Below are 72,089 nucleotides of genomic sequence, written 5' to 3'. Positions count from 1 at the left end.
CAGAGTTGGGTTCATCTTGGCAGCACGCTCCAGCAGACGGGAGTGGAGATAGAACACATCACCAGGGTAGGCCTCACGACCTGGTGGACGACGCAGCAGCAGAGACATCTGACGGTAGGCGACGGCCTGTTTGGACAAATCGTCGTAGATGATCAGGGCGTGCTTGCCGTTGTCACGGAAGTATTCTCCCATGGCGCAACCGGAGTACGGGGCCAAGTACTGCAGGGGAGCGGCATCCGAAGCGGTAGCCGAGACGATGATGGTGTAGTTCATGGCACCGGCATCGGTCAGACGCTTCACGATCTGGGCCACGGTCGAACGCTTCTGACCGATGGCAACGTAGATACAGTACAGCTTCTTGGACTCATCCGTGCCGTTGTTGAAGCGCTGCTGGTTGATGATGGTATCGATGGCCAGAGCGGTTTTTCTGTTGGGGATGCAAACAAAATATGTTTTAATATGGTGATTTAAAATAAACTGACATTTTCATTATGCTTAAGATTAGAAGTAAGGTATTGGATGACTCAGTGCGTATCGTATTTTCGCGATGGCCAACAGGGGGACCATGCTATCAAACATTTGTGAAGATACTTCCTATGCTAAGGACGTCTGGGGAGGCTCGCACCAGGCAGATGAACTTGGACGGTTATCGTAACCGTAATTTTGTAGGTTGAATTTTGAACAATTTTCACTCTTCAATTACCATAACTGGGTGATTGTTTATCACACTCATCAACATGTAAAATTTCCTTCTACCCAACAGGTAGATTCGTATTTTTTCAATTTGAACGGAAATTCAATGTCGTCTCTTTATCAACGAAAAATCTTCTAAATGTACTTATACATAACTGAGCAATGTTCAATACCACAATTATGGCTATGACTGTTCATGTTGACGAGAAATTTTCAAACATAATTGTTATTGGATTAATGATTGTTCTTTACATGGTAAGGAGGATGAGCTGTTTTATTTTCTAATAACTAAGAACATAAAAAAGCAGTTATTACTGGATCTTGTTTGAAAGCTGGATCCAAGCTTTTTTCGTTTATCGAAATGATCGCATGTTGTAAAATTTTTCATCATCATTCATAGGCGTGTGCAATACATAAACTTTTATCGTCCTTTAAAACTTCGAGTGTTTCTATTGAAATAGAACTTGGTGAATTTACTCTAATATCTGCCTATTTGCCATTTCATCAACTTCACACTGACTTGCGGAAAATTGGCTCGCCATAAATTTAAAATGTTTTTTCATTGGACACTTTAATACCATCCCTCGTGGAACAATTCTCAAAGCAATTCCAACGGCAGGATTTTATTTGACAAGAATTCTTTAGAATATTTTTCTTCATTCAATACCCTGATAGCTCTACTTGTTTTTCATCCTCTAGAACAGAGCTGCCAAACGCATGGCCCGCGACTTTACTTTGTGCGGTCCGCGATGATTTTGGAAACTATTCTCATTATTGGCCTGTAGACTGTTCTGCTGATTTAAATTTAGAATATATCAAGTTAAACTTGGATCTTTTAATTTGAAGCTTATTCAACCTCGTTATTTTTAATTGGCTTGATATCGCTTTATGTTCGCTTGGCGATTGAATATCCGTTATAAATGTACTATACGTGAATCGAGCTTTCGACGATCTGTTCGAAGTTTGTTGTAAGAACAATCCGAATTGTTTCAAACAACATTTAGTGGTAACTTTATAAAAAAAAGGATTTTACTATACAGGTCGGACTCGATTATCCGGAGTATCGATTTTATTTTCACTTCGGATAATCGAATCTTCCGGATAATCGAATCACTAAGAAAAAAAATTAAATCTTTGATAAAAGAACATAAATGTTATCTTTTTTTGTTGTTTGATTTATATGATGCGGTGGCGTAGCCAGAAATTATTTCTAGGAACATTAGGGGTCCTTACAAGAAAAAAAAAATGTTTTTTGACCAGCGTACACAAAAACCACTTTTTAAAACCCTTCTGTTCTTAAATACGTTCAAAACTGCAAAACCATTCACGTTGTGTATTGGAATACCAAATTATCTCAGATTTATGCATAAAAATTGAAAAACAAGAACATCAAAAATCTAATTCCGGATAATCGAGTCTAAAATTACGGATAATCGAATCCCGGATAATCGAGTCCCCGGATAATCGAGTCTCCGGATAATCGAGTCCGACCTGTATCATACTACAAGACACTATAAGTAAAAATCAGGGCTGGGAAAAAAAATCTGAAATTCATTCTACAGTAGCCAAAGCCATTCGCAGTCAGCAAAGCCAGTGAAACTCACGCCTATCGCTGATGTAGGCAAAGAGCCTTGAAAATTGCAAAACACCCGTTGCTAAGGGCAACCCAAAATTGCTGTGGAAACCTGTTCTATTTCCCGCATTTAGAGCCTTCAATGACACTAACGATTTAGAAAATTCATGCGCCCAACATAGGCTACTTGATGAGATTCACGATTTTGAACTACTGTACTGGGAAAACCACGTGATTTTCGCGAAATTCAAGCCTACTACTATTACCATTCCCAGCACTGGTAGAAATTGCTAAGCGAGGATATCAACTGTCCGTTTGTGCCATCGAATCCAACCAAAGATACCAAAATTTGAACCGCGGTTGCATACCAATGTGATGATGAGTCCTTCCAGATTTGTCTGGAATATTCCAGATTTTTGAAGCCCCATTTTACAAAAATCTGGAAGATCCAGATAAAATTTAATATGAATTTGTAAGGTTTTGTAAATAATTTGTAAGGTTCTCCATATACGACAAAAGCAATCAAGACTTTTCTAGATAAATTTTCAAAATCTTCCAGATTTTTGAAAAATTGACTTGGCATCCCTGGATGAGAGTAAAATCCATAACATTGGTTGCATACGAGGTACTACAAATGGACCGGTTTTCGAGCCGGCGTTTGAACCGATGTTCACTTTACACAATGTTTGGGTTTAGGTTCAGGTTCGAGCGTTTCGGTTTGCACACGAGAACAGAGTCCAAGAAGAGTACGAAACCGCTTGAACCAACGTGTTCGGTGTTCGTTTGGGAAGAATGGTCAAATACAATCTCACACAAAATCTCACATATGCTGGATATTATTGCTGTGTGCGTTTGAAATGCAAATATCAAATGCGGGAACACCAAACGCGGTAAGATTTTCAACAAAAAATGCGGTGTCAAAGATAGATTTTTCTTGCTAGGACGGCGGTGATTTTTATAATCGTTGCTTGGTGTCCTTTGATTGTTTTGCGGGTGAGCAACATTATGAACACAATTTTGAACATAACGAACACAATTTAAAGCAGGATTTCACAAAATTTTAACGAACTTCAACTTCAAGTCTGGGACAAAATTCTCACAAAGCCAAGGGCAGGGTTATCAAATAATTCTAACATTTTTTTTGTGAAATCCTGGACAGTGTTCCCACGAATTTCAATACCTACATCTGGAGAAGCAATTCTGTCGAATTTCTAAGAACAATTCTCACAGAATCCTGGGCAAGGTTCTTGCAAAATCTAGTGCAGGAATACAAGGTATTAATTCTGACAAAATCCCTTGCGACAAAAATCTGAGTATGATTCTCATAAAATCCTGAATTTTATCCTGGGATTTCAAATCCTGCCATAGAGTAACTTGAAGTGCAATTTGTCAATATTATGGGAAGAGGTTTCACAGAAACCTGAGCAAGATGCTCTGCAGCAAATATCTCCTTTTCAATTTCCTTGGTAGAAACATTATTTTTATCCTTAAAAATTTTAAAATGTCTTGTGAACTTAAAATTATGGCCCGCCGCATAATATTGTTTCTGAAATGAGGTCCGCGCTTAAAAAGCTAGGCAGGCCCGGACAGGTCTGCTCTAGAAACTGCTTCGATTGATTAAACAGTCCCACTTTCACTTATTTAAGAACTGACAGGAAAACTGACGTGAAATTGAATTCGAATCTGTTGTTATAGACGTCATTGTTGCGTTGGCACGAATCTTCCAATTGACAGAGAACGTGCCTCTGGAGCCGGCCGTTTATGTTTTACACAAACAATCAAATTAAGGATAACGTTCAGAATTGCTAGTAATCAATATAAAAAATACACAACCATTTTCATTTTAACTAGAAATATTTAGGAGGTTATATTTACACCATTATTTCATAAGTTATCAAAAAATCATTATATTTTAAGATTCTGGGTCGATTTTGGTCAACTGGTTTTGGAGATATTTCGATGATTCTTGGCGGACCGACATTCCCAATGTACAATTTCTTTGATCGGCATTTTCATATTAGTTAAACTATAAAAAACCTGAGCTATATAATGTCAAAAAAATATATAAATCGGTTGAGCTTTCTTCGAGAAATCTCAAAATTACTAATGATGTTTTGGAAATATTCAAGACCTCAATACAAACCCAGGCTTGACAGACACTCCTCTTCGATGCACAAATGAATTCAAATATCACAAAAAAACGATTCGAGTGAGGGTGCGAGGATTTTCTGGTACTCTTTCTCTCTTGCTGCTACGCTCACCTTTACACACACCTCAACAAAGGAACTCACGAATGACCTGATGGAACATAACAGGCCTCGCGGAGTTGTAATGGCACTCTTATTTTATTGAATTTTTAGTATTTGTTCGTTCCTTCACAAAGAGGCAAAAACAGCACGCTGCTCTAGAGTCTAGAGTCTAGAGCATGTTGAAGTTCTATTTAGAATTGGTTCTTAGCCATAATTAAAACAACAGTTTTCATTCGAACGGACAAAGATATAGAAAAAAAAATCCATTACTCCATTTTGTCCATTTTGTTATGGTAAACGGACCTTTTTTTCCTTGATTTTTTGATGAATCGAAAGAAAACAGCTTTTTAAATTTTGACAGATGATCGATTTTATTTAGAGCCTCAACGAACTCTGGTGATGTTGAGGAGTATTATCAAGCATGCTCAATACGGCCATAGTATAATTAGAAACATAAATGGTCATTACTCGAAAACAGTTGCACCAACTTGATTCCAATTTTCACAGCAGACTCTCATCAAAGAATTGTGTTAAAAAGCGAATAAACGAACATGAGAACAATTCTGTAGCCTGAAATATTTACGTGGGGTATGGCTATGCGTCGGTCTCCCAAAGAATTTTGGAATATCTTAGGAATCAGATGACCAATGGTCAAAATCGACACAGATTCTGAAAGTAGTTTTTTTTTAACTAATGCCGAAATGTCCAAAAATAAATAAAGTTTTCGCAATTAAAATAGTGTATTGTGGTAAAATAGCAATGTGCTTCTATATCACATTGGTAAAATAGTGCTGCCGGTTGAGGGTCAATGAACGTTGCTAGTCGCTCAATTTAAATCTCTCTAGTCCAATTAGTCGGTCTCCAGTCAGATCGGAGTTGATGATATTTTGACATTCAGAAGATTAGTCAAGAATTCCAACAAAACTGATTTCTTCCGATGCAAAATCTACGAATAAACCGTTTTCGACTGTTCTTTGGAGACTGATTTGTAAGAAACTTACAGAAAATATTATGACTTGTTGAATTTTTTTCAGTTTTTTCTTTGTGTCCTGGTTTTCTAATAGCTTCAAAACTTGTATCAATACTTATAGCATATTTTCTCGTCAAATGGAAAAATGCCAAGGTTGCACTAACTTTTAAACCGGACAAAAATCTTGCCGTCTAACTTGCTATCTTCTATCAGTGAACATTTCGAAAAAGTGTTTTTAAACAGATTGATTCGTTCCAACAAATCTGAACGCTATACACTGGCCGTACCCTTCCACACATAGACAAAGCAATCTACAGTGTTTGGTATGGAAATTTGATCGTAAACACAAAATATCCAATCTTGAAAGAAACATTGGAATAAAATTATAAATTGAAAAAAATAAAATAAAAACAAACGATATCAAAACCAAGATCACATGGTTTGACGGTGCCAAAGTAGAAGGTACACCATAATAATTTTCGTTTGTGAAACATATCACCTTCCCAATACTTTGACACATATCTAGCTGTTCATATCATTATCATTGTCATCATATTTCGGCATAATGGAATGGATTTACGCAGTGATCATTTGAGCAACAGTAGGTAGGTACTACCCCTTTGCTTCACCCAAAATTAAAAAAAAACGATGTCAAAAGAAATGCATCTTCCAACTTACCCGGTCTGTCTGTCACCGATGATCAGCTCACGCTGTCCACGACCAATCGGGACCAACGAGTCGACGGCCTTGATACCGGTCTGCATGGGTTCGCGCACAGACACACGGGGAATGATGCCGGGGGCCTTGATACCGACACGGAAGCGCTGGTTGGTCTTGATTTCGCCCTTGCCGTCGATGGCATTACCCAGGGCATCAACGACGCGACCGAGCAGCTCATCACCGACCGGAACGTCGACGATGGCACCGGTACGCTTGACGATGTCACCTTCCTTGATCAGCTTGTCGTTACCGAACACGACAACACCGACGTTATCGGGTTCCAAGTTAAGGGCCATACCCTGGATGATTAGAACAATATGTATAAGACTGATTGCGAGATTTGAGATGGTTCAAGATTCTTTACCTTGAGACCGGAGGAGAACTCCACCATCTCATCGGCCTGGATGTTCTTCAGACCGTACACACGGGCGATACCGTCACCGATGCTCAACACGCGTCCAGTTTCCTCCAAATCAGCCTTCGGGGCCGAGCCGAGGATTCTTTCTTCCAGGATGGAAGAGATCTCCGCACCGCGGTTAGCAGCGGAAACATGGAGATTGCGGGCAGCGACCGTCACGGCTGGCACAGCGATCTTGGCGACCTGGGGAAAGACGAGAACGAAGCATATTTCGTTACAAAATTTGAAGATGTGTTGTACAACTGCAAAGTAAATTTTGAAGAATCCATGGAGATAGAGAAATTACACAAGAAACGTGTTGATAAACTGCAGGACTAATTTCGGGATGAAATGATGTATGCAGTCTTAGAGAAATTTTTGAAAAAACTTCAGGATGTCGATTTTATTTATGAATTCCTACTCAATAGATTTCCTTGGAATATCCCCTGGATGTGCAAATCCTGGGATAAACAGTGGATCTAGTCGTGATATTTGAAAGAATTCTTATGAAAACGATTGAAAAATAATAAAAAAACGACATCTGAAGAGATTTCGCAGTTTTTTTTTAATCCAAAACGATTTCTAAAGAAAACTCCTGGAAATTTTATAGGTTTTCTTTGAAGAAAACTTTAGAAGATCTATTAGACTCTAGCTAGCTAGAGTGATCAATTACTGGTGATCTTGCTTCGTGAAATAGAAATTTTTTCGAAACTCAAAATTACACTATTTAAGATATCTAATCGTTATGTATGCGATTTTTGCGGTATAATTCAGTAAATCCGCGGCTTTCGCGACACAGTAGTTTGTTTATTAGCCATTTTCGCAACCAGTAGCGCAAATTTGCGAGAATCGCAAAATTCGAGGCTGTTATAACAGCCCTGGAAATCGATCATGTTACTTACGTCCTTATTATAGCACTTACTTGTATAACTTTGCCTTAAACAAAGAGGAAGCGAAGTGAAAATGTATTCAAGAGAGAGACTTCGTAGTAACCGGCTTTAAAATAGTGACCAAGAAACTAAAAAGTGACTCGCTACCAGCCCTGGCAATTTTCATACGAATCGTAAATAATCACTTTTCTTTGTATTTGATTCTCAAACAATGTTATTACAAAATAGGTATTACCTAATTCAAATCATCTTTCTTCCCCTTGGCACAGAGACTGATTCTCAGCTTAGTGTTCTTATTAACTGAGAGCTTTCGTTGCCAAAGTTGCCATTTTCGCATTCGTATATCGTGTGGCAGTACGATGATACTCTATGCCCTGGGAAGTTAAAAAAATGTCCATTACGAAAAGATCCTGGACCGACCGGGAATCGAACCTAGACACCTTAAGCATGACTTTGCTTTGTAGTTGAAGACTCTAACCGCTCGGCTAAAGAAAGCCTCCTTAAACTATCCTGGACTCCACTTATTAAATAGTTACGTAATTCACTGAACATTAAAAAAGACCAATAACATATGATTTGAATCCTCCATTTTAAAGCAGTTTCACAGGATGTCCAAATTTTTGATTTCCTTTAAAAATATCACTACATTGCACTGGAAAAATATCCGCCAATTATGACCACATTTGAAACACCAGAAACTGAAAACATTCAAAGATACCATTTTTTTTTTTTTTTTCTAAAATAGTTCAAATAAACTTCCAAAACTTTTCAACACTTCACTTCCCGAAGGCATAAAATTATTCACTCTTTCCAGGGTGAGGTTACATAACAATCGTCCAAGATTTTGAATTCCAACAAATCCACCAATCCAGTTGCGCAATCTTCCAAAAATTCACTGCCATCGGTTCCGCACCGGTCCTGGATCCGATTTTCCACAATTCCGGTGCAAAATTCCAGCACCTAGCGAGTTTTCTTCGCTTTTCCCGGTTTGATTATGTCACCATTTTTCACCGTCTAGCAGAGCCTCCATTGAAAAACGACGGGTCGATTTGCATCGAAAAAGAGAGGAAAATTTATCATTTCGTCCGGTTTTTTTTCTTTCTTACCTGGCTAGCGGTTCTCGGCAGCTGGCGGGCCACCTGAGCGGCCAAACGGGCAGAAATCATCGACATCTTCGTTGGTTCCTTCCTGGTTTCTTCGACGGCTGTGGTTCGAACTTTACAACTCCCTCAAGAGTGAGTGGAAACTGTTCCTTCTTTTTGCGGGACTCGGAAAGATGGACGTCGCGGTCGAATCGAGCGAACGAGTATGAGAGACAGCAGCCGAGCTAGCGGTTCGCGATCTTCTTGACAGCCGTTCGCGGGTGAATTTGACAGCTGGGAGCGGAAGTTGGTGAACTTCCACAGGGGTGACATCTGGCGATAAAAATCTTTGGGATTGCGCACGGAAAATAAAAATTGAAAACTAGCGAAATATTTGGGAATGAGCCTATGCATGCTATAACACGTTTGACTTTTACTGTGCGCCCTGTTTTTAAGTTGTCCGTGAGAGAGAGCGAGACAGCACCAACACATGGCGCACAGTAAAAGTCATGAGAACAAAAGAATTTATGGCACGTACAGAGGTTCATACCAGGTCCGTCACACTCGGGCTCAGATTGGGTACCACTTCTAGTACTGCATTTGGTCCCTCGGTAGTGCAAAAGGTACCCAAGTTTGACAGATCGCAGTACACTTTGAACGGCAATCTAGATTACCTTATGAGCCATAAAATTTTGAGCAACTGCAAGGGACATGGGGGTCTTTAATTTGTCTTTGTTCATACTGTATTTACACGGAGCCGCAAATCAACCCAACTTTGACTTCTTTTGACGCAATTCGGCTCTTCCGTGGGATAACCCAAATTTGGGTTAACTGATATATACCTATCATTAGTAGACCTATTCATATATTAGAAAATGTCTGGAAATTTCCCAGTCAACCAATATTTCGACTTTTCATGTCAAAATGAACTTCTGGTCAAAATTTCAGTCAATTTGGAGACAATTTAGGTGTGCTTCAAATCAATTATATGTTTTTGGGCTAATTTCAAGCTTTAAAAGTTCATAACTACCAAACGGAACAACGAAAATTATCGAAAATACCTCTACATAGTAGTTGATTCAATTCTACGAACTTTTGCCGAACACAATTTTATGATTGGAGCCAGGGGGTGGGAAACTCGGCTCACCTGAAATTGTGCCGATTTGTGCCGACTGTGCGGAAGCGAACGATGTCGCCATGTCATATTTGTCTGGTTGCACCAGGGGGTGGGAAACTCGGCTCACCTGAAATTGTGCCGATTTGTGCCGACTGTGCGGAAGCGAGCGATGTCGCCATGTCATATTTGTCTGGTTGCACTGCAATAACTGGCAACTCTGATCGTTGCATGACAGATTGCTTTTGTTTATTTTTGAAATCAACGAAATTGTTGAGTTTGCTTGGCGGAGACGGCTTCTCAGATTTTTGAACATATATATGGTAAGTTTTAGGAATAATATAATTATATATGTTTTCAACGATACATTCATACATTTCAGTTCAGTGACTAAGAAATGGAGCAGAAATTATCTTTGATTTGAATGCCAACCAGGACAACGGATGTGCTACGGATTTGATGGATGACGGTGGATTGTGTAAAACGGTTAACTACAACTCTACAACTATAGGATCTATCCGAGGAATCCCAAGGCAAAGCTGGCGATCAAGAGAGCGGTTGAGCTGAAACACTTCGTGGTAGATGAATAGCATTTGCGGAAGTTAATAAAATTGTTGAGAATCGATCTGGCACAGTCGTTTCTATGAGCTTCCGTGACCAAACTGGCTAATCCACAACGCCGGCACCAATGTGCTGAAAGGTGACCCATCAGGATTGTTCGTGACCGTGGAATGCCGCTGGTATTGCTACTTAGTGGAAGCTGGGTTTCAAAAATCGACGTGGGCCATCGCGGACCCTAGCATCAATTTGAACGCCAAAGACCAGCTACCGGAGAATCAATATAAAAATGGTTGTGATAGCTTTGACGGAACAATATATGATGCACGCTGCAGTATTAAAATAGCTGTAACGTCTGTTTATCTGTGATATCTATATACTTTTCAATAAATCTACCTCTAGGATGTGACTTCTATGGCATCGAAATTATAAACCTGAATTCATTAGTTTTCATATATTTGAACCACTATTTACGACTATAAACTAATTTGATAATTTTAGCAGCTTCTTTCTCAGCTGCCACATAAAAAGAAGAACGAATTTATCTTGTGCATCTCTGCCGTGGGGTGGTAGACTCTTCCGCTCTGATGACAAATTTACCTTTCCGCTTCGGTCTCGTCGAGTTGATGTATTTTAGCAAAATAACGGTTCAAGTTTTTCCACGTCCATCTGCAACGTGCAAACGCTTGTCAGGATTTGTCAGTAATATTTCTGGTTTTTATCCTTCTCGGCTGAGCATTATGTTTCATTTGACCATTTTCTAGTTCTTGTTCAAGTATCTCTTGGCGGAGATTTCAAAACTTGTTTCTCAGCCTGATCACAATCAATAATTGATTTGGATTTGTAATTAGTCCACAAATATATTGGGATGGGCCTGCACAAAGGTGCGACAGGCATCCGGAAAACTTGGTCGTCGGTTTAAATTTGGTTGATGAGAATTTTCTGACCCTCGGTGAACAAGATAATGTTTCATTTCTCGCCGCGGTTGTTTTGCGGAATGGCCACCTTTCGCTGGAAGCTATCTATAAAGAAAGGTACATTCGTTAGATTGGCCATCGTCGGGTGATGTATTTCGGTGGCTTTAGAAGACTTCCTACACCGTATACATTTTTCATTTAGTACTTACCAAACCAAATCAAATTATTCCTAAAACTTACCATAAATATGTTCAAAAATCTGAGAAGCCGTCTCCGCCAAGCAAACTCAACAATTTCGTTGATTTCAAAAATAAACAAAAGCAATCTGTCATGCAACGATCAGAGTTGCCAGTTATTGCAGTGCAACCAGACAAATATGACATGGCGACATCGCTCGCTTCCGCACAGTCGGCACAAATCGGCACAATTTCAGGTGAGCCGAGTTTCCCACCCCCTGAGTTTTAACATAATTAGTACTTACAATTAAGTTTTACAGTGGTGCAGTAGAAATCGACCTCACATATGTGCTAGGACAGCTTGTAGTAGATACCTGTGTATTTCAATGTAATGCTTAGACATTTTGCTTGGCCAATACAAACTGCTACTCACGGTTAACACCTGATCGCAACTTCGTAAAAGTACTCAAATATGCTCTTCTTCCAAATAAACTTGATTCTTTCTAAATTGATACATAATTGTAAACTTTGTTAGGTATACCACATCTAGTTCAACATAACGAATTCAATGTCATCGATATTTACCTGATAAAATGCTCAAGAGGTTAATTTAATAGTAGAAGCAACTTAGCTAACAATTTCATCGCCTATTTGCTAATTATATTCAAATAATAAGGAAAAAAACTAAATATATTGCAAAGTTTGTGGCAAAAACGTGTGAGCTATTCTTCTCTGCTCCTCTATAGAAAATGCAATCTGTCAGGTTGTTATAGTGGATCTATTCAGTCCTACCTATCCAAAGGGCCTATTCGCTTTGTGCGTCAACAATGCCCAACAATCATTACAGGTTTCATATTAGCCCTTTTGCCACCGTATATTTGGTACGGGAAAATGGGCCAAATTACACGCTAACATCAAACAACTCAAATTTTAAATACGCCGTTTTGTTTAAATATGTTTTATTCAAAGTAGAATTGAATAAAACCAAAATTTCATGACATTTCCAATAACATCGATGCCAACTGGCACCAATCCCGCTTTAAACATGATTTTGTATATTTTGTTAAATTCGCCCTTATGAAAAAAGTTCACAGAATTGTTCTCGAGCGGGTTTTTCATCAGTACACAACATTTTAAATCCCACGACGTTTCCCGCCGGTTGGCTTACACTTTATGCGAAAACTCCTGGAACTCGTGCATTGGTCCATAGGCTCATAAAGAAAAATGAGCCTCTGTACGTGCCATAAATTCCTTTGTTTTTTTGACTTTTACTGTGCGCCGTGTGTTGGTGCTGTCTCGCTCTCTCGCACGAGCAACTTGAAAGGGCTCATTCAATTATTTCATAACGCTAAAATTGGCCATTTTTGACACCCACCCACCCCCTTGTAACGCTTTTTGTATGAATATTATTCAATTTTTGTATGGGCCGTAACAGCGTTAGAACACCCACCCACCCGGATAAAAACGTATCATTCAGTGAATGGAATAAACCATTAATGTACAATATAACGTATTGGATACAATACAGCGTATTGTAATTGAATGTCGAAGCAATATTATTCATGTTTGGATATACAATTCAAAAACAATATAATATGTTGTAACAGAACATTGTATTGTTTTTAATTGGTTTTATACCTTACAATTTTGGTCAAATTCCTATTTTCGCGTAAAACAACTGTTGCTTTTTTCTATGTAGCTTTGCTGAAAGAAATAAACAAAACAAGTTCAAAAAGCAAGAAATGTTGGGTGGAAAATATTCAAAAAGTCAAAATAAGTAGTTTTTTAGAAGTCACTTGACATTAGCTGACATGCAACCATGATACAGTTTGTTGAATTGTTTTTGTATTGTACAATACACGAATTGCTTATCAAGACAATACATGAACAATATATCATATTGTGTTTTCAAAATATTTGTATGAGAAAATATCTATATTTGTATTGTTACGATACTTAACCACCCATACATTATATTGCAAAAATCTCATATACCATACAGTGAACTGTTGAAAACAATATATTGTACTGTAATTGTATTGTCATTTCACAAAATACTGTATTGTATTTCCAATATATTGAATGGTACTGTTTCAATACGTAATATTGTTTTTGTATTGTATTTTTTATCCGGGCACCCCTGCTAGCGTTATGAAATATATGAATGGGCCCAAAATAGGGCGCACAGTTAAAGTCAAACGTTTTATGGCATGCAGAGCCTCATAATGAAATTTTCGCAGTGTATGAATAAAAATGTTAAGGTTGCTCTTATGAACTAATTTACAATGACGTCACACTGCTTCTTCCATCGGGAAGAACACCTTTTACTGCGGGCCGTGTTTACAAAAAATGAACGATTTCGTTGTGCATTCATCCACTTCATGTTCATCCGGTGAACATTCGTCGTCCGGATGTTGGTCCGGATGTCATTTTATGTAAACATTGCCCGCATTTAGAGCAGAAAAGAAAAAGAAAGTCGAGGATAAAAGAAGACCGTGGATAAGTCCATGCGCTCTGATCCAAAAACACAAAAAGTAATTTCCGTGTTCGTTACCGTTGCGGGACCCCTCGCGGGAGAAACGCATCCTCGCGAGAAACGCAAACTCTGATGAACAACAACAAAAACGATGACAACACTTCGTGTTTGTCATTTTTGCATTCCGCTGCTGTCAGGAAAAAAGAGCAAAAAAACTGTAAATGGTGGACTGAAACTGCACTCCTCTTTCGATGTAAATTATTGTACGCAAAATTAAAAAAGTTCCGTTCGGGTTCGCAAAACATTTGATTTTCGGGCGTGCTAGTGCGGTGTACCGGAACTGTAATACGAAAATAAATTACAGCGCAGAACCGCGGACGGGGTTCAATTCGGCACGGAAGAAACGGGTTATTGACGTTAGTGGATTGGTTCCGAAAATGTATTTTGTTATGCGATCGTGATCGTATCGAATTGATTCCTGTGTGATGTAAAAGCAGTGTTCTGATTGTTCCAAATATTCATCTGTCGGTGTCGGGAGAGAAGATCATCGGAAGTGAAAACAGAAGCGGAGGTGCCAATGCAGATCTTTTTATAGAATACCTCATCCTCTACCAAAAAAGCAGCATCCGAAGCAAGAGACCTAGCGATACAAATGAAAATAGATTTGAGTCAAAAGTCAAGAACGATATCTTGTGGGTCAATGGCTTCACTAATTTTGGGGTTTTAGTTGAATAAATCTCTCCTGACACAATTCTGATATCCTGATGTGGAGTCTGGACGATGGATCTTGAGTGCATCGTTTCGATTGACAAAATCGTGATTTGTAGTTTGGTCATGTTCTTATGTTACACTAGACTTCACTTAGCTCAATAATACAGGGCTGGTAGCGAGTTACATAGTTAGTGGGTTGGTAACTATTCGAACTGCGGTCACTAAAACGCCAGTATTGCAACAGCTAGCCACTAAAGTATCTTTTTACTTAATACAGGGCTGATAGCTGGTCTCTTTTAGAGGCTTGGTCTCTATTTAAATGCATGTTTCTAAAAAGTCTATTTTTAACCCGTATACTGCCGTGTCATTCCCATCTGTAAAAAGTAGGCATTGAAAAAATGGGGTGTGAAGTTTTCAAACTCGTTTTCTATACGAATATTCAAAAAAAATTCAGAGTATTGGAACATGTTCAAATCTTAATGAAATTTCACAGTTTGCTTTTCACTATGACATCTTTCTGAGAAAAATGGAATGGAAATGGAGAAAATGGAATTTATTAAAAAGCGATCAATTTGTATCTAAACATCTGTGTCAAGCTTAAGGGAACACATTTTTATGAACTATGAACTCTTAATATCTTCGAGAATTGAAATGGATTAGTACCTATCCAATAAAGCTATAGCTGGGTTTTCTGGGAATTAAGTCCGAAATTAAAATGATTGCAAATAAATAAAGATAACTAAACATGTCCAAAAAATGCACTTTTTTACCCGATCTGACCCAGTGACCTAACGGAAAAACTCTAGCCACAGCAACATTTCCAAGTTCCTCTGGCCATTTTTAAAAACTAAATAAGTATACGAGTATACTAACAAAAATAATTACAACCCGTTAGTATTCTCTGTGCGGTGAGAGTTATTATATGTTAGCTTTCACTCAAGCCTACAAGGGTTGCAAAATTTTGCAAGAATTTCTCCAAGGGTTTCCAATGAAATCACTCTAACAAATTTTACTGAAATTCCTTCAAAGAATTATTCATAAAAAGGAGAGAAGCTAAGCACAAATCTAAAGAATCTTTCAAAGATTGATCCTAGGATTTCTTCAAGAATTTCTGCAATAATTTTTCCACAAGTTTTCCTAAGATTTTTTTAATTCTTTTAAGTGTCTTTTACAGAAATCTCCATGAATTCCTCCATGGACTTCTGCGTGGATTTCTTGAAATATTCGTGCTCAATTTTTTCAGGTTAAAGCTAAGTATGCTGTTGTATGTATGTATGTATGTAGGTAGCCACCATCCTAGCTTGAGTCTTGCTCTGCATGCGGTTCCACTTAATGTCAATTTTCATTATCAATCTGAATTCAACATACCATTGTATGAAGGGCCAAAATGGGGTGTGGCGGACCCGTAAGCAGAGACACTTACGCGAAACCCGCGGGTAATAGAGAATCTCCTTCCAACAATATGATCCAACGGAAAGTATAATGAAATTCGCAATAGCTGTCAAGTTATCCACGGGATGGTTTGTTATAAGAAGGGCGCGTCAAATCCATTATTGGGATAGAAGAACCCATCTACAAGGATGTTACGGTTACTTCAACCCGTGACTCCGGCTGGCACTCCACTCCATTGTCCAGCTGTAACTTCAATGATGCCCTGATGCACCCTCCCAATATCACCCATGTTATATTCAATTAAATGGTTGTTATGTAATAAAATTAAATACAATATAAAAAATGTGAGAAATCATACAACAACTCAATGATTTGACCTAGAATCGTTGAATGAAATATAAATAATATTAGATAAAGCTTCCTGCAATTATATGTTGCTGATCTATCCTGAAAAAATACATGAATTAAAATATCGTTTGCAGGTCCTTTTCGATGATCAGATGAAATGTATGTATGTATGTATGTATGTATGTAGATAGCGACTATCCTTGCTTGAGTCTTGCTCTGCATGCGATTCCACTGGATAGCAAACCCAATTTCCATTATTAATTTGTATTCATAATACCGTTGTATGAAGGGCCAAAAGGGGCGTGACGGACCCGTAAGCAAAAACACTTACGCGAAACCCACTCCACGCCATCGTCCAACTGCAACTCCAATGACGCTCTGATGCACCCTCCCACTTCCCAACATGTTATAAATATATATGCAAAGATGTTTATAATAATGTAAATTATGTTCATATATGATTTATAAGGATGTTAAAATTATTTAATTGATGGATATGATGATTTCAATCTCGCAAGTATAATCCGGAAATGAAGCGCAGTGATTGAATTAGTATCTCCGATTGATTCCATGATACTCCTGGAAGCTGAAGCACTGTAATAGGATAGTAATTCAAACATATATGATCAATTTGCGTCTCCAGAATATAATAAATTAATAAAATGAGACTCTTTGAGTATAAGATTATCAACCAAATAACATCTTACTACAGAAAACATGCAACAACTTGAAGATTGTCCTAATATTGCTGCAATTAAAAGGATTTCCATTATTATGTGTATGTTTACGACGGCTTCCTGCAGTAGTATGAAATTATATCTAGCTGACATAACCTGAAAAAAAAAAAATGATGTTTATAAAGGGTAATTGCAGCTTGCTTTTGACGCTATTTCTAGGAAAACATGTTGAATTATAGACTTATATTGAGAGCAAACTTATTTAATAAGAGACATAGATTCTCACGATTAATCATGCCGTTTTTCCGCATTTCTTCACGGTTGGTTCAGCATAATGCACTATGATATAATATTCAATTGAATACAACGAAAATACAAATCATACACAACACAACACGAAGTAAATACAAATCGAACTTAAAATACTTAGGATGACTATAAACTCGTATTGTGGCCGGAAGAGTAACCCTCGCTGATACTTTAATCAAATGTAATGTCTACTTCGCTATTGAAGTGGCATCAAGAATAACCAAAATAAGTCTCAATTCATATATGAATTATCAGGAACATATATAGTAAAGTAACCGTAAATCTGCGGAGCTTGTATTCAAATTAATCATCAAAAACTGTATCCAAATGAGCATTACGTCACGATTTCAATGCCGCCGCTAAGTAAGTACCTATATTAAATACTATATTAAGTATATAGCAGTATTAAGTATATAACTAGATTAAGTATATTATCAACCAATAACCTTCAGGAATACAGCGTAGAATCTTTTGAGAGTGACGAAAAGGAACATGTCGACATCTGGTGACAGGTTATGGAAGTATAGCCGATAGCGTCTCGCACCTCACCATCAAGAAAACCAGGGTGTTTTCGCTTCTTAAAATTCCGTAGTGATCATGGCATACATGAAATAGTATCGATGATTGTTATTTACTTATCTTTATTTCAAATTTGGAAAGAGGGATAGTGATGGTTGATTAAATCGAGGAAATTTTTATTGTATTGTACTGAGACAGAGATGGACATGGAAAAGTGACATCACTTTGCAAGCAAAAGCACTGCTAATGAAATTTAAAGTTTTAAAATAACATCTACACTGATAGCATGAAGCGAACTCACCAATACTCCTTGTACAATCATTCCACATCCGATAGGTATTAACACGTTAGCGTTAGCGTTAGCGTTAGCGTAGTTACGGTATACTTCGTAGATTGGATACTAGCAACATTCATGTTTCTTTTTAATAATCTCATCCTGACTACTTTCAAGAACAAGGCAGGGGAGTATACCTTGTTCATATCATAAACAAGAATACTAAAAGCATGAATATCGCTATTCCCGGCCACGCCCATCTTTACCGTAACTTGGGATAGGGGAAGGAAATGTTGATGTAGCACTTACTTAATGAGAGGCCACCGACTCAGCGACACCCTCATAAGTGCTACGGAGTTGGAGGTTGGGGAAGGTATATTGTCAGGATTCGCCTAGAAAGCTGGCGATAGACCATAAATATTTGTTGTTTAAGCGTTTTCAAATTAATCTTTTGAATGCCGGCAATCAAAAGAGAAAACAATAGCTTATTTATAGTATAAATAGTATTTCGCGAAATGCTTGTCGATTGTGCAGTAATATTTTTGCTCAACAACCAGTAAAAAGCAAAACCGATCCCTCCAGGGTCATCGGATTGTGTAACGATAAGCGTAAAAAAAAATCACGCCTATTGAAAAACTGTAATGTGCTCATTGAAAAACTGTACTGGGTGGTACTGTATTTTTAGATAATCGAAAAACGAAAGGAAGCGCGTTCGAACTAAACACCCTAGGACACAGTCGGTTTTTCTGCTCAAAATTATACGAAAAGCAGGATCGATCCCTCCAGGGTCATCGAACAGTTAAAAAGCATCCACAACCGATTGTTAGTTGCGTTACACCCGCCCGGACAGAATGCGCAATCTGAACATAATTATCAAACTCCGAAAATAACATTTTCCGTTCAAGAAACGATCAGAAGTTCCACGACGCGAACAAAAACGATCCGGAAGGCTCACAAAAGAAAAAGTATCATACTGGAACAAACTCACCGGATTGATTCTCTAAATTTATGTGCTGCATGTCACTTCCGGATGGTTCGGTGAACTTAGGGCAGCCAAAAACCAACAGTACTGAGGACACAAATCAAACAAATCACTTTTTCATTTTTCACTTTTCACTATTCCATTTCTGAATGTAAAAACGGTCCTGCTTGGGCTTCACGAAGCACTACCCAGCAAGACGCTCCAAAACAGGAAAAAAAAAAAAAAAAATCTCCGGCGACGAAAACATGCGCAAAACCGTGAGCTAAATCTATCGGACGACGCAAAACCGAACTGTCCTGCTTGGGCTTCACGAAACACTCCACATCCGATAGGTATTAACACGGCATAAAAATTAACAAGGCAGTCTCTTCACTGATGTAAATATCGAGTTTCATTATAAACATGTGACGTCACTCCTATCGTACCATATACCTTCCGGACCACTAGATCATTTTTTTCGCAAATTTGTTCGAGGTGGATAGGAATGACGTCGTCAAGTAGCAGTCAGTTTTCGGAGTATATCACCTTCTTAATTTTAGTACACCGTGGGTATTAATAGTAACGTCCGGGATTACCTTAGCAACGAAATCCATTCCTACCCAAGCAATAACACTCTCACATGCACAAATTTTCAAGCTACTGATGTGCGGTAAAGCATTTCTTTTTTCTTCACTTTTGTTCTCACTTATTCCATATTTCTTTCGAAGCACTATGGTCTTATCCACTGGTGTACTAAACTTACTCGGTCGAAGAATTTTGACACTAGAGCGGGTCCAGATCACGTGGCGATCATACTGGAGCGTGCCCCGCTCAAGTGTCACAATTCTCAGACCGAGTGAATTTAGTACATCGGTGGATTAGACCATCGCATTAATAACACTCAATTTCCACTACATTCTTTGAAATCCCCTTGTATACCGTACAACACAATTCCGATAGATATATAGCACCTTTATCGTAAATTCACTGAAAATACACGAAAACTTGACTGCGAAAAACAATCCCTTGCGTCATCGACAAACTCTCACAACAGACGGTTAAAGCTAAGTACACCCGATTCTGTTTTTGCACGGGGGATGCGTACCGTGCAAAAAAAGTTTTCAGTTCAAAATTTCAAAAACCGTGTAAAAAAAGTAACACCATTTCTCGACGTTTCATGTAAAAATAAGGTTTTGGCAAAAAATTTTGTATGGAAACTTTTTTTGCACGGCCGTGTAAAAAAAATCCGTGCAAAAACAGAATCGGGTGTATGCTGTTCCGCTCAAAAAAAGTAAAAATTTCTGCCCAAGAAATGGTCAAGAAATTTCCTACAGTGAGCTCCATATGAATTGACATTTCTTTTCATCTGCGTACTGCGATCAAAGAAAAATGCTTTTCTTGACCATTTCTTGCAAGAGATTTTCCACGCTTATTTTGACGATATTTATCCTCCTGAAATTTCTATCGTAATCTCTTCAGAATGTTCTGGAATGTTTTTTTTTTCGAGGAATAACAGAAATTTTTTAGGTTCAAACATCCATCCAAGTTACAAGTATTTAAAATAGAATCACCAGGATTTCTTTAGAGATTTCATCAACAAATAATTCAAGTAATCTTTTTGCAATTTTTCTAAGGACTCAATGAAGGTATTCTTTTTTAGTTCTATTAGGTAATTGGTTTAACAACTACCGAAAAACTAAACATTGGATTGAATGGGCAAAATTATGTGAAATTCAGAGATCTTAGGGATTTCTACATTCATTTGTTTTCCAATTCTCCTTAGAATTTGCCTTAACATTCAACAGCGTTTACTCAACTGATACTTTAAGAATTCCCACAAAAAAAAAACTTCAGTACTCCCCAAGTAACATTAGCAGCTGAACTACAGTTTATTCAGCTGAAATCTGCTTTAGGACGATTTGTTCAACTTTTATTCCACCAAAATGTTTGTTGGGTCCTACGCTACTACATGTGGTAATTTCTACATTAAATACTCTAATCAACTTCCCAGGTGTTATAATAGGATGTCCTCCAGTTATGTATCCATCGATTTCTCCAATTTGTACAGGAGTTCTTTTAAGGAAACCCACAAAGGCTCATTTCAGAATCTTGAAAGAAAATTATTGGGGGATTTTCCGATTTAATTTCTGATTTAATAAGATCAGAAATTCCTCAAGAAAAATATTTTTAGAGTAATTTCTCTAGAAAAGTCTTGATTATTTACACACTAAGCGTACTTTACAGACTGGCAAAATTTGCCGTAATCTTTACAGTTGAACAGCATGGTAAATTAAAATACGCTAATTCTGTAATAAATACAGATGTAGTTGATATTTCACCGAAAATTTTAAAAAAGTACTACGTCATTTACATTACCAAACTGTTCAGCTGTTGAGATTTTCTCGAAGTCCTATTTACCCGGTATCCTGTTCCAAGTGGTAAGGCTTCAATCCACCAAATAATACAACAATTATTCCCCAAGTAACTACTAGCCCGCTAATTCGCCTTTTTGGCCTTCTAGGGCTATTATACGGCTAATATAGGGCATGTCAGCTGTATTATAGCACTATATTGCCACGCAATGCGAATTAGAGTGCTATCTGATTACTTGGGTCCCGCCAATAATCTTGGACGTATTTTTCGTTGGTTTTTGACGAATATCTGTTTGCTTTAAATTGTTCACTAGCACTTTCTACAGCAATCTAGTAAGCTTTCCAAAGGCACCTTCACAATCTTTTTGAAAGAATCCCTACAGAACGTGTGGTGAAGGTAAGAAAGTTCAGTAATTCTAACCAAAAAATGTTAGAGGATTCCGTCAGAAACTCCAGGACTCACGTCCAAATTTTCTATACAAAAAATAAAACGCGTCTGTGACAAACACTTGTACAAACAAAGTTGCGTAAAAAAATTTAATCAAATTCAACAGTTGAAATGTAGATTTCCATAATAATCATAGATTTATTTTACAATAACTATTGCACAATATTTATCTGATTTGGTATATCACGAATTCGTCGAAAACAAATGGAGCTCTAAAGCTACTTATTATGGAGAAAGATTTTATTTTACAGAAATTTGACTGCACATTAATTTTTAAATAATAAGAGATGAGCCAGTCTCGGGCTACAAATCTCTTAAACAAAGATATAGATATCTATCTAATTTTTAAATTCCACATATATTTTGATCTTAAAATTATTGATTCTGCCAGGAATTCCACCAGAATCTTTTGAGAATTCCGCCAACATTTTGTGTATAATCACAACCGAAAGTTTTCTCCAGAGTTCCACAAATTTATCCAAAAATACATCAAACAATAAATTAACATTGCATCTACACAAAATGTATGGGGTTAGAAATAAAACCCTAGTTTTGAGAAAATTTACCTTGAAGTTTTTGAACAATTTTTCATTCTATACAAATTGTACATAATCCAGTCAATATTCTATGAATTATGTTATTTTTTCTATTGAATCAAACATACTGTTAGAAAGCTTGTCAACAGTAGAATTTTGAAATATACTTAACTCAAAACCGACCAAAAGCTCACTTACTTTCCTTTGCGCTTGGGCTGCTCAATTTGAAAAAATATCGATGAAATTCAGTAAGTTCCTCATGAACAGGAATTTCGCCGCCACGAGTTTCTCTGCTCTTGAGTTAAGGGCATTATAGACACATAAAGAAAATGATTCTTAAGTCTTTAAAATCGCAATACATTTCAAGTTTCATATTAGTAGAGTAAAGTAGGGCAAATGTTCGAGAGGAGCCAGAGTTTCTTCTTAAGATTTCTAGCTGAATTTAAAACAAAACTTATAAATTTCATGGTGGTTCGAATGCAATTCAGAGACTTTCACTCCAAGTATCATAAAAAAAAACTATTGAAATGAGGAAAAGTTATCACGAAGAACAAAATATAGTGTTCGTAATCATTTGACCGGTCGAATCAACTTAAATTTTAGGTTATTTTAGAGATAACTGTAAAATTGTTGATTTCACAATACACCCGATTCTGTTTTTGCACGGGGGATGCGTACCGTGCAAAATAAGTTTTCAGTTTAAAATTTCAAAAACCGTGCAAAAAAAGTAACATCATTTCTCGATGTTTCGTGCAAAGATAAGGTTTTGGCGGAAAAAATGTATGGACACTTTTTTGCACGGCCGTGTAAAAAAAATCCGTGCAAAAATAGAAACTAAAATAACTATACCGTATAGTTGTTAACAACTATATTTTTTATTGAATTAACAAACGTCAAAATTTAAATATATTTTAATTGACTTAAAGTAAATTGAAATTTGGTATATAAAAACTGATAATAAAAAGTTGATTATATAAATTCGTTGCTGCAGATCTCGTGAGAGCACACTCTCGCAGTGCTGGTCGGGTTTGATCAAGGCGGGTCCAATTCTCTAAGGTGTCCTATTATGCTCAGTTGGAGAAAACCAGACAGGGTAGGTGAGGAAGGGCTGGCCGTTTTGTTTACAAACATCTGAGACATCCAGGCAAGGCAGTAATGTTTGTAAACAAAACGGCCAGCAGATTAAAGATAGCCTCCTAGCCGCTTTCGCCAAGTGATCACACCTTACTCTGGCTACAGAGTAAAATGCACACACCTTGGGTTTGATAATATCGTACATCTCTTTCTTCCGAATAATCGACTTGAGCGATAGGCTTATGATTATCGTCGTGACCGATAATTTCACTCCCTGATTAAAACAACAATTGTAAAAATCAAACCAAAGTGCGCATCGGCAAACGTAGACTTGATACGTTGTCTCCTGCGTGAGAGCCGGTTATTATGTCACCTACACTATGGACCAATGCACGAGTTCATTATTTGACGTTTGAGCGGTGCCGTGTTATTTATGTGACTATGGCAACGAGTGAATACAGCACCGCTCAACCGTCAAATTAGTGAACTCATGCATTGATCCATATCTCTCAAGTTAGAAAGAAGTGAGTAGATTTGTATGCATGACTTGATTGCCGGATTAAATTGAAAACTCTTAAACAACAAATGTTCACGGTCTATCGCCAGCTTTCTAGGCGAATCCTGACCATATACCTTCCCAAACCTCACACTCCGTAGCACTTATGAGGGTGTCGATGAGTCGGTGGCCTCTCATTAAGTAAGTGCTACATCAACATTTCCTTCCCCTATCCCAAGGTACGGTAAAAATTTACGTGGCCGAGAATAGCGATATTCATGCTTTTAGTATTCTTGCTTAAGATTTGAACAAGGTATACTCCCCTGTCTTGTTCCTGAAAGCAGTCAGAATGAGAATGAGACATGAATGTAGCTAGTATCCAATCTACGAAGTATACCGTAACTACGCTAACGCTATTGATAATTATTAAGACTATAATTGAAATAAGTACAAGTGGAAAGCTGAATCAATGAAGTGTGTCAATTTAATTTGACGGTAAACTTAGTGTTGGAATAAATAGTTTTTCTTTCGAAACAACTATTTGTGCGTAAGTAAAAGTAATCAATGGGATAGTAATCTCAACATAAATAAATTCTTCTCCGTGGTGGCTATTTGTTGTTTTCGACGTGAATATTGTAATTTTTGATTAAGCCTTCATTGCATGGAACAAAATAATGATACATTTTTTTTCAAGATTTTATGTAAGGGCGTTTCTAGGCCTATCATAAGGATGCTTTAAGGTGTATTAGTTTTTGCATAAACGCTTGGAAACATTTTTTTTTTCCATAGTGGGGCAAAAGTTCGAATTAGCGAGTCAAAAGTTAGACCCATGTATACACTCAAGAAAAAAAGCAAATTGCCTAAAATCCACAAATTATCTTTTGTAACCGTTCGGCGAATATGCTCGAGGTCTTATGACAACCGATAGCTTTAACGCCACTCTCGAATTCGAGAGACCACCGGTTGATTTTAATTTGGCCGACTATTATTGACCTTAAATCTCAGGGGTCCTCGACGCTGGCTTAAACTAAATTTAAAGCGCAAAATCAGGAAAACCCAGCTGAACGCTCTAAACTATTGGCAATTGGAATGAGTTCCTCTATTGCATTAAACGAAAACGGAATATAAAACGTTAACTACTCGATCTTCAAAACATAACAATTATCTTCAATTTATTGAAATTCGGGTTGGACTTGAAGATTTGGGTTTGAACGGGATTGTAACTAGCTAGTTCATGACCATGTCTACAGTCTATCACATACCTGCGCAGGGTTTTCTCTTCGTCGACTTACTGCTGTTGTTCGTCGAGACTTCGAAATGGCGGGAACCCTGGCGATGGCGACGAGATCCTTCGTTGAAATAGCGGCGAAGGAAAAACGCTGTCGCTGTCTGATAGACTCACAGCGAGATGAGTCCGTGCTGGTATGCCCGAAATTAGAGTTGCGCAGTGGGTGGCGGCTGGACGGATGGCCTTCGATTTACTTCAGAGAGTGATTCGCTACGACTGATGTCGTGCGGCCTTGATAAGGGCCAACGTACCTCCGCTCCTCGTGGCCTCGCGTATCGCGCTCTGACCGCCCGTGATGAAATGAATCCTTACCGTTGGATCAGGTCCGGAGTAGTGATCCGTAATTGGTTCGAAATATTTTGACACAAGTTTGTCCAGTGAAATTATAGCCAATATGTTGATGGTTCACTGTGTGGTATTTATTTTGTTTCAACAGCTATTGTTTTTTTCTGGAAATTTTCGATTATACTCCTAAGGCCGAACTTTTGCCCCACCTTACTGTATGTACAAAATGCTGCATTCTTCATGTTGATAAAAATCATCATTTTTCCTATCGCCTCAGAAACACGAGATTGAAAATTCTGTCGTAAACAAAGCTGGTAAGGGTGTATCAAGGCAAAATGAACACTTTCATGGAACTGATTGAATGCAATACTATTTATGATTGCCAATAAAAAAACATCTTAATCATCAAGATATGAATTTTCTAACCTTGCTCAAGAAATAGAATCTTCCACCGCCTTGCTTATATTACAATTTGAAGCTAGGCAAAGTTAAAGTCAAATAAAATGTTGATAAAATAGGGAATTTGTCAGAAAATATTGGGGTGTCCATATACTGTGCCTAGCGTATATTGGTTTTGTAAAAAAAATAAGGAGTCAGAAATCGAATGCGACATCTTGGCACGATCTTCCCCTTCGTGTTGCTTCTTACCTTTTATAATAATGGCCCGATTTCTAGTTACAAATCATTTACGGCATTAGGTCTTATCTCAGAAGCTAATGTAATGAAATACTCCATTATTGCAGTTTATTACATTTTAAATTCTACGCAATATCTATATTGGTTGAATCTATGTTTATAAGGAACGTATTTTCGTTTCTAGACTAAAATTTGAAGTTTTGAAGTCACTTTTCAGTCACTAACCTGGTAGACAAAATGCTATCCAATGGCAAGTTTAAATAAAATAACAGGAAAGCGGTATGAGTTGTGATAGGCGCTGTCCACAAATTACGTAACGCTCTAGGGGGTGGGGGGAAAAGACTTCAGCGTTACAACTCATACCAAAATTTGATTTTTTTCGTACAAAAAGCGTTACGGACGGGAGGAGGGGGTAAAAAAAATTCCAAATTTAGCGTTACTTAATAAATGGATGCTGCCATAACAAAATTTGACATTCAGTAGTTGTTCTAAGACAGTGGTTCCCAACCTTTTTTAAACTGCAACCCCATTTGGCGTACTTCAAACATCCCGCGGACTCCTTAAAATTCATGTGCTTGAAATCAAAGTTCATGGATAGATTATTTAATGAATCAATAGACATCCTTGACAGGGACACCCAAAAAGAACATTAGAAGGGTCTGATAAACATCGTCCAAAAAATAATATATTACCAAAATCCAATGAAATTTTAGTTCGGAAGATTCCATTTTCCATCAACAATGTTTAAAAGCATTTACAGAAGCTTGATGTATCTACCCCTCCCGCTATCTTGTTCCGACCGGATTCGTGGCAAACACCATCTTTACAGGGCTGTTGTCCGGCATTCTTGCAACATGTCCTGCCCAGCGTATCCTTCCAGCTTTAGTACATCGTGCATTTGGTGCGGGGGTGAATCTTTCTTGACTGCAGTTTCTTCTGGAGCCCATAAAAGGTACGACTTTTACTGATGACTAACATTGTTGTCAGCCGTCAACAAGGATCCGAGGTAGACGAACTCGTCCAGCACCTTAAAGGTATCCCCGTCTATCGTAACACTGCTTCCTAGGCGGGCCCTGTCGCGCTCAATTCCGCCTACCAGCATGTACTTTGTTTTCGACGCATTCACCATTAGCCCGACTCTTTTTTGTTCCGCGTTTTAGGCGGATAAACAAATCTGCCACCGTTTCAAATTTACTCCCAATAATATTAATGTCGTCCGCGAAGCAAACAAATTGTCAGGATCTCGTAAACATTGTGCCTCGACTGTTAAGTCCGGCTCTCCGCATGACACCTTCGAGCGCAAGTTTGAACAACAGACACGAAAGTCCATCGCCTTGTCGTAGTCCCCGCCGAGACTCGAACGAACTGGAGTGTTCGCCCGAGATCTTCAAGTAGTTTTGCACAATACTTAAATACTACATATACCAGTCGAAAAATCCTACTGATTGATTCGATGAAGATTCCGCCAATAGTAGAAACATTGAAAAAAATCATTTTGCTTTTCGATGAAGCCAATAGTTTGCCTTGGAATTTGCGAAAAATTCTGACCAAAAAAAAATGGCAAAATTTACCAAGGACTGAGCTTGCAATATGGACGGTATATTCTGTTGAAACTTCTATAATCTTTTAGCACAATGTTATCACAATTACACTTAATGTTGGCTAACATATCTGTTTCTGCCGATATTGGATACTTTCTCCTTAAATTCTAGGAACTATGTTAGTTTGATCTGCTAATTCGCATTGGAGAACTACTTAAGCAAAGCCGAGTAAATACAATCTTGTAATCTCATATTTATAGGATGGCAAGGCAAGTACGTCATCATCATTGGCGAAAACAAAATAAGTTATATTTTGAAACTATTAGATTTTTCAAAATATTCACAATGATAGTATTTCACAATGTGGTCATCAACCAAGGTAAACTACACTTATTTACAAATGGCTTCGCGGATACGTTTGGAAGTCGTCACGGCCCCAGGGGTTTGCGGACCACCGGTTAGGAAATCTTGCTTCTAAGAGTTTCTAGTGGTATTCAAAATAACAAATAAATAACATATTTCAATATGATAGCACATATTGCCATTTTAATGATATTTTCAGCTTTTCTTGAAAGGCTTAAAAATACACTACGCAAATATTTTTTTCACAGGTTTTTTTATCGAAATATATCGCCCGACGTAAAATAATCTGAGTCATCAAAATCAGTCTAATGGCAAAATTTGTTTTTATGTTGTTCTAGTTTTTCCATGTATATTTCTACCCAGGTGAAAGCAGCATTACGTTGTTGTCTGGCCGCTACCAGCCCTGCAACAAGAATCATAGAGCATCAGAGACCAGCGAGGAGAGTTTATTATATTTATAGCCGACAGCACGAGAAAATGCTGAAATATTTGGGCTAACTAGTGAGAGGGTACTTCAGAATTGTTAAGGGAAGAAATCGAACCACTATCGGAAGATATAGTTAATTAGAATAGAGGGAAACGTCGCTTCGATGCAGACATTAGTGTTAACATTCAAACCAGTGAAAGTGAAACTGAATTATATGCGTTTAAATTGGTGTTCACGAAGTTCTGATCGGTATTATTATTTTCTCTTGGTTTGATTTGGTTGCAGAATCCCTATGGCGAATCGTATTAACAGTGTGGTTTGGTGAATATGCCCATTAGAAGAGAAATGATAAGCGAAGAAGTTACTAAGTGATAAAAAACGTATATTCAACGAACGACGACAATCTATACAATGGCACCGGTTTACGAACAGAACGACGTTTTAGGCGCCCTGTGGGAGGAAATTATACAAGTGCACTGGAAGTTCCTAGATGCGGACGAGTCGATGCAAAAGATTGAGCATAGGAGACAATTAGAAGGTATGTAGTAATAGCAACTATCAAAACAGGATGTAACTAACAGAAGCATTGCTTACATTCGCACCATTTGCTGAAAAATCACACTATCAAGTGAAATATGCATAATTGTGAACCAGTAGGATCGGTTATCTATCTCGTTCATAACTGCATCACGATCGTTAAGATAATGTACGGTGTTGTTCACACACATATGCTTAGACCGTTGCGCGATAATGACGATGATGACTCACATGATAAAAGAAAGGCCAGTCGAGCAACAAAGAGAGTAGCAATTATATTTGCTCTTTACTTGCTGTGCCGGGTAAAGAAACCAGAATCGATGTTCGGCGTAGTCAACTTGGCATTTAAGCTGTTCGAGTTCTGCTATTTGAAATATGAGCCACTTTTGAATGTATGACCGGTGGTTTTGAAAATATCGGTGTCACCCGGAGTGTTACTGGGTCTATATTTTAAGGGGTGATAGAGGGCGATTTTAGATGAAGAACTTCGTTCTTTATTTGTATGGTAATAATTTCAGAATAGTTCAACAAACCTCAAATTTTATCCAAAATGAATCGAAATTATAAGAAATGGTGTCCGATAATCTTCGATTTACATTTACATTTTACACATGTTTTCAATATTGATTCAGTATTGATCGAATAGCGATCATTTTCACTTAAGAATAACTTGGAAAATGGCGAATGAGTTTTTGCATGCAATTTATTTGAAAAATACTGGCTCCGAAACGGTCGATTTAAGAGGAAAACATTCTATGGTGAAATTGTGATGAATCGTAAAAAAAAAATATTTTGCATCATAAAAAAATCATCTATAGAACCTCACACCCCACAAAAATACAAGCGACAGAAAACACGTGATTTGGACATGACCTCGGAATATCCGGAACAAACCCCGGTTTCCGGTGACCAATATGCATGGCCAAATAAATTATTGAACAAATTTGCTTCATTTTTCGAGCAAATTTCATCCATTTTTCGAGCATTTGAATTTAGGTAAAAAAAATTTCTATCTCAATCATTTTGCCTATCCCTTGTAGTAATACAAAGACAAAATAAACTCGATTTCATTACAGCAGTGTTGCCAATTTTGATTATATTCATTGTGCTTTGAGAGGTCTTCTAAAAATAACTCTATTGTGCTTTAAATATGACATGGAGACTAAATAAACAACTAAGGCGTAGGTTATTTTTCATATAAAGACTGTATTATTACCACCCTTAGGACGTTCTTTGAACCTACAGTATTGGACAAAACATTTGCAACTTTTTCGATTTTCCATACAAAATGACCAATTTCGGAAAGCTAGATCTCAGTTATTCATGGACCGATTCGAATGAAACTTTCACAGAACATCAGATATAACTTGAATTTTAACACATATTTTTGAATATTTTTTCCAATCACGAGTTTTTTAGTAATAACGATTTGACTAAAGTATGATTTTCGACGAAAAATTCAAAACTTTTTATCTCAAAATCTGATAGCCCTACACAAAAACTGTCTTTAGCAAACTTTTTCATCTCGTCAAAATATACAACTTTGCTGAAGATACCATGAAGCTATTCCTTCAATATGTTTCTTCTTCTTCTTTCTGGCGTTACGTCCCAACTGAGACAAAGCCTGCTTCTCAGCTTAGTGTTCTTATGAGCACTTCCACAGTTATTAACTGAGAGCTTTCTATGCCAATTGACCATTTTTGCATGTGTATATCGTGTGGCAGGTACGAAGATACTCTATGCCCTGGGAAGTCGAGAAAATTTCCAACTCGAAAAGATCCTCGACCGGTGGGATTCGAACCCACGACCCTCAGCTTGGTCTTGCTGAATAGCTGCGCGTTTACCGCTACGGCTATCTGGGCCCCTTTTCAATATGTTTAGTTATGTCAATTATAAAAAATCGTCAAAAAATTCACTTTAGTCAAACCGTTACTGCTTTTCAACTTGTGATTGGAAAAATCACTCAAAAATATATGTTAAGTCATGCCTGATATTCTGTGAAAATTTCATTTAAATCGGTCCATAAATAACTCAGATATAGTTTATCAAAGTTGGTCATTTTGTATGGAAAATCGAAAAAGTTGCAAATGTTTCGTCCAATACTGTATAAAATTTCCTTTAAATTTAAAATATTTTCTCTAAAAATAACTTCATTTTTAGGAAGTTTCTTATTTTTATTCGTTATCTTTTAAAGAACCTTTAATCTTTAAAAAAATATATAAATTGTCGAATTTTTAGCCAATTACGTATAAACATTGTTTTTGATAACCTTCAAAAACTGATCGTTCTAAGCGTTGTTCCTTATAAGTCGAACGATTTACAGAAAAAAAAACAACATTGCGATATCATTGATAAGTTAAAAAATATATTATGCACAAAGTGTCCACTTTATAAAATGAACAGTCCTAAGAATCTTTATAGATAGGTAATAGATGTTTGGGACAGAGTTTCAATATGGAGACCTGGAGACCTTTCTTTAGTGAAAAGAAAAGAACAACCAGGCTTGATAATACTCCTCAACATCATCAGGATTCGGTGACATACTCTAGAGCAACAAGCTGTCTTTGCCGCTTTGCGAGGGAACAAAAAACTGCTAAGCAGAGAGGCAGCGAAAACTGAGCGAGGAAGATGTAACACAAAACACAACAGAGCAAAATTCCATCAAATACGAGTGTCATTAGAACTCCCAGAGGACTGTCTTGTTCGGGCGGCACACAAATGGCCGGGAAAAAATACGGGAAATACCCAGGAATTTCGAGAAGACACCGGGAAAATATGTGTTTCACCGGTCTGCTTCAATTCCAAATGATGCTAGACAATTTTGACAGGAGGAGGCTTTCAGAAGGCTGCCCGTCAACTCGTACTTTGCATCATGACTAGTTGAACTGATTTGGAGAGAAATGGTTAACGATTTCTAGTGTTTTTGTACCAAAATCCTCAAAAATAATAGTTGATTTCCTATTTTTTGTAAATTTGTTGAATTTTTAATGGCAAAATCATGAAAAAATAAAAATAAAGAAGATAAGATCTTGAAAACATCTCTAGAAGGGTTACATAGGAATTTCTGTCAAGATTCTTAGTGAGATGCTTGATAGATTTCCATTTAGATTCATGACACATTTTTAATGAGATGTTTACTGAAATTCTAACGGGAATCAAGGCGATAATTGACCAATTTCTTGAAATTTCTTCTGGAGATAACTGAAAATGCTATAAGAGGATCGCCAGAAGGTTTATAGTGGGTTCTAGAAAAGACCCATGCCTGATTATTTCTTGAAATTCTTAGTAGATTCGTAGAGGTTGGCAAAAAGCCGAGCCAAAAAAATAGCAATTTCTTAGAAAAAATAGATTTACTGGATTCCTGGACAAATTCATAAAGAATTTTGATTGGCAGGATTTCTGAAGTTACCGATGATACTGATTCATGGTGAAGTATCGTTAGGATTACTAGTTTGACTAGTCCTAGATCTATGACAAAGTTCTTATGCAGGGTTCTGAATTATCGTATCAATGATGCGAAATCTACGATTTTTCGCACGTAAGGAGAATGCTTTTTCACTTCCTCACGTGAAAATCTTTTTTCGCTCGCACTTATTTTCCCTAGAGTTACGATGGAGGATAACCGAAAATCATTCCACTCCGAGGATAATTTCTTGTTCACCCCATCATATTTTCGCTCACCAACTTCTCCCGAGAATTATCACTATGTGGATAAACAAAAACTGGTGCCGCCGACGGGATTCGAACCTACAAAATCGCTAAAAACAACCGTGATGCGTGCATGCTAAGCATGCTACCACATCAACTTGATGAAAACAGCAGTTAATTTGATGCATAAAAGCAACTGCTGCTTGTGGCGATGGACACATGAAAAGTTCTCCTAGGAGAGGAGAAAGATAAAATAAAATTCTCACAGCTGTGGAGTTGTGCCATTATCTATTTTCACTTTGTTTTGTAGACGGATAATTTCGCAAGGCAGCTTTTCGCTGAAAATTGTGGTGAGGGAGAAATTCATTATCGTGAGAGTGAGTGAGAATTCGGAAGCTTGTTCTTATGAGTTCTTATTATTCTATTCTTAAACATTGATTTCCCATTGAAACTCACTATTTTAGGAACGCCCCACTATTACTGGTGCAAAGGAGTAAAAAAGTTAAGGTTTTTAATTGTTTTATACTATTTCCTTACTAAATTTTAAGATTCTTTATACACATTCATATCATTTTAACAAGGGTCATGTTAGAAAAATACACATATCAATGAAAATTCCCTATAACACGCTTGAAACTGTTGGGATTATAGTGTCGTACCCGTAGGTAGGATATACGGGCTTCGTCGGTGGTAGTGTTTAGAGGTATGCTTAATGGGAAATAATGAATTGTAGATACCTGGATGTAATAAAAGGAACAGCAGTTGCTAGTTGAGTTATCAGTCAGTAGCTGTCTGCAGGAATGGACTAGCTTGTTTTCTTTATAATAATAAGCTATCCTGGAGTTGGAATTGTCTTCGTGTGTTTTCCAATAGAAACCGTACTACCACTATTATTGGGGGACACACTACCACTGGATCAGCCACCCTATTGTTAATGGCGCAATGATGCCAATTAAAATGTGGCTAAATCATCTTGCGACTACAGAAAACTGGATAAAATTATGCGCACTTAACACCAGAGTGGCAAGTGAAGTATAAATGTCGCATTCGAAAACGAGTGTGACTCGTGCTTAAATCGATATTTTTGTGTGAGCTGTCAAATCAGCACCTTCTTCAACACCAACATTTTGGCTTCACTCCAGTTGTTCGTAGATGACAGCCGTTTCAGTCCTGTGGTTTCACCAGATCAAGATTTTTTTCATGATTCAGCCGCATTCAGCCATGCACCATGTCTAACGCATAATTACGAAGGCATTCTGAGAAATTAATAAGGTAATCTGACGTTTCACCTTTCTCTTTTCTGCACACGTGCGCATATGGATTGTTTTCATACGGAAACCGTTTCCGTATGAAAACAACAGACAAAAAATCCCATTTGATCTTGTTGCTGGAAAGAAAAGGCTGCGATAGCCTTATGAATTGGCTATTGAACTTTGCCCTTTCGTGAAAATTCAGTTTAAATTTATTCGTGATCAAACGTCAACATCCCACCGCAAAATCGCTAGTGTTTGGAGGTGATTTTAACCTCCAAATTGCGAAATCATCACCTCCAAGTTAGTTCTAATACCCTCCGTTATATGAATTATGGTGGCGCGTCGATCATTGCAAGCTTCTCGTTAAACAGTCAATATAGGGAGACTTACGGCTTCGGGACCATTCGACTATTATCGACAACCAAATTTCAAACGCCAAATTCACAGTATTATTCTATCAAAACACGTCAATGAAAACATTCAGATGATTATTTATTCTGTCCGCTTCCCACTGACAAGATTTCCGAGACTGAACAAACAATACCGCCAGAGATGTCATCAATTCAAAAGAACACGCCTCAAAAAGCGACTGATTTGGAGCTGCCGAAGTGATTCATCAGCAGTTCTATGGGAGGTTGCCGAACACAATGAGGCTGCCGACAATAGTCACACTGACAAGGGATGTTCGCAGCGTAGTAAAAATGTTTCCAAAAGCATTTTGACAAGTCTGTCGGTGTGAATCGATAGAGGGTTGAGCAATGCATAAATGTAAACATACAAACACGGAATTTATCTGCTGATGTCCGTCCGAGAATATTACAAAAGAAGCGTGGCATCGGCTATGACTGTCGAGAATACGTAAGTTCCCCTATACAAAGCAGACATTAGTTCATATAATTTCAAAACCGCTCTGAACTTCCTATGAATTTTAGCAGCTGGATCAACAAATAGAAATGTATCTATCTGTATCTAAATGAAAAACGGAATTTAGTACTACATCATTTAATTCCACTAGAGTTTGTATGACAGATAGGCGTGTATTTCGACCTCAACTGTAAGACCGTCTCCAGTGCCATGTCCTAAACTCGAGTCTAAAAATATTGACCAAATAATTTAGTTAAAGTCCACTAAATTTAACCATTTTCTATCAAAATAAAAAAAAATATCAAAACGCAGCCACCTTGTGTCAATTGACTTTTAATTTTTCAAGCATTTGGGAAAAATCCGGGAATTGGAAAATTGATTCTGAATGGACAGCCTGTAAAAGACACGAACACTGTCTTCAGCCATTCAGCTGCACAGACTGTAACTTAACACTAGACAACGGACAAGCATGCTCCAATGGCACAGCAGCGAAACATTTCTGACGAAAAGCTTCAATGGCTGAAGCGGGAATCGAACCTACACCCCATGACACGATTCGTTTAAATCCCTGACGACACTAACCGCATGTCTACGAGGGAAGTGTGACTACAGGTGAGCATCACAACACGAGAGAGAGAGAGAGTACCTCAAAAAATCCTCGTATATTTTTGCACTCTCACTCGAATCGCTTGAGAATCTGTGTTGCAAATTTTGAGTTCAGATTTTACTCCTCAGCAAAACGGCAAAATCGCCTCATCTTTGCATCGCAGAGGAGTTTCTATCAAGCCTGAGAACAACTTTTGGTCGATTTTCAAAATTTTGCATTTTTGTATAAGTACTTTATGATGATGTAACAAGAATCACAGACAAACAGACGTACCACATAGAACAAATCGTGATCATAATCATAGTCACGAAAACATGTACGCCCAATACTAAAATCACTGTGTTTGGCTGATGGGCCAACAGGTGCCGGCAGTGTGTAAACGTCAAACAAGAACAAAAGCGATACGAGCACTGCGGGTGGTGGATTGGCCACCTACCATGTATTTGAATCGACTGTTCAAAAGGTGGTCGATGGAGGTCGATGAGAGTGTGACGACTGTTTGTCTGTGTAAGGATCAGTGGTGATTCCCTAACCTCAAATCTACCTGTTCCACGAATAGAAATTCTTGAATTTCAGCAACAAATTCGCATGCAATGAGTAGAGATTTGTTAGAATGGACGATTTCAATAACTAACTTTTTGATTTATAATCTAAATTTGCCGAAATAGTCGTTTTTAGAGTCGTAGAACAGGTAAAAAGTGAGGTTACGAGTCACCACTGGTAAGAATCTTCAATTTATTCTGAATGATTATCATGATCACTTCTCTAGGAGTAGCCATTTTCGAGTGATTACAAGTGTAATGCAAATATTTATTAGGTAAACAATAAAATTAGTCATTTAAAATAGTTAATCGTGCCAAAACCAAAATTTTATAAATCAACCAAAAGTTGTTCTTAAAAATACTTTCAAAAAGTCTCCATTACGAAGATTTGTCCTAAACATCTTTTGACAATCAAAATTTTATGGTGAAAATTTTATTAAAATATTGAAAATAAGATTTTTGTGTAATTTAAACTTTAAGCTTTATTTTTGAATTTTTCATGATAAAAAATCAAATATTTTTCAAGTAAATATTTTTTTTCTTGCAGCTCTAACGATTCATTACAATTTTTCAAAATTTAAAAATGTTTGAAAATACAATGTCCCATATCTTCCTTACCATCCTCACCATAAAATAGTGTTCTGTGAAATTTTCAACTTTTTCAGTGATGGTTTAAAGGTGGGCCGAAGACAACGTAGGTTTATATGAAAATTACTATGGAGAAATTTTGAAAAATGTGCCAAACACGTTAATATTGGAATGTAAATACTAACTTATTATCCCATAGAGAAAACTTATTTTTTAAACCATAATAAAGAAATTTGATGAAAATAGCAATTGAATCCGATGGATAGGGGAAGACATTTGTTTGTTTGTTTATATTCAAATCTGAAAACGCTATCTTTCCAAGTGGCCAGGCTACTAAACTATCAGCAAAGCAAATGTTCCATACTCACTAGCCCTAGTGGCAGAATCTCAAATCGCTTGGTTCAAATAATGTTAGCCCTTGTACTACTGATTAGCTTTGCCGAATACGCCATCTTTCAAAATGGTCAGACTACTGAAATATCCACAAAACAAAAGTTAAATGCTCACTAGCACCTGATGACCAAATCTCGAAACTTTTGGCTCAAATAATGTTTGCCCTTGAGCTACTGAACAACTTTGTCGAAGACGCCATCTCTCTCAGTGGTCAGGATCCTGAGAGCGTCGCCTGGGGGCGTAATTCCGTATCTGAATCAGGGTTGGGAAAAACTCTAAAATTCACTCTACAGTAGTCAAGCAAAGCCAATAAGCCATTTTATGAGACGTTTCGAATCATATGGTTTCCGTTTGTTTACCAGCTTTGAAAGTTTCTGGCGGGCCGATTTATTTACGTTTCTTCTAGCGCTACATTTGGAAGGAGCATATTCAATAATGGCGCTGGTGGAAATGCAACACAGTTTTTAATGTTCGCATGTAAAATTTAAATCAGTAAGCAAGGAAGATATTTTTCATCTACGTTACCTGTAATACATGTAAACCGGGCAGAAACATGCGCTGAAAGAGACGGGGAAGTCATCGGCAACAAAAATGTGACCAGCGCCATTCAGATATCATGCTAGTTTTTTGAACAACAACAATGAGCGGCCCGCCAGAAAACGTCATTCGAACGTCTCGTAAAATGGCTTATCACAGTCAGCGAAGCCAGTGAAACTCACGCCCATCGCTGCTGTAGCCAAAAGGCTTGAAAATTACAACACACCCGTTGCTAAGGGCAACCCAATATTACTGTAGAAAAATGTTCTACCGTGCTGCATCAATACCCGGACGCTTAAGCTGAGACATATGTTCAAACTCCGTTTTAAACCACTTTTCATCGAATTAGAATTGAGTTCATTATTGCTACACGTAGTTTTATAACAGAACTTGATGAGAAAATTGAATTATATAATAAAAGTTATGATAGTACCATGAAAATCATCGAAATAATCAAGCTTGTCTTGTCCTTAAATCCGGACATCAGAAGCATTACTTGTTCATAAATCCGGACATTTGTGAATCAAAATCCGGACAGCGCTCTTGGAATATGGAATACTGCATCAAGATCCATAAAAAGTGCATATTCATTTAAATTTATGGCACATTTATAAATAATACATGCATGAATGTGATCTATAATGCTTACGTTAATGAAATGGTTGTAAATTTTTGGCTCAATTACCTCAACTGCATCCAAACATATGGGGTTGGGCGCTTGTCGTTAGCACCTCTGAAATATTGAGCCGCACTGCTTTTCTGAGCATAAAACTGCAACTTCTTTTAGATTTATCCTTTAATTATTCACTCACAGAACTAAAACACAATGCTTTATAACGGTGTCCGGATTTAAAACCACCTGCCGACAATCCCGGACAGTCTCTTTTACACCGCTATTTGCATATTTACACGAACTTCACGATTGTAGTGCTTCCGAATATGTATATTTATGTTTATTTTACTGTTATATTCAAAATACGTAGTGAAGAATGTAATTTAAACACATAACCGTCAGCTGAATGTAAACGCACGTTCTTCACCACTTCTACCGAAATTATTCACAATGCAAAAAAAAAAACAGGTCCGATCCGAAAGACGTTTTTGTTTTGATTATTATTAATTATTAGGCAATGGTTACTAGATTACGAATGATTGTAGAGTGATCAGCAAGAATGAAAGTAAATATTATGAATAAAATTTACCACTGTATTTCTTAATTTCATCATTAATGATTATAGTGTCCGGATATTGGTACCGTCCGGATTTTGATTCACCACGGTATTTCCCGCTGCATTTTCCGCATTTAGAGTCTTCAATGACACTAACGTTTTAAAAAAATCATAGGCTACTTGATGAGATTCACGTTTTTGAACTACTGTACTGTGAAGAGCCACGTGATTTTCACGAAATTCAAGCCTACTACTATCACTTACCATTCCTAGCACTGATCTGAATTACCACCGCATCCCAGGTAACAAAATTAGTTTCATGATTTTCTTCAGAATTTTTACAAGAACAAATTATAAAACTCAAGAATTCATCCTGAAAAACCAGAATAAAAACATGATGAAAATCTCATAAAGCTAACCTGGCCCACGCTTCAGTAGGTTTTCAAGACTATTTTCCAAGATTATCTTAAATGTTGATGCTCTTGTGACCGAAAGCTTATCATCGATGAGGAGAGAATCATAAAACTATGATGAGAATATCTCTCAGCGTCTGTTTTAAAACTAAGTGTAAATGAGAATAAATCAAAATCATCATGATGCGTTTTATTTGTATTTGATGGAGATTGGGAATAAATACGACTACAAAAAAAAAATACATTCATTGAAACGTAATTTTTATCTTCATGCAAATTAATTCATTGTTAGAAAATCAAATACTCTACACGAATTAAGGCTGTCATTCTCAACATATCATATTATCCTGCATGATACTATCGAATATTAAGATGCGCCACGCTCATATTGCAAAACATCTAATAAGTTTAAAGAATTTAATACAGCATTTTTCATTTTGTAGCATACATTTCAGCATTTTTTCAACATGGTCTCCAACTCAGTGATATAATGTTTATACATGATGCGATTCCATACTTATGGCGGGTAGTGTATATACGCCATATTTCATTGATATTTTTGATTAAGTGCAGCACAAGACACTATTAAATCCACAACATGTTGTGCAAAAATCTAATGCAGTTCACAGGAGAGTATTTAGATTCATGGACACTTTGGGGAAGAAGGTTGATCTTGATCCAATCTTATATAAAACTCAGAGGATTCATACAGGGGTAATAGTTTGACATTTGTTTATTTACGTCACCAACCGTTTGAGAAGTGTTTTTTTTTTTACAATCAGACTTTACTTACTTAGTTTAGCGATTGAAATCATTTCTGAACTTTGAAGAATATTGAATATAATAAAGCGACAGATGTTTAATCTAAGTACCAATTAATTAATTCTAATCAATGAACGAGATGTTGCTGTTTTGTATGTTAAGTCGGAGACGGACTACATCGGCAATATATGGTACCATTTTTTACCTTCCTCATACGTCAGTGGTATATATATAAATTTAAACTGTTAAGATATATATAAATTTAAATGGCTATATATAAATTTAAACTGTTAAGATAACTTTTAAATTTTACTACAAAAATCTGAACAATGTTGGAATATGGAAATATTGTTGAAAACATAATTATAAATTAATGTTTCAACATGTCATTAAGGATACTCGAATTAGTACTTAAGAAAGATTTTTGTTCGAGAATAAGGAATTTAAAGGGTGATTCAAGCTCAAGCTTAGTAGATATATTATATTAGTAATATATTATATTATATTAGTTTTTACTGTGACCAACATGTATAATCCACAATACAATTCAATGTGATCTTTTCAAGAACTTATGGACAGCCTAGTAAAACTTACTTCTAGATCAAATATTCTCATTGAATCAATGGTTTTATAGAGCACACTTCAAATATTTGTGAACTGGAGGAGATTACTTCAACTTGTGAAAAGATGCTAAAAAACTGCAAAAAATGATCGTGCTATTGTAAAACCACTATACAAATTGAACAAATCCAAACATAACCGGAATTGTTACTTGGGATGTCAACCCTTGGGTTACTGAACAACTTTTCCGAAGACACAAACCTTCCAAAACATCAGGATTTAAAGATATCATATATTACAAAGTTTGCATTTTTATCGCTCAATGTTCATTTAGTGCAAGTCAGAGAAAGCGCCCCTACCGGCCAACCCGCCGGGCCAAGTTCTCAACTAAAACGATGATCCTCAATTCCTAAAGGTAGATCATACTGAGCACTGACACTTCGCCCGAGACAGTACTGTGTTATCTCTTAACGCATACGAGATATTCAACAGTATCCCCAAATTGATGAAATCCCATAAACTCCGGGCAAAGACGAAATAAAGACCTCCATGTTTCTTGCAGTTGCCCAAAATTGTACGGCACATAAGGTAATAGAGCAAAATCTAGAATACCTTGAACATTTTACTGTGATTCGTCAATAGAAATAGTGGCACTGTTGTCACAAAACTGATTTTAATTAGTATCATATTAAATTAAGGTTTTTCATTGTTTGTTCAATACCGTGTCGTTGTTTTGGTTTTTATAATTAATTTGACACTTTGATGTCCGGTACTCACTCTGTCAGTTCGTGGCAAACTAGATTTTGGTAACACGTACAGCAGCGACATTAGCATTCTTAGGTTAATGCTTCTACTGATTTGTCAAACTTTGCAGTACCAAGGGATCAAATGCAGTACTAGAGGTGGTATCCATTCTAAACCCGACTATTATGTATCTAATCGTCTCTGCCCTGGGTCTCCTATAAGACGCTACCATACACTTTCCTCCCCTGATTTTTCGTATGTGACTGACTCCTTTTGCTACTATAGTGCTTTCATATTTTAATTGCAATACTTATTATACAATATAAAATAATATGGTGGTGATAGTGACAGTCCTCAAGACATTCCTGGGTTTGATGAATGCGTTGCGGCCGGCCATATAGGAAAAGTAGTTAGGATTCACCTGCAGCATGTTGTAGTATCTGACACACAGGTACTAAGGCGGGTAAGTTTTGATTGGCCTGATTTCGAAAAAGCTGTTGGACATTTCTTAGATATCCATAATGCTGGCTTTTCATTGGACCTTCTTAATTATCACCATTAGTGTCGCTAAACGTACTGCTTGACCAGTCGACGATACCAGTGGTGGTATGCTAATTCCCATGTTAGCCCAAAAAGCCTCCCCTCCATGTCGTTAGATTTGGGTAATTGATCAGAAGACAAAAGTTATAACAGCTATAGGTTTGACTTAGAGGGAAGCTATTTATCTTATTTTTAATTTAGACTCTCATAAGGACTAGATATGTTTCAATCACTCATCGCACCAGAAGCATTCTAGACAAAAATGAAAAACAACATTTGTTATGGAGTGCAGATAGTTTAAAACACTGTAATTTGTAGCATTTCTTTTTCTTATGGGATGAAAACTACGATGCAAGATTACAGAAATCAAATTGGAATAAGGGTACATGAATTTCGTCGTAATCTACTAGTGGGACTGTTATGCGGGTACTTTCAATATGGGACGCACATGATTTGGTATTTTTTCGCATTTTGTCCATACAAAAATACAATTTTAAGTATGATACCATGAAGTACACTAACAATAAACATGATTCATGAAGAAAACTCAAAAGTGATGAAAATTGAAATGGGACTGTTTTGCGAGTATGGGCAGTGAGGCCATAGCACCATATCAAAGCTCTTTTTTCATATGGCCATTATTCCTTTGGAGAATTGCGTGGAAAATTTTCTTGTAAGGTTACGATATCGATTGAGGACAAAATTATCCTTGCTTCAAGTGATCTCACAATTGATTGTAACCTTACAAGAAAATTATCCACGCAATTTTCCAAAGGAACAAAAACCATCTGGAAAGAATTTGGTTATGATGCTATGGTATAATATTGTGTGTATGTTATACTGATGGCTCCCTTCTTTTAGGTAGGACTGGTGCTAGTGTATATTCTCGTAAGTTGAGTTTGTATCAGTTTTGTTCACTTGATAGACACTGCCGCATTTTGAAAGCAGAAATATTTGCTCCTATGTGTGGAGAGCAAACAGCACATTATGAGTAGAGAATATGCTTCTGTTTGATTAAACCCCATTACCCCAAATGACATGGCCCTGGTCATTATACCTCGAATAGTTTTCTTCTTCTTCTTCTTTCTGGCGTTACGTCCCTACTGGGACAGAGCCTGCTTCTCAGCTTAGTGTTCTTATGAGCACTTCCACAGTTATTAACTGAGAGCTTACCATGCCAATGACCATTTTTGCATGCGTAATATCGTGTGGCAGGTACGATGATACTCTATGCCCTGGGAAGTCGAGAAAATTTCCAACCCGAAAAGATCCTCGACCGGTGGGATTCGAACCCACGACCCTTAGCTTGGTCTTGCTGAATAGCTGCGCGTTTACCGCTACGGCTATCTGGGCCCCATTAGTTTTACCCTGTGCAATTTTCTTCGATGCCATGGAATTCGGGGTTATGGATTTCGTCGTACTGGGGTAAAATCCGTCTGTTCAAATAGTTGGACTGCTATAAATGCCGGTTAGTGATACCTAATACCCTTTCACTTTCACAAAACAAGCGAATAAGCTTTTATTATAATATTCAAGGAAGCTTTTCATATTTTGAATATTGGCATTTTTTTGGCATTGTTTGAACCATTCCACACATAACGCAATAAAAATGCTTATACCCGTATCAAGCTCTCATGCAATTTTTATATCTTCATTTCAGAACTGATACTCCAGTACTTATGTAACATACCACATAATCACAAGTTTTATCTTCCCCCAACGGTGAGAGTACTTGAAAGGTAAGATGAAATTTTGACGTACATAAATATTTTACATTGCATACATACGTTTTCACATTGATTCCCACATTGTCTCGCCCTATTTCAGTTCAATCGCAAAGTTAGACGACTTTTCCGCATACAAAGCAGCTAACGGATTTGAAGCAATCAGCCAGTACGCAAATAACCTGTTCACAAAACCATGGCGAAAGGAGTACAAAGTGATCAAGGTAGGAATTATGTGCTTGTTTTAGGAAGTTTCTGTTGTTTTATAAGATGTTTTTCAGATTTCTACATACATGTTTGACACAATGTACAGGGCCGGATTTAAAAATGTGGGGGCCCGGGGGCCATTGTCTGGTGGGGGCCTTTTCCCAAAAAGTCGTGTTGATACCTAAGAATAGACTAGATATTTTTTAAAGTTCTTTGTAAGCTTTACATTATCAGAAGTCGAACTATTTTATAACGTTCAAAAAATGCTTTAGATCTCTCATGAACGTATACCAATTTTAAATTAGAAATAATGTCACTAATGTTTTCTTTAATATTTTATGTATCCTTGTAGATTTCATATGTTTAGGTCAAAATCTTTTTTTTTTAGTTTATTCACAAACAACAAAATCCATTTGGCTATTACCTTCTTGTAGGTACCTTTATTCGAATTTAGCTTCTTCTATTCATGTTTTATTATTCAAGTTGTTTAAAATACAGATTCACTTATCAGTTTTGAGTAGAGGAAATTGGTGTTGGGCTGGCAGCAGGTCTTTTTCTAGAGGCGTGGTCTCTATTTGATTTATTTAAGTTCTTATATTTAATGGAAGGTCTCTGAAGACTCCATTTTAACCAAAATGGTCTCTAAAGTCTTGATTGTTCTGATTGCATTTAATCATGATAAAAAATTCTACAGGATCCAGAGAAAAATTCAAAGAGTATAACGCGGCTATTCAGCAAGTTCTTCAAGAATTTTGCCTCATATTCGCCGAGGAAAAACATCAAGAAATCTTGTCCAGGAACTCCTACATGGATCTCTCTAGATTTTTTTGTAGAGGTTCCACTACTAGTTCTCCCAGATTACATCGTTTTTTTTTTTAAATACTATACTAGCGGTTCCTTCAGATATCTTTTCACTAATCCTTCAACCGAATTCTCTAGTTGTTACTCTATGAGATCTCCCAAAAAAAATTTAAGATATTCTCAACGGAAACCTTGTAGGATAAACTTAGAAAATCGATGGATGAATCATCGGATAAAATCTTGGAGAATAAGATTTGGAAAATAAATAAAAGAATCTTTGGAGAAATTCCTGATGGAATCTCTAATGTATTTTTTTGGTTATCCTTGGAAAAATTCAGGTTAATTTCTTGAGAAATCTTAAAAAAATAGAGGAATTCTACTTGCAATAATAACTTAACGACTTAACGAACCCCCTGGTGAAGTCTTCGGAATTATCTCTGATTTTTTTGAAAAAATACTTGAATTATCATGAAACTCCTTGAGAAAATCATGAAAGAAATACATACAATATTACGAGCAGCAGCATTTCTTATAGTAGCATTCATTCATCAAATGCATTCATTATAGTAGGGGAATCCACGTTAGAACATCGAAAGGAATTTAAGCAAAATAATGTCATTCTACGTGTTTATCCAAATCGTTTTTGAATCTTTCTTAACCCCTCTACCGTCAGCTTCATTTTTCACCGCTAAAAAAAATTCAAATCGCGATAACTTTTTTGTTTCTAGATATTTTTGCACCATTTTTTCCGCAAGCCCTCAAAAAACTCTTCTAGTTTAAAAATATGTGTCGATATTGATGATTGATCATCTGGATCCGGAGATATTCCAAAATTCCTTGGGGGACCGACGCGTGGCTATAACCCACGTAAATATCTCAGGCTACAAAATTTTGATCGTATTCGGATATTCACTCCACAGAATTATATATTAATGCGAGTATGTTGTGAAAAAATGAAGCAATTTGGTGCAGCCGTCTTTGAGTAATGAGCATGTATGTTTCTGGTACCACGCTGGACAAATGAAGATCTTGGAAACTCTAAAAAATCTCATATCGTAATTTTTAGATTTCTCCAAGAATACTGAACCGATTTGTATGATTTTTTCAGAGTAGCTCCTTATTACCTGGCATTGTATAGTACACATTTTATTTTTTTGATAAATTGACCAAAAACAAAATGGCCGCCAAAGACATTTTGTATGGAGAATGTCGGTCCCCCAAGGAATATCGGAATATCTTCAAAACTAGATCACCAATGATTAATATCGACTCGGATTCTTAAACTAGAAGAGTTTTTTGAGATGTTGTGAAAAAATGGTGCAAAAATATCGAGAAACAAAAAAAGTTATCGCGATTTGAATATTTTTTTAACGGTAAAAAATGAAGCTGCCGGTAGAGGGGTTAATCATCTTTTTTTTCTCGTGAAGTCAACAGAATCTCATTCTTGCTGTTCTAATATGTTGTTTTAGTAATTTCATTGAGTTTATTTGCATACATTTCACCCATTATTCCGGATTTATGGAACAACTTTCATCTTTCATATGGGTTTATTCACATATTTCATAACGCTAAAAATGACCATTTTCGATACCCTCCCATCCCCTCGTAACGCTTTTAGTTTGGATGTTCTAAAAATTTTGTAAGAGGCGTAACACCATGAGGACACCCACCCACCCCCTTCAGCGTTATGAAATTTGTGAATGAGCCCTATGGTGTAATTCCAAATATTCTTGATTGCTTGCATTGATTCTAATTATTCGTAAAAGTTCACCCATAAATATGTTTGTCGAGTTTTGTAGGGGCCCCTGAAATGCGGGGGCCCGTGGGCCATGGTCCATGCGTAGTCATCAATATTTTAGCTAATCTCGAACTTCAAGGATTAAACAATGAAAGAATTTGAGCTACTTAACAACTTTTCCGAAGATGCCATCTTTCTAAGTGGTCAAGATCCTGGGATCTGCAAAACAAATGTTTCATGCTCACTAAATTCACCTGTTGACAAAATTAAGAATCAACTGACTCAATCAATTATAGCCCTTGAGCCACTGAACAACTTTGCCGAAGACGCCATCTTTCTAAGTAGTCAGGCTCCTGGGATATTTGCAAAACCAAGCGTGTTGTACAAAGTACAACGCGCGACTACTCACGTTACAAAAATTCGCGCGACAACCGGAAGGTTAAAACTACTAAGCTCTTGGTCACAATTCATTCACTTATTTAGTTAACATAAACAGATAACACTAAGTCAACAATTTCATGCTATCTTTGACTACCTTGGCGACTTTGGCGACCTGTACCTCAAAATTGTGACGTGATGAAACATTTCTGAAAGCAGCATCAGATTCAGTGACCCCAAAATTACTAGAGACTTATAATTTGATCCTTGAAACACGCTCCTTCTTGTTTCTGGCGTTACGTCCCAACTGGGAAAGCATATTCAGATTCACACCTGCTCAGTATTCTTATGAGCACTTCCACGATTATTAACTGAGAGCTTTACATGTGCTATTTTCCCCGATTGTCATTTTTCCGAACGTCAGTTCCCGAATGATGCTTTTCCCCGGATGCCATTTCCTTGAATAACCTGTTCCTCGAAAAGTGCTGCAATTCGAAAAGGTTAAAGAATAGTCATCAGTGGCAGGGTGGTGAACTAGAAAGTACAAGAAGCAATCAAAAGAAGGAGATGTTTGGTCATTTTTGATTTAACATATGTTGCTAAAAATGCTGAGGACGGTGAATCTCGAAAGAACTGCCGATCATAAGCATATCAGTTGACTGGCTCGTTCACCACGTTGACATGTATAAAGTGCCATAAACTTTTCGGGGGAAACGAAATTCGGGGAACCGGCATTCGGGGAAAAGTAGCACAACCGTCCAAGTAGGGTCTACCCCGTTTGGCATGCAGACGTTTGGCACAATATGTGTTTGACTTAATGCCATTAGGTATATTTGTATATTTGTATATTTGTCAATTCATCTGACTATGTGTCTTAATGAACAATTAAAGTAAAAAAAATATAATCAACTATTTGAAACGCATATTGAAGACATATACAACGAATAACTTAATTCTAACACTTTAAAAATGCGTCAAACAAATATCAAATATCTTCCCGTTCTTCCTCGCGTAACACTCGTTCAATCCGTTGTCGAAATGTAGAAGTTGCCAAGCCGAAATCGAAGAGGTGATAGTGCTCGTTGAAGCGTGCTGCCATGTATCGAATAGGGTCATGTAATCCGTAATTAACTGTCCGAGCAGGGAGATGTAGGAAACTTCTTGTACGGAGTGGCCGTTCTGGTGTATATACTAACAGATTGGCAAGAATTTCCGGTGAATCAATTTCGCCTACCAAAACTTTAGCTACAAACACTGATTGAGCTGTAGACCTTCTGCTCTCAAGTGTGTCAATACCCAACAGTTGACACCGATGTTCATATGGTGGCAGACTTGTGGGGTCTCTCCACGGCAGATGCCGAAGGGCATAGCGCACAAATTTTCTTTGTACAGTCTCCAGTCGCATTATCCAAACCCTTTGGTATGGGCACCAGATGACGGATCCAAACTCTATGATGGAACGCACAAGGGAACAGTACAACGCTTTGAGACAGGTTGGGTCACGGAATTCATCCGCAATTTTGAATATAAATCCGAGCTGCCTATTAGCTTTGGCGATAGTGTCCAGATAATGGGGCTTAAAAGTTAGAGCTGAATCTAGCGTGATACCTAGGTCTCGAATAGTATCTACACGATGTAGTGGCAGATCATCAATGGTATAGTTGAATATAATTGGCTTTTGCTTGCGGTGAAAACTGATCACGTTGCATTTCTGAACACTTATGGTGACGAAGTTCCTATCGCACCATTCGCAAAAAACGTTGATTAGATGTTGTAGCACCAGACAATCGTTCTCGCAGCGAACAACTACAACAATTTTGATGTCGTCAGCAAACATAATTCTGCATCCAGTAGGAAGAGCGAATCCAATGTCGTTGAGAAAGATGGAGAACAACAGCGGCCCTAGGTTGCTGCCTTGGGGAACTCCCGAGGTGTTTGTAAAGTAGCCCGAATTTGCTGAACCTAGCTTTACACAAAGTTTCCGGTGCGTTAGGTATGACTGGAACCAGTGAACCAAATCCGACGATACGCCAAGTTTGCCTAATTTAGCAAGTAGTATGGAGTGGTCGACGCGATCAAACGCTGCTTTGAGGTCGGTGTAAATAACGTCCACTTGTACTCCTGCTTCCATATTCTGCAGACACAGTGATACGAAGGGAGCGAGGTTAGTTGAGATCGATCTTCGGGGGTAGAAACTAGAAATCCTTTATAAGAGAGATTCGCGGAAGCTGACATTTCTGTCAAAGTGTGAGCCAATCGAGCAGCGAGAGCTGTCAAAGTGTGAGCCAAACGAACATGCGTTATGTTTGTTTTGAACTTTTCATGAAGAGTAATGTAATCCGCTTGAAATTATTTCGGTAAAAGTAATTTTGCATGAAGCAAAAAATGAAATGTTTTACTTTTTTGAATTTTTGTCAATGCGATTTTTAGTTTTTGATTTTTTCGGCTGTTTATTAGTGTTGATATGTAGCTCAAAGATCTATAACAAAACAAAATACACTTTATAGCAATGAGGAAGTCATGTCCGTGTTACAATATTATTCTCGACGCCGAACAAAATCAGCACTGCTGATCTGTTGCCAAATCATTCCATTTTACTTCCGCGTATCTCTCTATAAAGGATCACTAGTAGAAACCATGTTGGTCAGGTAAAATGTAGTGTTTACAACAGGAGAGTAGGACATCGTTGACAATTATCTCAAAAACCTTGGAACAGGCGCAGAGTGATGTGATGCCTCGATAGTTTTCCGCATTCTTCTTATCTCCTTTCTTGAATATCGGAAACATGTAAGAATACTTCCACCGCTCTGGAAACAATCTTTGGAGCAAAGAGGCGTTGAACAGCTTCGTCAAAGGCAGAATAAGTTCGGTAGAGCATTTTTTCAAGATGCTTGGTGGGATACCATCTGGGCCACTTTCGTTTGAATGCTTTAGCTTACGAATCGCTGATTCAACCATATCCGGAGTGACAGAAAACATGCTGAGATTGAACGCATCCCTTGGTGTATCACTGAGCGCCGTATCTATTTGTGATTCAGCGGCAGTAGAGCCGTTGAACACGTTTTTGAAACGTTCTGCTAGAAGATTGCTTTTATCAACCACTGATGCAGCGAATTTGTCGCCGAAATAAATTTCGCTAGGGAGACCATCCTCTTTCTTTTTAGTTTTCACAAATGACCAAAACGATTTTGGGTTCCTGCGAAGTTTATCCTGCATGCGATTAGTGTAGCCGTTGTACAAGAAATGATTGTAGGTGCGGTATTCATTGCTTGCAAGAACAAAAGATTGCTTGGTTAACGGGTTTTTGTTTTCAAGGCACTTCCGTAGTGCTTTGGACCTTAAACGCTTCAAGTATCGAAGGCGTGCGTTGCCCCAAATTGGTTTCGCACTTGGTCTTCGCAGAGGCACATTTGCTGATATTATATGGTTCAGATTACTAGTAAAATAGTCAACAGCTTCATTGACACAGAGGCAAGTTTCGAGGTATTGCCAGTCGATTAAAGCAAGTGCTTGTGACATTGAAACAAAGTCAGCTCTGTTGAAGTCAAAGGCCAGTGGATCGTCGAAGTTGTCATACTGAATGGGTAAAGACATATTGATTAGCGTTTCTAGTGCGGGATGATCTGCATCAAGCCCAATCAACGGCTCGGGCGCTTCGCATATTGTACAGTCGGGGAGGGCAACTTCGTTTACTAGCAAAAAGTCGAGCAATCGGGAGTTTCTGTTGAAAATCGTATTGAGCTGCATAAGACCATGCAGAGAGAAGCCGTCCAAAAGAGAGCTGCACGAGGCTGATATGACAGAGCGGTTGACGTCAATCGATGGAATGTTGTTGCTTTGCACATTCTAAGCCAAACCAGACTGGTTGTAATCACCAAATACGAGGGCAAAGTCGTTAGTGTCAAGCCGGGACAGTACAGCCCCAATTGAGTTAATGTGATTTTCAATATACAGCATGTCTGTTTTGCGATCAGGAGGGACATATACAGCACCAATACTAATCGCTCGGTTAGGTGTTGTAACCTTAACCCAGAGTTGTTCGACAGAAGGATTGATGTGAGCTGAATCCAAAAGACAGTTTAAACGATTTGAAACCGCAATCAATACTCCACCACCTCTTGCTTTGGTGCTGTTAAACGGATTGCGGTCATTGCGGAAAACCATGAATCGATTCCCAAACAGCTGAGCTGAATAGATTCGGTCGTCGAGCCAAGTTTCGGTAAGCACTATTACATCGTAGTCGCAGTCCACTACAGTCACGAAAAAGTCATCGATTTTCGTCCGCAGTCCTCGAACATTTTGATAATAAACCATCAGCTTGTTGGCGATGGCATCTGAAGCTGCAGTGGAATCAGATCTACCTCGATGGCACGTCAATGATGGTTGGTCAACGTTTGATGCGATGTCACTGCAAGCAGGATGGGATTCAGAGTACGAAGAGGAACCATAAGGTATAACGGTCGTTTGGCATAATTGCCATTTGGATACCTGTTTGGCATAATTGTGAAAAACGTTGAATTTGTTAAAATTCCTTCCATTAAGCAAACGGGTGTTGCTAAACTGCTCGTGATCGTGCATTCCGTTGTCAGTCGGCGAGCCTCGTAGGATAAATTTACGACTCCTGCTGTAAAAATCATCATTCTGCAACTTGTTCCGTAAACTACTATTTCGGAACTGTATCACACATAACTTCCGGGGCCATTATGTCCTGGATATTATAGCGCATATTTATCAAAAATGTGTCCAACGCCTAAACTATTGTTAATAAAGGAAGACACATATTACTGTACCAATGCAGAACCTTTTTTTTTTCAAATTATGCCTAACGACCAGTATGCCTAATAAAATTATGCCAAACAACTGAATGCCAGATGGCATTATGCCGTACAGAGTAAACTCGTCCATGTGACATCACCCCACATCAAGGCATTGATAGGCGCGTGGTGTACGCACGGGCCTATCGATCGCAAGGTTCTTAGTTCAATTCCAGGTCGCCGCGATTTTTTTCTTGTTTTTAAATATTGGTTTCATAAGGCAAATATTTAAATTGCAACCCAATTCCTTGTGGCGGATATTCATAAAGGGTTTCCATGTATTTCTATAGTCCATTTGCAGAGCGTTACGATAAATGCCTGTTAAATAATTCCTGTTAATTGGCTGCTTGTTTTGATGGATTCATTTTCTAGATGTACTCCGGATTCTACCAGCACGAAATAGCAGCCAATCTGATGGGAGCGGAAGTGCTGTTCGAGGAAATGGGTTACCGCACGATGCCAAACCAAACATTGGTTCTCGAGGGACCCATCTGTCCTGACCGGGTTACCAACGTTTCAAAAGATGCCATTACGGCTAACGTGGAGTGCCAGGTAACATGAAGTAGAATGCATTCCATGTCTAATGACCTAATCATTGTACATCTATGTTTGCAGATTATGATAAACATCTATCGTGGACTGACTGAAATGTCTCTTCGGGTTAACTGGAGTGATATCTATAATTTCCGGGAACGCAATACAAGTACTATGACTAACAATGTTCGTACTGAAATGAGGTTTATAATATATGTTTTTTTGCAGTGGATATTGAGCAATCTATTCAACTCATGGCTACACTTATTCAGGAAAAGCATCAGAAAACTCAACAAGCTAGGCGAAAAGGTATTTACAGATCGTACTCTAGAGATAGCTTCTCGTATTTTGCCAACTGTTGAAAATGTGATAATTGTTTGCCGTTTAATTTCAGTAATAAGTAGATTAGACCTAACGTCATTAGATTCATCTGTAGTACCTTAATTTGTAGAATTAATTACCTTTAACACCTGTTCATTTTGTACGATCGTATTTTTGTTCTTTCTTTTTTATTGAGATTTTTAGATTTAGGATGGTTCATCTCATATCATAAAATTGTTAATCATTTTCAGTCCTACCAGCTAATCAACAATTTGATTTGCTTCTCATACTTCACATGTCACATCAAAATAATAAAATTTCAAACGTAACCACATTCACAAAAATGTATAAAATCATTTCGTTGTTTCTATTCATTCTATTTGGAAGGAAATGGCTAACCACTTAGTCCCCTGCATCTAATTTGAATCATATCGGATAGATATGGCATCATCACAGATATAATAACTAGAAAATCTATCGATTTGAAACATAGTCCTGCGAACATTTGCCCAATGCTAAAACACTGTATTTGGCCAACCGGGAACTAGGCGATGCGACCGCCACTAGTAGGCCGTGACCCAATTACAAAGTTTTAAAATTGAGCGCTATTTCGCTGTATGATAAAAAAAGAGTGTTACGTCTGTTTGTCTGTGGTGTCATTGCTAAACATTAAATTACTACTGTATATAAAAAATTTCAACACGTTGAATACTTAAATTTAATTAGATATATACGGGAAGACATCAGGGAAGTCTGAGATGTAAAATTTAACTTGGTAAATAATTCAATTTTTGTTTTGTGTTTGATTTCATATTTACCTAAGTTTAGGGCATCCTCAGCAAAGTTACATATCGTTTGGCGAGTTTTATAATTAAAAATAAAACTCGCTATATTTGTAACTGTGATGAAGATGACCTTAATGTAGTTAAACTGAAAATGAGTGCACATTTTAATTGCCTGATTATAGGTTATTCCAACTCCAACATAAGCAGTTATAATATACTAAATGCTTATATTAAAGGCTCATATACGTTTATAGGAAGCCGTATCCTATTCGTGGTACTTTTGATTCTCTTCGAAAGTCTGGCCTCGTTATAGAAACCTAATCATTTTTTTAATGCAAGTCGCTTAGCAGTCTCTATTTTTAATGAAAAATCTCTACAGTCTACAGTCATTGATTTTTGACGAACTTGTGGCACCGAATGCACCGAATCAGAAGCATACTATCAGGGTGACCAGCAAAGCAGGAAATCGAAAAAAAAGCGGATTTCAATCACTACCGGGAAAATGCTATGATAGTCACTTATGACAAAAAGGTTAGAGTAATGAGGGGCAAAAGTTCGACCTTAGTGGTGTAATCAAAATTTCCAAAAATATAATAGCATTTTAAACAAAATAAATACCATACAGTAAATCTTCAATATATTGGCTGTAAATTTGCTAAACAAACTTGTATGAAAAATTTTACCTATTTTTAGTTATAACAATTTTAAAATTGATTATATTAAACGAACTTTTGCCCCACCAGTGCTGCACTGTAGTGGGGTAAGAGTTTGAATATTTTGTTTCTTTATTAGTATCATTCCAAACATTACATTCATTTCTTATATCTAGGTGTTCTGTGTTATTAGACAACACTATCATCCTAATTTAGTAAAACAAATTTAAGATTTTATTGCCATCGAATTAATTTGCCGTAGCATTTCAGATTTTTTACAGGAGAGTTGATTTCACCTGCTTATAAGAGAAAAAACGCTTTGAATTTTCTTAACCTAACTTAACCTATACATATAATGCATTAATCGTGGCAATAGAAGATTGTAACGATTTTTGCCTGAAATTATTAATTATTTTATTTCACATTTGTTCCAATGTTTCAACATTGTATATTCTATGTAACTCATTGGTACTATACCAGGGAAGAAGCTTCAGAATCATTTTCAACATTTTATTTTGAATTCTCTGCAGAGCTTTTTTCCTGGTATTACAACAGCTAGCTAGTACTAGTCCATATTGGTACAGCATACAACATGGATGGCCTGAAAATTTGTTTGAATATCAAAAGCTTGTTCTTAAGACAAAGTTTTGATTTTCTATTAAAAAGGGGATAGAGACATTTTACATATTTATTGCATTTGGCTTGAATGCCCTCAATGTGATTTCTGAAAGTTAAATTTTTATCAAGCATGAGCCCTAGATACTTAACATCATCTGACCAATTTATTGGAACCCCTCTCATCGTGACAACATGTCTACATGAAGGTTTCAAATAAAGAGCCTTTGGTTTATGTGGGAATATTATTAGTTGTGTTTTGGAAGCATTAGGAGAAATCGTCCATTTTTGCAAGTATGAAAAAAAAATATCCAAACTTTTTTGCAATCGACTACAAATGACACACAGGCTTCGTCCTTTTGCGGAGAGGCCTGTGTCATCCGCAAACAAAGATTTTTGACATCCCTGAGGTAACTCAGGTAAGTCAAATGTAAAAATATTGTATAATATTGGTCTTAAAATTCTGCCTTGACGAACACCAGCTCTTACAGGAAGTCTTTCAGATCTGGAGTTCTGATAATTAACCTGAAGTGTACGATTTGACAGATAACTTTGAATTATTCTAACAATGTATGTTGGAAAATTAAAATTTTTTAGTTTTACAATCAAACCTTCATGCCAAACACTGCCGAATGCTTTTTCTATGTCTAGAAGAGCAAAACCAGTAAAATAGCCTTCAAATTTGTTGGAAAGGATCAAATTTGTTACACGTAAAACTTGATCAGTGGTCGAATGTCCATGGCGGAATCCGAACGATTGGACGATAGCTAGAAGCTTCTGCAGGATTTTTGTCTGGTTTTAAAATTGGAACAACCTTAGCATCAGTGTTGTTCAGACTCATTTCCCCGAAAATAACATTTTCCGAACTACAAAGCCACGAACTACTACAACCATGCTCTACCCTCCTAAGATAGAAAAGCAGATGGTTAAGCTTGAGTACTGCACACAAAATCGATCAATTTTGATCCCAGAGAGCCACAATTCAAGTTTCGGTGAAATGAGATGAGTGAGTGAGTGAGTGCGAATCATTTCACCGAAACTTGAATTGCTGCCCACCGAGATCGAAACTGTCGGATCCCATGTGCAACACTCAAGCCCAACCACCTCCCCCTCCATCTCAGGAATACAACGCACAGTTATAACTGTTCATGGCTTCACAATTCGAATTTCGGGGAAATGAGTCTGGCCAACACTGCTTAGCATTTTTCCATTTGTCAGGAAAATATGCTAATTGAAAACATTTGTTAAATATATCAACTAAAAATGAAAAGCTACTTTCTGGAAGTTTCTTGATGAGGATTAGGGTGCCAATGGAAAGTATGGGAAAAATTTTGCCATCGAATTTCAAAACATGGTAGCTTGAGCTTGAGCTTGATTGGCCGCCCGTGGATGCTTTCCAGTATCGCCAGATCAGCTGCACTTACACAAGGAACCAACCGAATGACTGCTTGGGACTAACAGGCATCCTCAGTGCATAAGCGCTGGTGATCTTCTCTATTTTTAGGCAACAATGGCACCTGCCACGTCAGAATGCAGACCAATGAGGGGAAGAGGGAGGAATTGATGATGCATTGAACTGACTCCCACGTAGACCGTATATTCCACTGCATCCACTTCAGTTCATGCGGGAGTGTATGGATTGGGGGAAAGGCATGGCAGAGAGGTTTGCTTTTGTGGTAAGCAGACTGCCTATGTATCAGGCGTAAGAAAGGCGTGCGCGTGGAAGTAGGAAGCGTTAGGGAAACGGTTTCTTGTCCGTCTCTGGTTCTAGCGTTTGCTATGAACGAATAGTTTGAGTGTGATATATTTAGAATGGAAGATAGAAGCAAGTGAGAGATATACAACTACAAAGTACGAGGAAAGGGACGGGCCTGGGATTGAACCCATGACCTTCTGCATATGAAGCAGAAGCGGTAGCCATCAGACCACCAACCCCGTCTTTGCCATCGAATTTCAAAACATGGTAGTGCTCAAAACTTTTGTCTCCTCGAAAAAAGTTCCCATGCAAAATTTGAGCTCAATCGGCCTTCGTTAAGGGGGCAGGATCCTTCATTGATTTTGTAATTTTCAAAAGCAGTTTTTTCGTTCAAAATCGAGGAAATTTACAGAAAATGTGTTCACTGTATTCTATTCTCCAACCGAAACACAGTGAACACATTTTCATCGAATAATGTTCAGTTTTGAACAGAAAATCTGCTTTTCAAATATCGATGATTACGATGATTACGTTGACGGAGCGTTGAACGTTAAGTGGACCCCCAAAGCGGTCAAAGTTTGGCTTTTTTGACCCATGAAAAATCTCCCAAGGGGGGGTTACAGTCACCCCACAGTTATGGATAGCACACAGATATGGATCAGAGTTGGATCAAAACGGAAATATCTCGTCGAATAGAGTTGAAATTACGCCGAACACATATTACCTTCATGAACCATAAATCTGTACAGCATCGCAATCAATTATAATTTCCATCTGTAGGAAATAAAATGTCAACCGTATTCTCAGAATACGGTTCGAAATAACTGTGGGCATTGAAAACCATACCACAGTTATGAATAAAAGATAAGACGATTCCGAAACAAACGCCAAAACGTATGCTGTCACTAGCACACCATTCGATTAACTCGCAGATAAATTGCTGTTATAATGTTTTGATCCATAATCCATAATACGGATCCTCCTCTCCCTCTGATCCACATCTGTGGGGTGGACATCGTATGAAATTTCTATCAAAATCGACATTTTTTCGTAAATAATCGCGAATTTTGAGGTATATTTCAAAAACCAAATGTATTCTGCAGTACTAGGGAGGTTGTTTTGTTTTATACAGCGTCACCATATTTTTTAATCTTATTTTGTTCTGAAAAATGACCCTTAGTTGATCCATAACTGTGGGGTGACTGTACATGAAATTTCCGAAATCGAAAATTTTTTTTTGATGCCAGATGTCTTAGAAATGCATGAAACGTCGAGATCTGGTGTTAGGGTAAGTGTACCAGTTATGGACATTGAGGTTCCCTATTTCGCCATACGTGATAACTTTAATGTCTTCAAATTTTGAAAATTTTTGTTTGTTGTAGTAGTTAGATTTAAGATATATCTTGATGTTAAAGCATTCAAAAAGACTTAAAATGTGAAAATTATCAAAATGTCACATATGGCCGAAACTGGTACACTTTCCCTATTTGGATTTTTTTTTTGAAAAAAACGACCTTGACGATTTGAATTCAATTGCTGAGAAATTCAAGACAATAGTTTTGAAACGTATCCTATATCATTGTTGGTCACTGAAAGCATATTATATGTGATATTTCATTAGGGTGGTTCATTTACTTTCCATTAGGGTGGTCCTTTTTGTTGAAAAATAAAAAAAAATGAATTTTAATTGAATATTGAAGACAATAGTATGGACCAGTGCACTTGTTCACTATTTGACGTTTGAGCGGTGCCGTGTTATTTACGTGCCCATGGCAACGAGTGAATTCGGCACCGCTAAAACGTCAAATTAGTGAACTCGTGCATTGGTCCATTGGAACATCTCTCACATTATCGTAAGCCATTTTCTACATTTAATATGTGGTATTTCATTAGGGTGGTTCACTTATTTTCCATAAGGGTGGGCCTTTCTGTCGAAAAATCATAATTTGAATGGGATATTAAAAACAATAGTATTTTATCGCCTCTTTCATCATCGTAGGCCATTTCCTTCATTAGATTCGTGATATTTCATTGGGAAGGCTCACTTATATTCCAATACGGTGGTCCTTTGAAAAAAATTGAGAATTTGAATGGAATAGTAAATACAAGAGTAATTAAACATCTCCTATGTCATCGTAGGCCACTGTTAACATATAATATGTGATATTTCATTAGGGCTATTGTCCTCAGTTTTGCATAAGGGTGATCGTTTAATTTGTAAATAAAAAAAAAAATATTCTCAACAGATCTAACAAATCAACTTTGTTTGTATAGTTTTGAATCATGATTCTTCATTGGCATGCAACTCTTCGTTAAGATATTTTTATTTATAATCAGTGAATTCAGTGAAGCATAACTCAAACTGCCATAATCAAAATACAGATAAAAAAAAGGAATGAAATAATTTTTGACGTATTCAAATTATGACAATAGATTGATGGGCGACGATGAAGTGTAACTAAAGTGTTTATTTTATATTTTCAAAAGAGATTCCCAGCCTTGCGCTCCTTCATTCCCGAAACAAAAGTACGTTGCATTCTGCTTGCTATAGTACACGCGATTAGGTTGTGACAACGTAGGCAATTCCAGTTTTAACAATCAGTTCTCGTTTATTCTTCAAAGATGTAGCTAAAGCTCCTGCTTTTTCTACCTACATAGAATATAAGTTATACCTAAAGTGAAGAAAATCAAATCGATAGATTTTTGTCTATATACCTAAGCGTGTTCAAAATAGAAGCTCCAAATAAATTGTATTTCAGTGGTGAATAAGAAAAGCAATTCATGTGTCAAAAAAAATTATCAAGGCGTGTGCAAGCGTTTTTTGTTAAAAATGGAGGATATTCGGCTAGTTGGAAAATATCTACCTTTGTTCCCCGAATCTGCAAATTTGCCGACATACAGTGAAGTATTCCGGAAATTCATGTTTCATTTGCGAGCAGAGAAGCAAAAGCCCAGTTAACAACACAAGCTTTGAAGACATCATGGAACAAAAAGCATTTGAACCATTTGATCGACGACGTGACAGTGGAACAAAAAATCTTGCGATATTATGAAACTTGGAAAAGCTTGCAGAAGCACATACTAAGAATGTCGGCGAAAGAAACTGAAAAGAGAAATGAATTCTCTCATTCATTGCGAAACCTTTTCGACATCGCGAAGAAGTATAAACCAAAAACTATAGAGGAGAAAAAAGCATCTCAGTATTTGCAAGAACAACGAGAACAATCCACTCTTCCAACAACAACTGAGACTGGTCCAACGGAAACTATCTCATGTAGTGATTTTGAGGAGGAAGCTAATCTACAGGCAACAGAAGAGACTAATCCGCCAACTAGTGAGCAGAAAGAAGCAAGTCTACAGCAAAAGAAAACATTGACTGGTAGTGATTTTGAGTCCTCAAAATGATGCACCCTAATGGAAAATAAGAGAAACTCCCTAATGAAATATGTTAACAGTGTCCTACGATGATGTCGCATATCAAATGGAAATAGAGGCGCATGAATTCAGAGTAATTTAAAGCCTCTTTAAACAAAAATGAAGACAATGGCCTACGATTATAAAAGAGGTGGTAAAATATTAATGTGCTAAAAAAAAGGATCAAATTCAAAATTTCTTGATTTTTTTTTAAATTTTCGGCAAACACCAATGGAAAATAAGTGAGCCACCCTAATAAAATATCACGAATCTAATGAAGGAAACGGTCTACGATGATGAAAGAGGTGATAAAATACTATTGTTTTTAATATCCCATTCAAATTATGATTTTTCGACAGAAAGGCCCACCCTTATAGAAAATAAGTGAACCACCCTAATAAAATACCACATATTAAATGTAGAAAATGGCTTACGATAATATGAGAGATGTTTCAATACTATTGTTTTCAATATTCAATTAAAATTCTATTTTTTATTTTATAATTTTTTAACAAAAAGGACCACCCTAATGGAAAGTAAATGGAGCATCCTAATGAAATATCACATATAATATGCTTTCAGTGGCCAACAATGATATAGGATATGTTTCAATACTATTGCCTTGAATTTCTCAGCAATTGAATTCAAATCGTTCATTTCAAATTCAATTCACTCCCCCAACTCAAAAATTTACTAAGTCCCAAAAGGTCGATTTTTTCAAAAAAAATATTTTTTCCAAATAACACCAGATCTCGACGTTTCATGCATTTCTAAGACATCTGGCATAAAAAAAATCGATTTCGGAAATTTCAGGGGGGTTATTTTTCATGGGTCAAAAAAGCCAAACTTTGACCGCTTTGGGGGTCCACTTAATGAAGTCCGATTGAGCTCAAATTTTGTATGGGGACTTTTTTCGAGGAGACAAAACTTGTGAGCACCGCCATTTTTTTTAAATTCGAAAAAATCGAAAAATAATTCGAAAATTCCATCATCGCCAGGAGCTTTCATACTTTTGAATTTTTTAATAATAGTTCTCACTTCTTCCAAATCAGTCTTACAGGCATTTTCTAAAACGTTTTCTTGATATTGACTATTTTCTAAGTCCTGAGTAACTTGATTTTCAATTGGACTAGTAAGTCATAAATTAAAATTGTGCGCGCTTTGAAACTGCATAGCAAGTCTTTGAGTTTTTTCGCAATTACCGTAAAGTACCGTAATTCAGCGCAGTTAAGGAATAAAACGATTCAAATTGTTAATTAAAAATTAGTATTGCACCAACAAAAAAGCTTTATGGGTGGATCGCTAGCAAATCTATTCAAGATTATGGGAAAAATATAAACTAGACTGTATTCATAATTTACAATTGTGATTTTTTTGAAATAGTTCACTCGTTGAAATTGCCTAATTTTGCGCATTTTTTAAACGCTTTCCCATATTCCGCGCTGAAGAATGCCTAATTCCGCGCACTCATGAAACAATCAAATTAACATTAATTTTGATAAGGGGCTGCATCCATTAGTTACGTAACACTTAACATTGAAAATTTTCAACCCCCTCCCCTTCCGTAACACTTTTTGTATGAACCGTAACTTTTTCAGTTTTTTTTTATTAACTTTTTGTCTATCACATGAAATAAAGATAACCAAAACCGTAGCATTGGTACGTGTGAATTTCGTCTAGGGGAAAGTGGGGCAATTTGGCCATCTTAAGAAAAGTCGTAATAATTGAAATTTTTAGATCAATACACTAGATACGCACGATTTCCGTCGTCTTAAAAAAACACGAATGAATTTTTCGTCGATTCTTCTGTCGATGGGATGATATTAGCACCCTATTTTATGTTGTGAAATTATCCCATATTTTATTCACTGAACTGGAAAGTTTAGAAATGAAATACTCTTTCGAAATCTACTGAGCTCATATTTGGCTTAAATATGCTTCTTATTGCATAGTTTTGGACAATTCGGTCGAGAAAAAAACCCCATCTTCTTCTTCTTGGCATTAACGTCCTCACTGGGACAGAGCCTGCTTCTCATCTTAGTGTTCTTATGAGCACTTCCACAGTTATTAACTGAAGTTTTCTTTGTCAAAGTTGCCATTTTTGCATTCGTATATATCGTGTGGCAGGCACGATGATACCTCATGCCCAGGGAAGTCAAGGAAATTTACACTACGAAAAGATCCTGGACCGACCGGTAATCGAACCCAGACACCTTCAGCATGGCTTTGCTTTGTAGCAAACTGCACTGTTCATACAATACAAGGACCAGTTCGCATTATTGCTTGGAATCAAAGGGTTTTAAGCAAATCAATTAATGGTATCCACTAATGTCACGGGTAACTGAAACTTATTTTTTTAAGCAAAAAGAAACCTCAGAAGAACCTAAGGGTCATCCATAAATTACGTCACATAAAATATGGTTATTTTCAATCCCTCTCCCCCGTATTATCATACTTTTTGTATGGAGGCTTCGTAAATTATGTAGAGATCGTAAAGTTTCCGTGAATCATTTCCCGAGAGTGTGTCGTAATTTGTGGGGTCTTCTACAAATTACGACCTGTTGAACATGTGAACGATATGTTGTTTTTACAATAATTCTATTTGGATTGTATAATATAAATAAGAATCATAAACAAGTATACATTGCCAATGTTATGTGTGGTTCATTATGCTAAGTAAATTTTGTGCGCACAGATGTACACACTTAATTTAGAATGCCGAATCTCGGCTAATTTCAACCGAGATCCGCACAGCCGAGCTCGTGAAAAAAATCTAAGTGTGTATAGACTATTTTGTTGGGGCTGTGCATAAACCACGTGGTATTTTTCCCTGTAAGGGACCGTCCATAAATGACGTAGCATTTTAGGGGGGACGGGGGAGTCTACGATTTTGCTACGAACCATGTATTAAGTATGGGAAAATAAGCTACGAAGGGGGAAGGGGTGTCAAAAATTGGTCAAAAGATGCTACGTCATTTATGGACGCTGCCTAAGTGGGCTTTCCCGATATTCCGCTTGTACATGAAACGTATGTATGCATAAAGTTACTTTTCAGAGAAATAGACAGATGTGAAGACGGATATAGCATGTTTTACTTGTCTGTTGTTATGCGAAGAACAGTGCGCGGAATTAGGGCATTATGAAAAAAGACGTGGCCTAATTCCGCGCAATACTTTTTTGAATAAAACTCAATAATTATGCTAATATTTGATAAGATTTCATAGAAGCACCATGACACATATCTGTAGCAAGTAGTTCCATGGAATATTGCATAAAAATAAAACATTTTAATAAAGAAATCGCGTTTGTTGTTGTCCTACAGTCTTAGCGTGGACGCTAAGAAAAATAACGTCTACTCCGACGGGCCTTCACTGATTATTTTTTATGCCGCGAAAAAATGCCTTATTTGCTTTTATTTGTGATTCAAACTTATTCTTAATCAAAGTAGCCTCGAATAGCATTAAAAGTTGCTGAAATATTAATGTGTATTTCCATATATAAATAATTTTGTATGAAGTGCGCGGAATTAGGCACTGCGCTGAATTAGGGCACTTTACGGTAGTTAGTAATAATTTGTTTTCCTTTTTCAATGCCGGTATTGGCTTCTGATGTTGTTTCAAAATTTTAGATAATTTCCAAAAGGGCTTAGAGCCAGGGTCCAATTGAGAAATTCTTATTTTCAAAACGTTTCTTGATTTCTTTCTGCAAATCCTGCCATTTAATTTTCATAGCAGGATCGCGAGTGCGTTGAAATTGTCTGCTCCTCACGTTTTAAGGCGGATCAAGAGATTAAGATCATCGTCTATAATCACGGATTCAAATTTTGAAAATGCAATGCTCCTGGCTTCAACAATGGAATTCGTTAAAGTTTTAAGAGCATTGTCAATATCAAGTTTAGTTTGTAAAGAAATGTTAACATCAAGATTAGAGTCAATATACGTTTCATATATATTCCAGTCGGCTCGAAAATAATTGAAAGTGGAGCTGATAGGATTGAGAATCGCTTCATGGGATATTTGAAATGTAACAGGGACATGATCAGAATCAAAATCAGCATGAGTAATCAGTTGGCGACAAAGATGACTAGAGTCGGTTAAGACTAAATCAATCGTAGATGGATTTCTAGAAGAGGAAAACATGTAGGGCTATCAGGGTATTGAATTGAGAAGTATCCTGAAGAGCACTCATCAAATAAAATTCTGCCGTTGGAATTACTTTGAGAATTATTCCATGACCGATGTTTGGCATTAAAGTCACCAATGACAAAAAATGTTGACTTATTGCGAGTCAATTTTCGCAAGTCAGTTTGGAGCAAATTAACTTGCTGTCCATGGCATTGAAAGAACAAGCATTCCAATTTAAAATATTTAAATTATTATTTGAATCCATTAGAACAACGTAATCCAATAACAATTTGATTAGTAAATTTTACACCAACTTGGACTGCTTCAATCATAGTGGTGGCTTTGAACATTCATTAGATTGAATTGTTCAGTTAGAAAAATAAAATCAGAGGCAGACATATCACTTGAAGTGGGTACGATATCTGACGATTTCCCATTACAATTTACGGTAGACGAAGAAGCGGAGTAGGAGTTACCTGTGGCGGTAGGGTTTTTTCCATTTGATTTGAAACAAGTAGAATGGGTACCGTAAAATCGGGTGTAATTGATCAGTAGGGTGAAATTGATCATCGTATCACACGATTCTATTTATTCGTAATGGAGCACAAATATCGATGTAAGTTGCAGTAAATGAACGTTGCTTGTCGTAAATATTGTCGAATTGTGTGTTGTGAAGTTTTTTGCGTTAAGGAATGTTTATTACTATGAAAATAACGTAAAATTCCAAAATCATGCACGGTGCAGTATTGACAAACACCTATGAACTTCTATTAATAAGCAAGGATTTGAACATGGTATAAACCTGAAAGTTTGTGAGGATGCTTGAGATATATCCCCAAACCAGATTTCATCACCAAAACTCGTACCAATTAGCTCAAATGGTTGAAATTATCGAATTTCTGTTAGATATCATTGAATTCCTTAGGAAATTGCATACATTTAGGCGTTTTCCGCGTTATTCTTGAAATTTAACTATTCGTTATTTATATAAATATTGCATTTTTAAGAATTTTACAAGCATATTCGGATTCAGGGAGCTCAAATTTATCATATAGAGTTGTTTTGGAAACTAACAATAATGGTATTGACAAGTGATCAATTTCACCCCGAAATGAGTTCCTCTGATTTTTTATTTTAGAGGTATTTGTTAACACTAAAATGACATTTGTTAGAAAATTTCAGTACATAAGTCGATGAGGCTCACCTTCGTACTTGTTTTCCTACATTTAGTTTTTTGGAATTGTTAACATTATAGAAAACAGACTAGAAGAACCGCGAAAAATGATCAATTTCACCCGAAATTACGGTACTCATAGTACGAATAGGGGTTCGCACTCCGGAGAAACGTAACATTATTCCATTCTTGCCACGTTTTGTGACAGTTTTGAATCCCACTTTTTTGGAAGGAAGTTGTGAATTCAGAGATTCACCCTTCCTTTTGTTTGTTGTTGCAACCATGTTTAGTAAAAAAAAACGAAAGAAGACGTGACCTCCTAAGAGGTTTTTTCCCAAGATGGTGTCCAAGAAGCATTACCCCCGCTACCTTTCACTAACGGGTCCAACGAAAACAGGCACGGGTCCAAACAAGGATCGTAAAGGGATTAATAGTAGAAAAAATAGTACTGAAAAGTACTGTTTTATTGCTTTAGGTAGTTTTTAAAAAAAACTTCCAAGAGCAGAGAGAATTCGTGTACGCACAGCACCAAGGTACGATGCGCACTGAGAGTTTGAATCTAGTGTGGGGCAAAAGTTCGCTGGCCAAAACACAAAATATCGACACTTTTATGACAGACATTCTTTATAATAGCCATAAACTTATGTTCACAGAAAAATACACACTAAATGTTCATCTAAAAATAGCCAAAACAAGGTTAATTATAATATACCCTAAAATAACAGTTTTTCGCAAAACTAAGAGAAAATGTGAAATTTTGGTGACATTTTTCGCACGATAAGGCAAATTTCGCTTAAGGGGACGTCCAATAATTATGTAAGGGTTTATGGGGGGAGGGGGGGTTTGAGATTTCTTACGCGCCATACAATTTATTTTTAATTTTCATACAAAAAATCTTAGCATGGGGGGAGGGGGGGGTTGAAAAACCCCGAAAATTGTCTTACGTAATTAATGGATCGCCCCTAATAAGAAGATAATATGTGGATTTTAAGGAACTTGTAAATTTACTCGTTCTGACCAAATCTTGTGTAGGTTTAGTTCCGCTTATCCTTTTTTTATTTTCTTTCGGTATCAAATTCGGCAAATAGAATCATTTCGTTTCATCAAAGTCATCATCATGACGCAACTAACTGCATGTTATAATAATATATTGTTCGTAATAGACACATAATGTAATGTTAGCTAAATTGCATGTTTTCCATAATACAAATTCTTTATAAATACACATTACGCAAACAAAGCTAGTGTATCGAACAATTGTCGTTTCTCTTTCTTTTTTTATCGCTAATCTAGACTCGTATGGCAGTACGCTAGCGCCAGCAGTTAGTTCTTGCAATTCTTGCAATCCGTATCAGTTTCATCCTCACATGCAACAGCAGCAGCAGCAACCTCCGGCTCCCTCTATGGCTGTTCCCCCGCAAACACCTCAAATACCCTTCTGCGGTCCTCAACCCTTGTACAATACCGTTCCATGTAGTATGCATAGTCAACCACCTATAGTTTACAGCTATCATCATCACAATAACTACCAAAGTTACCTGCCGAACTCTCCCTCTCAAGCTCACATTCACCCATCGGGCCAATCCGCTGTGATGAATCCCCATCAACCTCCTCATCTGGGTACAATACCCCATTCTAAATCTCTGGACCATTATCAAAACCCTACCGCAGCCATGTACAATCTAACTGCTAGTATGCAACGGCACTCAATCGATCAGGCCTTCGATTACGCCGCAGCTTCCTCGGCATCGCACTATGGTGGACCGATGGGAATGGGTCCACCGACAGGAACCTACGATACAGTTGATAATTGCAATATCCCATTCATAAATCATCCCTATAATGTTTCTGGGAATCGGTTTCCTTTGCCCTACAACCTTTCTACCAACCTAGGTCCATGTATGAACGGCATACCAGGAAAGCCAAATGGAAATGAACCATTCTATCAAGCCAGTATTAACGGTTACCATCAGATGCCGCAATATTATCACCATCGCAATAGCAGTAATGGCCCCATCTATGCACCACAAACGCAACCTCATAGGCATGCTTCTGACATTTACATGAACCAAAACTTCGATCACTCCGGTACTCAAACTCCTACGTCTATCTTGAGCAAAAAGAAAACATCCTACGACGATTACGAGGTTCCTTCGATACGAAATGGCGCAGACGCCAAAAGCCCTGGAGACCTAATCTACATTGACACTCGAGAGGAAGCGAAGAAAGAACGAAAGAAATCCGACCGTGGCGCAAAGAACCCAGACTTGCTGGTAGATTACGAAAGTGAGATGCTTCCGGCAGCATTGGTTGAACGGAATCAGCAACAGCATCATCGTCATCATCAATTGCACCATCAAACATCACGGAACTCACGGCAGTCTGATTTCGATAGCTATGAAGACGAGCAACTGCAATCAGGAGCTAATCAACGCGCGTCAAATGTGACCAAGCGTATTACGAGTAAGAATCAAGACGGCATTGGTTCATATGAACAGTGGAACTATGTGTTCCAGAATTTGGAGAAACAGGGATACACCAAGGATTTGGGCGAACGAGGCGACTTCCTAGTTGACGTGGATGACGAAGAATACCCTGAAACCTTAAACGCAAGCCGAAACGGTACATTAAAACGCAGCAGCAATGATAAACTGAAAGCGATGAAACCTAAATCAGCAGACAAAGTCGATGGAATTCGCATGGCGTCGTCTAAGCAAACCCAATCAAGTAAGCACGATCGGGACAACGAACGGAATGAAGCAGCTGTGCGGAGTGCTCAAAAACCGATTTCAGTACAAAAAGTTGTAAAACCTTCTAGCAATAATCAGACAGATAATAGTCACCAGAAATCCAATCACATCAGCAATCCAACCCACTCCACTATCGGAGGAACAATCAATAGACGAAATTCCATCACACGGAAGGTTTCGACTTCTAGCAAAGAGAATGGAATATCTGCGAATCCCACGTCCGGCTCCAATGCTACTGGTGGTGGAATTTTGGTAAATCATAACAGTTCTAATCATACTTCAGCTTCTACTTCGGGCAAGAAGAAAACGGCCAGCTTCGACACGGCGGCAGCGACTATCATCAACTCAGAAGATAACCGAACCCCTAGCAATAACGGTTATGGAAGCCGCAGCGAATGGAATTGTGAATTTTGCACCTTTTTGAACCCTGAGACCAAACGCATCTGCGAAATGTGTGCCAAGAGCCGGGATTTCAAATTGAGCAGTGAAACAACGACGGCGACCAGCAATGGAAAAGCGACTTGCGTCTAATAGAACTCGTAAAAATTGTGATCGAATGAGAACGGACAGAGGAATTCGAAAATGAAACGAAACATTTCGAAATCGTTATGACGTGCGGAAAGCAGAAATTAATAATTCGGCCAGCTTACAGGTCACCTAACTAGTCAGAAATCAAGAAGAAATATGTGAAACTTATTAAATATATATTGAAATTGTTATACATTACACTATTTTTAGATTACCTAAGGCAGAAAAATCTAATGTCTAACATTTGTAGCAATTTCTAAACTAACTATTGTAAGCTCATGTTTCCCCAATTATGAAAATTTTAATAAAATAACTTTTCTTTGTTTGCTGTTGACAACTGAAGATACTCTTTTATTTGAATGTCCGAAATATCTAGCACGGGGATTATTTTATTCAAGGTAGGAACTTGAAATTCATTAAACTCAAGCAAATATGCACATTTTTTGAAAACTGATAAATTTGCACATTCATGTTGGAACACTCCGCTATTTTGAACACTCGTTCCTTATTAATCAAGGAATAAGTGTTTCAATCAGAATATTGACCATGACGGAAATTTTAAAAGGTGTGCAAATTTGCTTGAGCGTCTCATTTGATACAGAATCCACACAATAACTAAATACAGTGGTTCTGGCTCACGTGGCCGAAAAATTACACTAATGGAAAACTTTGAATAGCATATGAAATACAAGATATGAAGCAGAGTGCAACTGTGATGCGTGCAGAGTGCAACTGTTAGTCTTCTATGAGAATGACATCCCTACCAAAATAACATTACTACTGGCCACTTCATGCAGATAAGTTAATGTGTCCCGGAAAAAATCCGGGACGCTTGTCAGATCTCATCCCCAATGAAGCGCTGCCTATATTTGATGTGCAATTTACATTCATATTCAATCCAAGATATGTTATATAGTACATAAGCTAAGTTAATTGAAATAAAAAGTATTGACACTGTACAGTCAAGTTAAAAATTGCTCTGTCCCGGATAATCCGGGACGCCTGGTCACTTTAAGATAAGTGGCCTATGGTTATTCTAACATGATCAAATGGAAGAAAACCCCATTTTTGAAAAAAAAAAAAAAAAAAGTAAAACCCTGCAGAGTACAGCTTTTTTCAAGGAGGACGAATAATATAAGTTTAAAAACAATTATAATCAGTGCTGATAGTACATGAATTGAAAGAATACATTTTCCATGAATGAAGGAAAAATATCAGATGAAAATGCTATCATATTCTACGCCAGTCAATGATAGATAATACTTATGTTTTGAATACGACTCCAGAATGTGGGGCCTTCTTTAGCCGAGCGGTTAGGGTCCGGGGCTACAAAGCAAAGCCATGCTGAAGGTGTCTGGGTTCGAATCCCGGTCGGTCCAGGATCTTTTTGTAATGGAAATTTCATTGACTTCCTTGGGCATAGAGTATCATCGTACCTGCCACACGATATACGAATGAGAAAATGGCAACTTTGGCAAAAAAGCTCTCAGTTCATAACTGTGGAAGTGCTCATAAGAACACTACGCTGAGAAGCAGGCTTTGTCCCAGTGAGGACGTTAATGCCAAGAAGAAGAAGACGACTCCAGAATAGATGAACTTATTATAAACTTTAATGTCGATAATTATGAGAAAATTCAGTATTGAAAGAACAGCCTATGATCAAAATAAGGAAAAACCTCTTATGAAAATCTAAACAAGTGTAATACAAGTGATTACATTAGTATAAATCAGTGGCGCGGGAAGTGGGACCTAGTAGGACATGCACTACGCATAAAAACACCTGGGTAGGACAGTCAAAGGATTGACCTACCCACGATTCCATTAAAAAAATATAATAAAACTATTTATCATCTGTTTAATATACGTACAAACTTGATCAAAATCGTACTTATTCTAATGTGACCAGATGTGTCCCGGAAACAATCCGGGACACATGTCAGATTTTATACCTAATGAAGCGCTACCCATATTTGATGTGTAAATTACATTAATATTCAATCTAAAACATGCACTAGGGAGACTTACGGCTTCGGCACCATTCGACTATTATCGGCAATCAAATTTTAAACGCCAAATACACAGTATTTTTCTGTCAAAACACATCAGTGGAAACATTCAGATGATTCTTCGTTCTGCCCGGTTCCCGCTGGCGAGATTTCCGAGACTAAACAAACGATATCGCCGGAGATGTTATCAATTCAAACGAGCACGCCTCAAAATGCGACTGATTTTGAGCTGCCGAAGAGATTCACCAGCAGTTGTTATGGGAAAGTTGCCGAAGAGATTGAGGCTGCCGACAATAGTCACACTGACAAGGGAAGTTTGCAGCGTTGTGAAAACGTTTCTAGAATCATTTTGACAAGTCTGTCGGTGTGAATCGATAAAGGATTGAGCAACGTATAAATGTAATTAGTCAAACACGGACTTTGTCTGCTGATGTCCGAGAAAATTACAAAAGAAGCACGGCATCGGCTTAAGCTGACGAGAATATGTAAGTTCCCCTACCTTGGTATTGGTAATTGAAATAAAAAGTATTGACACTGTATTGTTAAGTTAAGGATTGCTCTGTCCCGGATAATCCGGGACGTCTGGTCACTTTATTCTACGTTTTGGTAAGAACGATGTTCCAAAAAACTCTCTAGAATATTCTGTCAAAGAGCTGTTGTAGCAAAGACAAAATAAAGACCTCCATGTCCCTTGCAGTTGTTCAAAATTTTATGGCTCATAAGGTAATCTAGAATGCCGTGAAAAGTGTACTGCGATCTGTCAAACTTGTGTACCTTTTGCAGTACTAGAAGTGGTACCCAATCTGTGCCCGAGTGGGACGAACCTGGTTGTAGTGCTCCAAAATTTGCAATGGAACAATGCCCGAGTTCACTAATTTGACGTTTGGTGCCGAATTCACGCGTCGCCATGGTCACATAAATAACACGGCACCGCTAAAACGTCAACAAGTGAACCCGTGCATCGGTCCATTGTAATGTCCTATGGATCAATGCACGAGTTCACTACTTTGACGTTTTAGCGGTGCCAAATTCACTCGTTGCCATGGTCACCTTAATAACACGGCACCGCTCAAATGTCAAATAGTGAACTCGTGCATCGGTTCATACTGACAGACTGCTGTTATAATTCTGATGTGTAGGGTTTATAAGTGCGGTCATCATGTTTGTCACTGTATAGAGCTTCAAGAGAAAGATAAAACTGACTTGTTAATAGGGTCCTAAAGCCCTGTCCCAATATCAGTGCCAAACGCTTAAGTTTATGCCAAAAACACATGTTTACTCAATTTTCTAATGTTTTCCGTTGGTTCAAGCCCAAAAAACATTTTTTTAGATTTTGTCACATCCTTTGGCTTAAACTCAAATTTTGGGTGTATTTTGATTTCCGTGTCCCTTACGAAATGTCAGATAGGAACAACCCCTGTGGTGTTTTTGTCGACTAAGCGAACGTCAAACATGATCAAAAGTGTCAAGGTTCATTTATGGACCAAATTTTTAAATTAAAGTTCAAACATGATATAGCCATTATCTGAGCGGGAAAAATTGCTAAAGTAGTTACAGTAACATGCTTTTTCTTGTTATTAAATAAAAACAAGATTTCATTTAAAATTTTAGGACCCAATTGAGGATCTTTGAATTCCGCACATAGCTTTGAGACTAATTAGCTGATGGCTAGTTCGTTTTTGGATTATCAACTTTGTGCTGTAGTTGATGGTCAATGATTCCATCATAATTTTTTTCTTCTTTTAAACATATTCTTTCAAGTTTTACTGGTTTCATTACTATTGGAAAAAAACGCTTATATTTCAACTGGGCACTTTTCCTTCTTTATGTAATTGGCAGCTCTTTCTAGTTATACTAGAGGCGCGTCCACGTTCGCAACAGTGAAGCTAAGAAAAATTTTAACCATATGGAATCCAAGACTGGAAATTGAAAGTTACTATATTTGAGAGGCTCAAACGCAATGGGGTGTTAGTGAAATTTTGGTCGGTTTTGAGAAGAGAAATTTCTACAATTTCTAAGCGTTCTAACGATATTTTCAGGTGATTTTTCCGCTACACAGAGATAAATAAAATAATCCTTAGAAGACCGGCTTGTTGTTTATTGACTCCAATGCAATTTGTATAGAATGGAAAATTGCTGAAAAAAACAGTACATATTCTCAAACTAGTTTATTTCACTATTCACTGACATTCGTTTG

At 37.4% G+C, this 72,089-nt stretch overlaps 2 protein-coding genes across 4 annotated transcripts in view; one reads left to right on the top strand and one right to left on the bottom strand.

Moving 5' to 3' along the window:
* LOC5575914 (ATP synthase subunit alpha, mitochondrial) overlaps window positions 1–8,827 on the bottom strand; it is a 9,778-nt gene extending 951 nt beyond the window's left edge. Inside the window, exons 1-4 of the mRNA XM_001655856.2 lie at window positions 8,599–8,827; window positions 6,570–6,806; window positions 6,164–6,504; window positions 1–427 (exon numbers count right to left, since the gene is read on the bottom strand). The exon at window positions 1–427 is cut by the window's left edge and continues 951 nt beyond it. Coding sequence (XP_001655906.1) covers window positions 1–427; window positions 6,164–6,504; window positions 6,570–6,806; window positions 8,599–8,664 — 1,071 coding nt within the window. The 5' untranslated portion in view covers window positions 8,665–8,827. The remainder of the gene's footprint in view (window positions 428–6,163; window positions 6,505–6,569; window positions 6,807–8,598) is intronic.
* A 5,172-nt stretch (window positions 8,828–13,999) lies between these two features.
* LOC5575919 (protein tamozhennic) lies at window positions 14,000–68,228 on the top strand. 3 transcript variants are annotated; one of them, XM_011494788.2, is made up of 8 exons: window positions 14,000–14,386; window positions 28,758–29,010; window positions 43,291–43,369; window positions 43,458–43,578; window positions 51,665–51,844; window positions 51,908–51,995; window positions 52,055–52,135; window positions 65,902–68,228. In XM_011494788.2, exons 2-8 carry the CDS (start codon window positions 28,884–28,886, stop codon window positions 67,887–67,889), a joined length of 2,664 nt encoding a protein of 887 aa, XP_011493090.2. In that variant the 5' UTR covers window positions 14,000–14,386; window positions 28,758–28,883; the 3' UTR covers window positions 67,890–68,228. The 3 variants fall into 3 exon arrangements, with proteins under 3 accessions (XP_011493090.2, XP_021699453.1, XP_021699454.1); XM_021843761.1 differs by lacking the exon at window positions 14,000–14,386 and adding an exon at window positions 28,456–28,554; XM_021843762.1 differs by lacking the exon at window positions 14,000–14,386 and adding an exon at window positions 28,641–28,665.
* The last annotated feature ends 3,861 nt before the right edge of the window (window positions 68,229–72,089 follow it).

The sequence above is a fragment of the Aedes aegypti genome, chromosome 2 (assembly GCF_002204515.2).
Source record: "Aedes aegypti strain LVP_AGWG chromosome 2, AaegL5.0 Primary Assembly, whole genome shotgun sequence".
Lineage (NCBI taxonomy): Eukaryota > Metazoa > Arthropoda > Insecta > Diptera > Culicidae > Aedes > Aedes aegypti.
Note: the sequence above shows the minus strand (reverse complement) of the source record. Positions and strands in the feature narration are given on the sequence as shown.

Coding starts and splice junctions, on each gene's coding strand:
- LOC5575919 (XM_011494788.2), top strand. CDS start 28,884: ATGGCACCGGTTTACGAACAGAACGACGTTTTAGGCGCCCTGTGGGAG. Junction 51,996..52,054: donor TTTCCGGGAACGCAATACAA/GTACTATGACTA, acceptor GTTTTTTTGCAG/TGGATATTGAGCAATCTATT. Junction 52,136..65,901: donor TCAACAAGCTAGGCGAAAAG/GTATTTACAGAT, acceptor TCGCTAATCTAG/ACTCGTATGGCAGTACGCTA.